Source organism: Patella vulgata, chromosome 2 (genome assembly GCF_932274485.2).
Source record: "Patella vulgata chromosome 2, xgPatVulg1.2, whole genome shotgun sequence".
NCBI lineage: Eukaryota > Metazoa > Mollusca > Gastropoda > Patellidae > Patella > Patella vulgata.
The window spans coordinates 1502507-1574595 of NC_065880.2; the positions used below are offsets into that span (position 1 = coordinate 1502507).

The 72089-nt window shown below is 36.6% G+C and overlaps 1 protein-coding gene across 2 annotated transcripts; it reads left to right on the plus strand.

Moving 5' to 3' along the window:
* The first annotated feature begins 17682 nt into the window (after positions 1-17682).
* Positions 17683-54466, plus strand: LOC130010781 (RYamide receptor-like). 2 transcript variants are annotated; one of them, XM_056098816.1, is made up of 3 exons: positions 17683-17800; positions 38776-39916; positions 54034-54466. In XM_056098816.1, exons 2-3 carry the CDS (start codon positions 39185-39187, stop codon positions 54397-54399), a joined length of 1098 nt encoding a protein of 365 aa, XP_055954791.1. In that variant the 5' UTR covers positions 17683-17800; positions 38776-39184; the 3' UTR covers positions 54400-54466. The 2 variants fall into 2 exon arrangements, with proteins under 2 accessions (XP_055954791.1, XP_055954790.1); XM_056098815.1 differs by lacking the exon at positions 17683-17800 and adding an exon at positions 30186-30429.
* The last annotated feature ends 17623 nt before the right edge of the window (positions 54467-72089 follow it).

A 72089-nucleotide genomic window follows, 5' to 3' on the forward strand; every position in this document is an offset into this window, starting at 1 on the left:
CGTATCATCCGAACGATTAGACAGTTGTCTTTGTCAGGTCCTCCGTCCTGCATTGCTGACACGGGGAAAGAAAAACATACCTATCTTTATTCGAATTCCAGATATCGTGTTACGTATCACTAAAAAGCACGTTAATTTCTTTTTTCAAATATTTAAATGAAATGTTGTTTAATGTCCTACTGTTCTGCTCCGACCGGGATAATGAAGACAGATATATGCCATACAGTGTGCTATGAGGGAAATTTTGCCCGAGCAGCGGCACTATAATACGACCTACTTTTATATCGAATTACAACTGCAAAGAGATCTTTTACACGAACGTTACTGTATACACGGGACCTCGATTTTTCGTCACATCCGAAAGACTAGACAGCCCCTCTACTTGCACCTCTGACAAGGTAAAACCACGTCGGAAAATCTGGATGAACTTTTAGGGATTGAGAACGCCACCTCCAGGCTAGCAAGCCATCGTCTTTCCTACTTAAAAAGATTAAAGGTGTGTGTGTGTTTGGGGGGGGGGGGTATGAAGTATAAATGTCGGGCTTCTTGAAGGCTCGGATTACCCTTGACCTTGTAGACTGATCGTGTAAATTATTAATTTCCGTCCTAGTCCGGACCTTTTTCGTATGCAAATGAGCTTCGTCGTAGATCCCATATAAGGTATATGTTCTAATATGCGAAGCTCTATTATGCATTTGTCTAAAATGCAGAATGGAGAAGTGTAATGTGCACAATAACATGTATTAGTGAAAAGTGCATTCTGTATTTTAACACTGTGAAAATGGTATTGTGGAGCAATGGAAATTGCAAATTGTAAAACTAAAATACGTATTTTAAACTGCTGACATACTATGCAGTTTGTACAGTGAACATTGAAATAATATTGGCAACGTTGTGCTTCCATGCATGTCTTCTAGAAGAGTTGGTACGATGTAGATTTGTGAACTTGCCAACAGGGTTTGTGTAATAGTGATATTTTTGGCATACCCTGCCCATGCACAATACTCATCACTTTCCAAAAGTGTAACTCTATTGCCCAGATAGGAAATGTTTTTAATTGGCATGGATGTGACGGTTGCTTTAGGTGTACTAGATCTACTTGTTAGATCTCCATGACGTAGGGTATGCCATCGAAAGTATAGAGAGAGAGTGAAATGGGGTTTAACGTCCACTCGACACAAACTAGGTCATTTCGGGACTAACATATGGTTTAATTTTATTTAAATAATTCGCTTGCGCGTAGGGGTCTTTAGCAGTGGGAGGAAACCGGAGGACCCGGAGAAAACCCACGAGGTTGGACAGGCGACCCATCGAAAGTATAATAAAACAAAACGAAATATAGATCTGTATTTGAATCAGATTGAGTTTTACTTGTTTGTCTCTCAAATTACACAATATTAAAGTTTCTAACTCAGTATTATTCAAAGTCTTCGATGCTAAAAACACAAATTATTTGTCAATTTAAAACAACAAACATTTTACCGTTGGTACACGAATCGTGTACCATAATGCGTTTCCATGTCATTTGTAACAAGGGACTCGAAAACAAGGCTAGGCATAATCCACAACTCATGTCAAAGAGTGACAGCATATTCTTATCTGGAGAGGGGGTCACGGTGGCTAAGTGAGTAAGACGCTGACTCGCTAGCCTGGATATCGGGTGTTCGATCCCTGCATTGACCGAGAAAGTTCATCCGGATTTTCCGGCGTGGTTACCCCTTGTCAGTGATGCAGGACGGAGGGCCCGACAAGGATAGCTGTCTAGACATTCGGATGAGACGAAAAACCGAGGTCCCGTGTACACATTGGCGTGCACGTAAAAGATACCTTGACAGTTGGAATTCGATATAAGGGTAGGCCTTAGTGCTGCTATCCGGGCAAAATTGCCCTCATAGCACACTGTATGGCGGATGCCTGTCTTCATTAGCCCAGTTCGGAGCAAAACATTAGGACGATAAACCCCATTTCATTTCATTTCTTATCAGGAGAGCATCCGCAGTAAATACTATCGTTGTAGACTGGAATAACCAGAGGCTAGAGATTGCCATTCGACTGAGACTTCTGGCGTATTTCGCCGAACATAATTGATTTGAAATTAGAGTAAAAACGGAAACGATTTAATGTAAATCATTCTAGGTCGCAAATATTAGCGATTTAGCTCCTTTAAAGCAACACGTCCACCACAACTGGGGAAATTATTTTGTCTGTCCAATTCTGTAAAATAAGAATAAAAATATACGGGTATATCAATGAAAAGTTTATATGCAACAAATCTTAAATCAACAACATGTATAATAATATAAGTATTATATAATAATTTTAAAAATGAAAGCAAACAGACCAACAGATAATGAAGTAGATACAACAAATATAGATAAGAATTTTAATGAAGGTCGAATAATTTAAATCCTGATAACAAAATTTGTTTCCATAGTGATATCTTATCTGATATCTTGACAAGAACTTATATTACAATATACAGTGGTGTAGCATATAAACAACAGGGATTAATGTCCACTCGACACAAACTAGGTTATTTCGGCACTAACAATAATTCGCTTGGAGGTAAACAATAAATAATCAACATTATGTTCGAACAATTAAGCTGAAGGACAAGTGGAAAACTATTTTAATCCTTTGGGTCGTGATTTGAAATCTATTTAACCCATGGACGAAAAAAAACCCCAAAAAACCCTGGCGAAATCGAAAACTTAAGCCTTATCATTTCAGGCATTGTCTTCTCGTGAACACTTTCTGAATACTGTGTCGGTTTCAAGTATGGTTTACGTTTAGTCTTCAATTACTTTCTTTTATTAGACGTATAATTATAATTACACTCTACGGGATTCATTTAATCATTCAAGAAATCTAAATTGTTGAACAGATTTTTTGACCTCATATTTATTGCAGATGGCTGTGAAACGTGTCCCCGCTATTACACCTGCCTGCTGAATAAGATAGTTTAAAACGTTTTTGTGATAGAGTACCACTTGGAGGTCCCGTACAGTCGCCGCGTACCACCTGGTTCCAGAGAAACTCAATTCGATCAAATATCACTTTATTTGCATAATTTTACAAGTAGAACACGCAAATGAACTAAAAAAAACTCAACTCAATGCGAGGGCTGTATCTGCTTCTTCTCCACCAGCTAGTCAATGCGGTTCATCACTTTGCTCACAGCACATCGGAAATCATGCCCGGGCGCAGCAAGACGGTTTCGGCTCTTCGACTTGATTGTCATGAAGGCTGGGAACCCATGCTCGCACTCCCACGTCGAGGGGATAATCAGTATCTGGGGAACAGCGTGACGGGCTAGCGTTGGGTACGAGGAGGTCATGCTCACCCAGAAGTTTAAAGGAAAATTCTTTGTGCTTCGCCTTTGCTGTCTCGTCAGCCTGGATATCTATGCGTCCCTCTTGTTCCCCAGTCCCGACAGGCAGATCGGCTGGATCAACGGAGAACGGATTGGTGATGTAGGCACAACATGTCACGTCCAGGAAGTAATGCTTCAAATCAGTCTTGAGCAGTGAGAGGTGATGGACGATTTCTTGGGCAAGTAACTAACCAGCGGCTGCCAGGCAGGATACGCCCACATTTTGCAAGAGATGGATAGAGAACAAGCTAAAAACAAATGGGATTTTTTGTACAATCAGGGGCAATAATTCAGAAAGTTATGGTCTGAAATGCGCAAATATCAAATGGGACCGAGATCGGTGGGATATAAAGATATGTTTTAAGTTTCATCAGAATCGGATAAAAATTGTGACTCTAGACGATCGATAACCTTTGTATTGCATACTTTTACACAATCTGCATACAATGAGCGGCCATTTTGTTGGGCAGTTTAATTTCGATTTTCCAGAAATTCGAATTCAACCTTCATTATGGTGGAATGGTGTATATTTAAACGGTTTTTAAAATCGGAAGAAAAATTGTGACCTCTAGAGAATCCGCAAGCTAAAAATGCCATTTCTCGAACAATCAGGGGCCATAATCCAGGAAGTTAAGTTTGGGTATCCGCGATTATCAAAAGGATCGTAGTGTGTTATATAATGGTGATATATTCACACATTTTTTTATAAATCAGATAAAAATTGTGACCTTTACAGGGACCACAAGCTAAAACGTGATTTTTTGTTCAATCAAGGGCCATAATTCAGGAAGTTACCATCCTATACGCGCGGATATCGAAAGGTGCCAAGATCTTTGGGTTATAAACTTACATTTCAAGTTTCATTAAAATCGGAAGAAAATTGTGACCTCTACAAGATTAGCGTATTTTTACGCTAATTATGTTCGAGGGCGGCCATTTTGTCCGGCAGGTTTGGTCCGATTTTCACGAATTTCGAACTCAACCACCCTTAGGATGTAATGGTGATATATTAAAACGTTTTTTTTAAATCGGATAAAAATTATGACCTCTATAGGGTCCACAAGCTAAAAATGCGATTTTTCGTACAATCAGGGGTCATAATTCAGGAAGTTACGGTCCGATATGCGCGAATATCAAAAGGAATTAAGATATTTGGGTTATAAACTTACATTTCAAGTTTCATCAAAATAGGATTAAAATTGTGACTGACCTCTATAGGGTCCAGAGCCTTGATATACCATATTTGTCCCCCGCCTTTCGAAGAAAGCAGGGGACTATTAAAATGGGTTCGTCCGTCTGTCTGTCTGTCCGTCTGTCTGTCCCGTCTGTCTGTCCGTCACACTTTTTGGGACACAATAACTCTCTTCCTAATTGAGCTAGAATGTTCAAACTTGGTGTATGTGTTTATTAGGTCAATGCCTTGATGGAGTTCGAAGATGAGCATTTTCCGCTTAGGGTAAGCAGAGATAAGCAATTTGATTGGTTGATGCTTTGGGACACGATAACTCTCTTCCTAATTGGGCTAGAATGTTCAAACTTGGTGTATGTGTTGATTAGGTCAATGCCTTGATGGAGTTCGAAGATGAGCATTTTCCGCTTAGGGTAAGCAGAGATAAGCAATTTGATTGGTTGATGCTTTGGGACACGATAACTTTAGTTCTAATTAAGTGAGGTTGATGAAACTTGGTGTATAGTTTCATTACAGTAATACCTTGACTAAGTTTGATAATGAGCATTTTCTGCTCAGGGTAAGCAGAGCGATACGCAATTTGATTGGTCGAGACTTTGGAAAACAATAACTCTCCTACTTTGATTGTTAGACTATAAGTAAAGATATACTGTTTGATTGTTCAATACTTTGTAAAAGATAATTTGTGATAAATTTATATGTGTCCTCTAATTATTTTCCTATTTCGGCGGGGGACATCAGCCTCACTGTTGGCTTGTTTTACGCTCTTTGAGAACGATGGGCGGCCAATTTGTCTGTCAGTTTTGGGCCGATTTTCACGAAATTCGAACTCCGCCATCCTTAGGGTGTAACGGTGATATAATAGAACGATTTTTTTTAAATAGGATAAAAATTATGACCTCTATAGGGTTCACAAGCTAAAAACGCGATTTTTCGTACCCCAGGGGCCATAATTCAGGAAGTTACTGTCCGATATGCGCGGATATAGGTACCAAGATCTTTGGGTTATAAACTTACATTTCAAGTTTCATGAAAATCAGAAGAAAATCGTGACCTCTAGAGGGTCCACAGCCTTGATATACCATATTTTTACGCTATTTGAGAACGATGGACGGCCATTTTGTCTGTCAGTTTTGGGCCGATTTTCACGAAATTCGAACTCAGCCATTCCTAGGGTGTAACGGTGATATACCAAAACGATTTTTTAAATAGGATAAAAATTATGACCTCTATAGGGTCCACAAGCTAAAAACGCGATTTTTCGTAAACTCGGGGCCATAATTCAGGAAGTTACTGTCCGATATGCGCGGATATAGAAAGGTACCAAGATCTGTGGGTTATAAACTTACATTTCAAGTTTCATGAAAATCAGAAGAAAATCGTGACCTCTAGAGGGTCCACAACATTGATATAAAAATTATGACCTCTATAGGGTCCATAAGCTAAAAACGCGATTTTTCGTACAATCAGGGGCCATAATTCAGGAAATTACGGTCCGATATGCGCGAATATCAAAAGGAACCGAGATCTTTGGGTTATAAACTTACATTTCAAGTTTCATTAAAATCAAAAGAAAATTGTGACCTCTAGAGGGTCCACAACATTGATATAAAAATTATGACCTCTATAGGGTCCATAAGCTAAAAACGCGATTTTTCTTACAATCAGGGGCCATAATTCAGGAAGATTTGCGCGAATATCAAAAGGAACCGAGATCATTGGGTTATGAACTTACATTTCAAGTTTCATCAAAATAGGATTAAGATTGTGACCTCAAGAGGGTCCACAAGCTAAAAACGTGATTTTTCGTACAATCAGGGGCCATAATCCATAAGGTTTCGATCCGATACATGCCAATATCGAAAGCAACAGAGATCTTTTGGAGATCAACCTATATTTCAAGTTCGTCAAAATCGGATAAGAATTGTGACCTGTAGAGTGTCCACAAACAAATTGTGGATGGACAGGTCCAGACGGACAGGGGCGACGACTTCCACATGAAAATTTGGGCCACCTGGTCCACTAGTGGTACACGTACCACAGGATGGGAACCACTGAGCTAGAATGTTTAAACTTGGTGTAGGGGTTTATTAGGTCAATGTCTTGATTGGTTCGAAGATGAGCATTTTCTGCTCAGGGTAAGCAGAGATAAGTAATTTGATTGGTTGATGCTTTGGGACACGATTACTTTAGTTCTAATTAAGTGAGAATCATGAAACTTGGTGTATAGTTTCATTACATCAATACCTTGATTAATTTCCATGATGAGCATTTTCTGCTCAGCGTAAGCAATTTGATTGGCCGAGACTTAAAAACACAATAACTCTCCTTATAATTGAGCTAGAATGTTTAAACTTGGTGTAGGGGTTTATTAGGTCAATGTCTTGATTGGTTCGAAGATGAGCATTTTCTGCTCAGGGTAAGCAGAGATAAGTAATTTGATTAGTTGATGCTTTGGGACACGATTACTTTAGTTCTAATTACGTGAGGATGATGAAACTTGGTGTATAGTTTCATTACATGAATACCATGACTAAGTTCGATAATTAGCCTTTTCTGCACAGGGTAAGCAGAACGATAAGCAATTTCATTTGTCGAGACTTTGGAACACGATAACTCTCCTTCTAATTGAGGTAGAATGTTCAAACTTGGTGTAGGCGTTCATTGGGTGAATGCCTTGATGGAGTTCGATGATAAACATTGTCTGATTACGGTACGCAGAGATAAGCAATCTGATTGGTTGATGCTTTGGGACTCGATAACTTTGGTTTTAATTAAGTTAGAGTGATTGAACTCTGAGTATAGATTCATTATATCATTACCATGACTAAGTTTGATGATGAGAATTTTCTGCTTAGGCTGAGGATCGATAGGCAATTTGATTGGCCAAGACTTTGGAAGATTACAACTCTGGTTTAAACTTGATGTAGATGTTCATTAGGTGAATGTCTTGATTGAGTTCAATGATTTACATTTCGAGCTAAAGCTAAGCAGAACAAAGCAATTCATTGGTCGATGCTTTGGGACAAGATAACTTTGATTCTATATGACAGAGAGTGGTGAAACTTAGTGTATAGGTGATAATCTGTTTGATTGCTTGATACTTTTGAAAATAATAAATATGCGATTAATGAATATGTGTCATCTGTTATTTCGGGATTTCGGTGGGGGACATCGGCCTCACTGTTGGCTTGTTTGGAAATGAAATGAAATGGGGTTTAACGTCCTACTGTTCTGCTCCGAAATGGGCTAATAAAGGCGGGCATACGGCTTGCAGTGTGCTATGATGGACATTTCGCCTGGACAACGGCACTACGGCCTACACTTATATTGAATTCCAACTGTCAAGGGATCTTTTAAGTGCATGCCAATGTGTACACGGGACCTCGGGCCCTCCGCCCTGCATCGCTGACAAGGGGGAACCTCGCAGGAAGATCTGGATGAACTTTCTTGGCCAATGCAGGGATCGAACACCCGGCCTCCAGGCTAGCGAGCCAGCGTCTTACCCACTTAGCCACCGTGATCCCCTCAGATTATTTTGGCAGACGTTAAAAGTTAAATTAAAAAAAAATATACTATATTTTGGGAATTTTGTACTTTTATATCTCCTAGTCGGCAAAATAAAATTCCCTATTATACCAATGCATTTTTGATCTGGAATCACTCTGCATTGTTCATTATTTCTTTCATCAATTTTTCAGAAATCGAACTTTCTTTAATGATAAGGATTTTAAACAGTTCAATGGGTTTAAAAAAGACGAAAAAACCCAAACCAGTCATTCCACGACATTGGGTGGGTGGGTGGGCGGGCGGAGGGTCATCGTCATTATTTGTTTCATCATTGGAAGTGGAATTTCTGGTGTCTATTGTACACCTACCCATACCCAAAATCCAAATGCGTACTGGGTGGGATGGAAAGTTTCAAGTTGCTCTTAGACGTGTCATTGAAATGCAGTTGTACATATCTTGTAGAAATAATAAGCTATATACACAGTCTGAATGAAGTGACGATGAAATTCTGACATGGAGGTCCCGTGTTCGATCCCTGGCCGAGAAAGTTCATCAGTAATTTGCCGCCGTAGTTTCTCCTTATCAGTTTTGTCGGGCAGAGGACCTTGCAAGGGGCAACGTATAGTCGTTAGGAATGGACGATAAATCAAGGTCCTAATAGCATTTCCCATGGGATATGTCCGCCTTTATTAGCCCGGTATGAGCAGAACAGTAGGACATTAAACCCCATTTAATTTTAATTCCTGTGTGTATGCTTGATTCTCCGTGGGGGATCACGTGGCTAAGTGGGTAAGACGCTGGCTCGCTAGCCTGGAGGTCGGGTGTTCGATCCCTGCATTGGCCGAGAAAGTTCATTCAGATTTTCCGGCGTGGTTTCTCCTTGTCAGTGATGCAGGATGGAGGGCCTGACAAGGACAGCTGTCTAGTCGTTCGGATGGGGCGAAAAACCGAGGTCCCGTGTACACATTGGCGTGCACGTAAAAGATCCCTTGGCAGTTGGAATTCGATATAAGAGTAGGCCGTAGCGCCGCTGCCCGGGCAATATTTCCCTCATAGCACACTAGCCCGTCTTCATTAGCCCAGGTTAGGAGCAGAACAGTAGGACGTTAAACCCCATTTCATTTCATGAGTTTGTCATGTAAGAGATGGACAGAGAACACGCTAAAAGCAATGAGGGGGTCATAATCCAGGATGTTACGGTCCGACATGGGTCAAAATCGGGTGAATTTGTGATTTCTAGTGTGTCCACAAATGACACTATATTTTGTACAATGAAGTTAATTTCCGATACATGCCAATATCGACAGGAAATTGGATCTTTGGGATATGAATCTATACATGATGGGAGCAAGATAAGTAAGATGTTGACTCGCTAAACTGGGGGTCCCGTGGTCGATCCCTGAGAAAGTTCATCGAGTTCCTCTCTGTCAGTGGAGTAGAACGGAAGATCTTGCAAGGGACAACGTTAAGTCGTTCGGGTTGGACGAAATACCGAGGTCACATTTAAAAATTGGCCTACACTTGAAAAAACCCTTGACATTTGGAATTTGAAATACGAGTAGGCCGTAGCGCCACTGTGCGGGCGACATTTTACTCAAAGAACAATGTATGGCGTACGCCCGTCTTCATTAGCCCAGTCGGCGTAGAACAGTAGGAGGTTAAACCCCATTTCCATTACTTGATTTCAAGTCGTACACATTGACGTACTCTGCTATGATTGTACAACAACTAGGTCATTGGAATCTCGGTATTCTCCAACTTGAGTTCTCCTCTGGCTGATTCAAAATTGTTGACCTAACTTATTATTGAACTGATATTAAAGCAACTTGTTAGACTGATTACTTTTTAGTCATCATATACTTCAAAGGGAGATAATTAATTTAAATCTATAGGCGATAATCGATTTAATGTTCCGGATATTTAATTATCTTAATTCAAAAAGTAGTGTCAATCTAGTGAAAAGGGGGATTTCGGGCTACAGCGCATGTGCCGACTGCATAAGAAAATAGCTCAAACAACAGTGACAGGATAACCATTATGCATAATGACTATCGGTACAGATCATTTATTTGAGCAATGTAGCAAGTGGGCTAGAACCAAAGTCCTGCGATGTTGCTTAGCAACACAGACATATTGAATTTTGGGTAATTCAGGGCATGAACACTGTTGAACGATTTCGTTGAAAATTGTAGAAAAGTCACAATTAAATGTGAGTTTGGCCACCTATTTAGTAGACCATTTTTTTATATAGAATTAAGGCAAAGCTTCGTAGACAAACTGTTAAATACCAAGTTGTTGGGATAAGGAATGATTTGACCTCTGGCCCCTTACTGGTCTCTCTTACTATGGATGGCATACAAATGGATGACTAGACAAAAAATTGATAAATATTGTTTCAAGGGAGATAACTACATGTTTCAATAACAATTACTAATACGTGAAAATTCTTTGATTTTGCTGCGAATCTCTCACACAGATTCTGAAAAATGTTACAAATGCTTTATTGTTGATAATAAATATTGTTTCAAGGGAGATAACTACATTGTTGATAATAAAACTTTAATATTTTGTGAGATCTCAAATTTTTGGTGACTTTTTTCGATGTAAAGATTGAAATGAACGATTGCACGTAACTGAACTAACAATAAGTTAAAATCTCGTCCCTAGAGCCATTAGGTGAACATAGCAGACTCAGTTTCCGTCACACAGAGATAAATTTGAAGAAAATTGAATTCATGTCTTTTAACAGGACATTATAGAACTGCTTGTATAGTCCAACACTGGTTAAACACGGTCGAATTTCCGCTCAATAATACTTCATTCGAAGACCAAAAGTTGTTATATGAGACTGCGAGAGGATATGACAGTTCAAAAAAGTAATTGAATGTGACTCACTTGAAACATGATAATGCACAGACTTTTTCTTCATTTTTTCGTAGCAATATGAGGCTGTGTACAGTTTTAGAGAGATCTTGTTTTTAGCAATATGAGGCTGTGTACAGTTTTCGAGAGATCTTGTTTTATTTTTCTATACAATTTTTGATAAATAAAGATTGTGTACGACATTTAGAACTGCACTTGTATAAAGAACTTTTAATACGCGGGATCAGAAATGAATATGAATGGTTTAGAGTACAATTCAAATTGCTAGTTGTTATTCACCTGGCGGAGAATGATAATAATATGAATTTAGTTTAGTTTACCGAAATAAATAAACTACAGCCATCGTTTAAAACATGAAAAGATAATTAATCAAACTTGAACATATCCTGTTTAGCTATAATCGTGTTCTACTCTCGTCAACAATAACTGCTTCCCTTGACAGTGATGCAGGACGGATGGGACGAAAAAGCCATGTACACATTGGCGTGCACGTAAAAGATCCCTTGGCAGATGGAATTCGATATAAGAGTAGGCCGTAGTGCCTCTGCCCGGGCAAAATTTCCCTCATAGCACACTGTATGGCGTATGCCCGTCTTCATTAGCCCAGTTTAGGAGCAGAACAGTAGGACGTTAAACCCCATTTCATTTCATTTCCTTTCCTTTATTTGTGTCGCTTCTTTGGTCTTCACACCTTTATTATCGATCAACTGTAACGTCGTTTCCTAGTCATATCACATGTAAAATTAGGGATTTAATTATGATCTTATAGTGGACTATGTTGGCTGGACACCTAAGTCTTTACTTAGGTGAAGACACCAAAATGCCCACAATAACTTTCCCGCCACTTTTCTCGACACTTTAATATCAGCCTATACATTTCGTCAACATATTTTACGCTCACTATCAATATTCACACTGCACATCGGCTTGCCACTAGTAGTCACACGCCCCTTATACCTACAGACGACATCTCTGACAAGTGAGAATCCGGTGTTATTTAGGCCATAACAGAAAGGATTTTTAAATGGTCGTAAAAGATAGGTCTATCCCACGTTAATAAACAACACGAAATATTTTGTATAAGTTCAACAAAGTTTTGTCAAAGCCTGAGTACATATAGTTTATAATCTTAAATTAAAGTGCATCTTCTCATTGCTTCTTTAGAGGGGAATTAGACTAGATTAGATAAAGTGCTGACAGTTCTCGCTATAAAAGGGAATATATTGATAATTACTTCCCCCTGAGTTTAGTTATCGGCGATACAATTACAGTCGATTGTCATTATTACCGCTGTTGCGATGATAAACAAAGTCTCGAATTTCCATTTTTATGGTATCCGCAAAAGAGAGAGAGAGTTTAACGTACACTCGACAAAAAACTATGTCATTTCGGAACTAACATATGGTTCGATTTCCTTTCGATAAGTCGCCTGCGCGTTTGGGTCTTTAGCAATGGGGTGGGGGGAATCGGAGGACCCGGAGAAAACCGACGAGGCTCTACTCCTTGTTAGGTACTTCCTGGGAAATGAACCCACGCCACTTTAGTCAATGAAAGACCTAATCATCCAGCGCACACGCGTCAAATTTCTAGACCACGCAATCCCCCGTGTTATGGGGAGACGTTAACCCCTTCCTTGTAAATGGTATTGGCTACAAATCTGATGAAATTTTATTGCCAATTGGTTATCAGTTTATTGTATATATCGATGTTGGGTTATCAGTGTATTTGTATATATCGATGTTGTAAACTAAATGTGATATTAATCGAGAACGTGTTGGTCTAGACCACGCAATCCCCCGTGTTATGGGGAGACGTTAACCCCTTCCGTGTAAATGGTATTGGCTACAAATCTGATGAAATTTTATTGCCAATTGGTTATCAGTTTATTGTATATATCGATGTTGGGTTATCAGTGTATTTGTATATATCGATGTTGTAAACTAAATGTGATATTAATCGAGAACGTGTTGGTCTTGAGAGACAAAACGCTGAATTTAGATTTAAAAACAAGGTCTTTGTCATTTACTTTTCTCTTCGCAGATTATTTAATGGGCGATTGTATCTCTTGTGACCTTGCATAATTTCACAATATCTATTAAAGATACATTACTTAAAAGCTAAACCTGAATATTGCAAGTAATTAGACTTTTATTTACATGACAAGCTCAAACTTAACTCTATACACCCCCGGATGACTTGGATTTAAACAGGAGTCCATTTAATAATTAAATCAATAAATGGCTGAACAAGCTAACAATTATCGTTAGTCACTGACGTCACTCCCGGAGACTGTCGATGAAAGGACTGACAATCGAGGGTACCGTAGCCATTGAGAATGTTACTTGATAATTAAGAATAAATGGGTGGAGTTATCGTCTGTCATTCAAATGACCGGCAATTCTCAGAGACGGTGCGGAGACAATTGGAGCCTATTTCTAGTCCAAACTTCCAACAGCGATAACATCGTTCAGAATAAGGTAATTTCACTGAAATTTTCAATATTTTCTCTCTTCATCACCTAGTTTTGAATTATCAACTCTTTATTAAACTCGAAACTAATTATTTTTAAAAAATTCAACTTATATTCACGATTTAACGTATCCATACTACCGGGATACTTTTTTTTCACAATTGTTTATTAATGGTTTTTATCGTACTCAGGGTTTATAAATATTAATGGCAACTTTGATTATAATGTATATTATCATACATGTATTTTGCTTATTAAATAATAATAGCTGAGTAGTAATATCGAATACGAATCGAGGCTACGTGTAGGTATCAAACTCGTAAATCTACCAGCATATTCTCCATAGCAAATTAAGAGTCGTATCTTATTGACGTAACGTAGCAAGGGGACCAGCGGCAACTCATTACAATCCGAGATTTATATAAACCATATATATATATATAAATATACCCTTTATTGTATTATTGTATCTAATCCAGAAACAAAATGAGCTAAAACAATTTTTACTTAAACAAAATTACCCATTAAAACTCATACAGGAAGCTAATCGCAAAGCCTTAGAAATGGATCCAAAAGAAGTAAGGATCCCTAAGGATAGACATACGATTAAAAACATAGAAGAAAATGTCTTAACATTAGTTTCAACATATAACTTATAGTTAAAATATTGGATACCACAAACATTATAAATTCCCATAAACAACCACTAAATTTACGAAGAATACTTACTTCTTCAATATTTGATATTGAATCCAGAGTTACAAAGTGTGGGGACAATAGATGTAAAACTTGTGACAACATTATTGACGGGAAAACAATAAATATTAATGGAAATCAATCTATGACTTGTAAAAGTAAAAAATGTTTATATTTGATAATATTATGTCCGGGTTGTAATGAAAAGTATATAGGTAAAACTGAATCACAACTCAACATAAGGATGAACCTACTCAGACCCCACATTGCCAATCCTAAAAATAGAATGATTCCACTAAGCGAAAACTTAGATACATGTGAAACGGGGAATATAATCTCAACTGGTCGGATAATAATTTGCTAGAAAATAAAGAACGGCATTTTATTAAGAAGTATCACCCAAAATTATATGCTGCATAATTTTATAGTATTTGATGAACGCCATGACATCATATAATGGTTTACTATTTCATTATTAAATACCTGATGATCCCCGTAGTGGGTGAAAGCCTCATATTTCTATATACTTTAACCTGAGAGTAGAATATTTTATTAACTTTGTTTCACGGTAAACGATGAAAAGATAAAAGGTATGCCAATAAGAAAAGTAGTTTTAAATTGTTATCAAAGCAGTGTTGAAATCAGTTTGTGTTGGCATACCTTTTATCTTTTCATCGTTTACCGTGAAACAAAGTAGTGCAGCTTTACGGTTGTGCTAATTATTTCTGGATTCAGCTCTCGGTGTTGGCCGAGAACGTTCATCGGACTTTTCCGGCGTGGTTTCCTCTTGTCAGTGGTGCTGGACGGGAGGGCCTGACAGGAACAGCTGTCCAGTCGTTTGTATGAGACGAAAAACCGAGGTCCCGTATACGCATTGGCAAGCACGTAAAAGATCCCTTGGCAGTTGGAATTCGATACAAGAGTAGGCCTTAACAACACTGTCCGGGTAAAATTGCCATCATAGCACACTGTATGGCGTATGTCCGTCTTCATTAGCTCAGTTGGAGCAGAACAGGGGGGCGTTAAACTACATTTTATTTAATTTCATTTCATTTCCCGTGAAAGGAACACATTTTTATTTAAATTAAAAAAGACAGTAATTTATACATCAAAGGGAACACCAATAATCTAAAAAAAAAATTAAAATTACTCTCATGGATTTTATCCCTCTCTGAAATGAATACGTCGTCCAGTCAAACTCCCTCGATGCACCCAACCGTATAATTATATGTCGCGGTTTACTTCTTCAAGTATGAGAGTAAATATGACATGTAAACAGAGGTACTGCCTTAGCTAAAAATAGATCAAGGTGTATTTATACATTTCTATAATTAGTTTGATTTTCTTTACATTATTTGAACGACGAACAGAACTTGAAGTATGGATACTATTGCTGAAGTGAAAAAAAGGTGTATCATATGTCATGATTGTACTATTTATAATCGAGTAGAGTAACGCTCAAATATCTGTTCAACATATTAAAGTGGGTAGACGTTTATTCAGCTTCCTTTATTTCCGTTATGTTAGCCCTTTCTGTACCAGTCGCCGTTTCGTTATACTGTTCCATTGTACTGAGATAATGGTTAACGCGTGCGCGTGTCATCATAAGGTCTTCATTGAGTCAAGTGGCGTGGTTTCGATTCAATACTTGTACGTGACAAGGAGTAGGGTCGCCTGTACAACCTCGTGGGTTTTCTCCGGCTTCATCCCACACAAGCTAATTATTGAATTAAAATTGAGTCACATGTTAGTCCTGAAATTACCTATTTTGTGTCGAGTGGACGTAAACCAATCTACTGGTCGTTCTAATTGTGAATGACAGACCTGCAGTATAATACAATATAACATTACAGACTGCTAGGGCAAAATTAGAAATTTATTGCAGAAATTCAAGAAAAGTTTCGGGCATCGTCTTAAATATTTTCTGAGATAAAAAGTTTAATCATAACCAGATCCGCTTCTCTGGGCGATATAATTAATTTAAATATCAAATTGGAAAATAATCCTAAAATAATTTCCGTCAATCTACCGCTTCGTTAACAATATATATTTTTAGGACTGTGCAGCCTATCACGCTTCATTTTAGATTTTATAATGCTGGTTCTGTAGATTTTGTTGACAATGCTTTTATAAGCTTTGATGGCAAATTGGGCTTCCTTTTTAAACATTAAATCGCGATGGTTATAATCACCAAAACCAATCCAGGCAATTTGATTAGTCAAGACCGTCACGTGATCTGGATGTCGATTTCAAAGAAAATATATCAAAAGCCAATGTAGTAGAATATCAAATGCTATCCCTAAATTACAAATAGAGAATCTCCTACCAGTCTTTTTTTATATCAAAAAATATCAACACCAGTTGATAAAGTAATAAAAAACGAGGCTCTGCAGAGTTTTTTTTTTACTTTATCAACGAGTGTTGATATTTTTTGATATCAAAAAAGACGAGTAGGAGATTTTATTTATCACCCAATCCTTTCTTACATGCACAAATAGATAAATACAATTCTTTGCTGTAGATTTCACTTTTACAGAATATTACAGCGTAGTGATACATCATATTTTGACAGCAATTCAACCATTGCAAACTCCTTTATATTGACCCAGTGTTCTATCAAGGTCCATTGAATAACAATAATTCATTTTTAATAATAAAAAAATTACTTTTAATAAGAAATGAACTGTTCTTTGAAAATAAAAAAAGTAGTTCCTTTTCAACTGACCAATCAAATTCATGTAAAGCGATATCTCCTGATTATGAAATATATCACACAAGCGATATCTACTGTAGAATGTATTATTGGGTGATAATATATTTTAATGCAGCCATGTATCAGTTTATAATCCCTGTTTTTGATGCAGCCATGTAATAGTTTATAATTCCTGTTTTTAACACAATAATACAAATTAATCATTTATTAACATATATTCTCATTTTACGAGGTTTATTGTTTTTGTCGTTAATATCGCATTATCTTCAAAAACATTAACCTAAAAAAAATGGACACAATTGAAATCCGACTGAAAGATAAAGTTGATATAAATGACTACAATCAGTGACATATACTATAGGAATTACTAACGTCGTTAATTTCTCATCAATTTAAAAAAAAAACACTACTGAAAGATCTACACAGATACTTTAAAGATCATATAGTCTTTGTCTCTGTATTGTTTGTTCTTTTTAAACAAATTGACTTAAAATTTCGAGACGTATTCTAATGAGTTCCATTTGAAATATATGAAGCATAGTTGTTATCGAGTTATATGTGTAGAACGATGTTTGTGTTCGGCGAGTCATTATAGAATTACTTATAACGTGCGAGAAACATATAGATCTATGCTTTATATATGGCCAATCTCTTCACTGCGTTAATACAATTGTACAGCTGTGCTCCTATACGGTAAGGATGAATTAAGTCGTTCATTTGTCATCTATGAAAGCAGACTGAAGTTTATGAAGCTTCTCCAAACTTGCTCCCAGTGCCTTTTGGAACTTTTCAACCTAAATGAATTTTTTCATTTGCATATTGATCGTGACTTTTCGCTGTTTGGTTTATGACATTCGTTGTGACGTTTGCCCTGGTTGATAAGACGAGTCGTGCCTGATTGACAGGTTGGTTATAGATGATGCTGTAATTGGCACAATTTGTAGCAGATTCTTCATATCATTTAAGGTAAATGTTTTTTCTTTACTCTTTATATAGATAATGTAGGTATTGGTCATGTTTGCTATAGGTAAAGATATTGTTCTTATCACTATTATTATTCATATACCTGCTTTTCAAATATACACGTAAACAGGTAAAAGCGTTTTGCATTAGTACAACAGTTATATGAATTGCCCAGACGTTTAGTATTGAATAATGTGGAAACTCTAGTTGATAATATCTATTTCTTCTTGGATCTGATTCATAACACTGTCAATCAATATCAGAATTAAAGCGTAAAAAGAACACCGTGTGGTGGAAGTCAAGCCCCGTTGATTTAGGTTTAAAGTATCGAATTCTAATCAAGGACAGGCAGTCCAGTCATAAAACTAACGAAAAGTGAAATCGACCTTTATTTTTTACCCAAATTAAAGACCTCGAGTCATTTTTATTTTTTTTATTAAAAACGAAACACCCAGCGCGTTTCCATCTGACAAACCATTCAATGCGTCTATTCTAAATACAAGCAAAGACTTTGAAGATCTTTGCCGATTTTTTTTTCTTTTTTAAGGAGCTAAACCTCTAACTCAATTTATCCATAATATTCGAAATTAAAAACACGAATTAGAATTCAAATTTGGTTCATTTCATTCAATATTGATGTTATGTAATATTTAAGACATAAAAAACATTTTAAAATCTGTCTAGTCGTGTATTCGATGGGCGACATATGTAATGAACAACATGGAAGTAATTAGTAATATAAGTTCCCACCGTCGTACGATACGTTAGGATAGGGTCATCCCTATTGAGTCCACGTTTTAGTGCAGATGCGTTCGGATACGCCTCGATACGATCAACACGATTGCTACGACTGACCGTAATATATGATAGGATCTACCAGGATCACCACGATTACTTTATCATTAATACTATGGACAGACGAGCGTATTTTTCCGCCCGATCGCGGCGATTGAAATTCGCCAGCGATTTTTTTACGGCCGATAACGAACGGGCACACGTAGCGATCGTCTCAAGGGTTAGGGTTAGGGTTAACCCTAGTGTACGCCACTAGTGAGTAATTATGTCGATCACGTGACTTGTCGATCACGTGACTTGTACAAAATGGCAGCCATTTTGAGATCATGTGATATCAACGATCTCGATGATTGGCTTATAAAAATGAATCGCCCGACAATATACGCTGGACACGGGCACACGAGCGAATTTAATCGCCGGCGAAAAATATTCGGCCGAAAATATCTAACATGCTAGATACGAGCGATTGATTGGGCGAACGGTTCGCCGAGCAGAATCGTCGTCGCCCTGAAGGGGCACACGGGCGTATTTTTCGAGCGATTTTAAAAATCGACGCGATCGGGCGAAAAAATACGCTCGTCTGTCCCCCATTTTAAACCACGATTTCAATCGTAGCGCGAATCGTGATTGTGGGAACCTAACATAAGCAGGAGTAATCGACCGTCGTTCATTTTGGACTGCTCATGTATTTCCCGAAACATAATTGATTAGAAATTGGAATAATATTTTTTAAAAATTGGATACAAATCAGTTTATATGCATTCATATTACATTATGAATGCCTCTTGACCCATTTTGTCTATTTGAAGTGTCCAAAGAATATAACATTATTGTGCACTATTGGTGAAGAATCTGCGAAAAACTGTTGGGATATACATGAAGATATTTTAAGATTCATTTTACTATCATACTATCATAGGTGGTTCTCAGGGAGATCTAGAATTTAAACATAAAATGAATTACATTGATTTATTTTGTTGAAAATAATAAAATGACATCGAATTAAAACTAATAGTCTAGTGGAGCTTTGCGAATCTTTTTCACTATAAATACAGGGTGCCATGTTTATTTGTGACCGATACGTTTTGTATATTGTCGGACTATATATAGTGGACGGTACGTTTTGTATAATGTCGAACTATATATAGTGTACATTAAAAAGGGGATTGGATCCTCAGTGTGTTCTTACACAACCCAAAATAACACCAAAGAAATGAAATGGAGTTTAACGTCCTACTGCGACAGGGCTAATGAAGCCGGACATACAGTGTGCTATGAGGGAAATTTTGCCTGGACAGCTGCGCTACGACCAACTCTTATGTAGAATTTCCAACTGCCGATGAATCTTTTAGGTGCACGCCAATGTGTTTTGAACGGTGACAAGTGGAAACCATGCCGGAAAATCCCGATGGACTTTCTCGGCCAACACCGCGATCGAAACCGCGACCTCCAAGAAGGACGAGGCAATACCAATGGAGCCTAACTCGAAGTCAATTTAATTGTATTATTAAGAATTGTGTATCATCCACTTGTACGGGTGATATCCAATTTAGGCGAAAGCTTTCCATAAATTATTGATCGTGCGTGACACACTTTTGAGGATCGAGCGTATAGATCCAATAAAGCACGTCTTCAGAAATTGACCAATTTTAGTATAGATGACTGTCATGTACATTACATCTAGTTGAAACAAAATGCGGAAATGTTTGGTTATGGTCAACGATTTATCCAGTCGGTAAAGAGGTAGCGGGATACGTTATGCGTATGTGCCCAATATGACAATTATTTTCAATTTTAACTTCAAAATCATGTCATGTTTAATTTAATTATTTACCAAGTTATGACAATCTGTAAGTAATAGCGATGTATTAGAATAAAGCAATTTTGTTTTCTTGAGGACGCCGTTAGTTACAACGAATTGCAGCATTACCACGCAAACATGAGCATAACAACCAATGTGTGATACAGTCCAGGAACGCAGTATAAGGTCATCCTTTAAATCAAATTCGATAAATGGGTTAATCTACATATCAAGACATTGATATAATAACCAAGGTTTGACACAGTCCAGGAACGCAGTATAACTGGGTCAATCTACATATCAAAAACTCAAAAGGGGAAGAAATTACCAAGATACATGAAACAACGATCAGGATAATACCATTAATCACAAACGTAAAACCAAGAAGACAACACGCACTGACATTCAAACCGAAATATTTTCCCCTAAAGTTTAAATAGTATTTCCAATAGTTATCAATCTTGATGGCCTGTTTAGTGAGTACCAACATCGACATATTCAATAGAAAAGTAAAATAAATTGTGCCTATAAAATGAAATGAAATTAAATGAATTTAACGTCCTACTGTTCCGACTGGGCTAATGAAGTCGGGCATAACCCATACAATGTGCAATGAGGGAAATTTTGAAAGGCCAACTGTCAAGGGAAGTATATGTGCACAAGACCGATCTCTAGGTAAGCGAGACAACATCTTACTTACTGGGCAATAGATCAGGTTCTTATGTGGTAATCAAACATTATTTATAGACAACCGTTTCATTTACATCACTTAAATACCAATTAATCACCCCCGACAGAATATCAAGGATCTTCCGGATCCAGACTAAATATAATCTTGAAATTGGATGAGGTAATCTCTACATAGTTCTTCTGAACATAGAAGATGGATGAGTCAGTTACATCTGGTGCCGTAAGTTGTGTTAACAGCATTTTGAACACATCGGTCCCTGCCATGCTATTATGTCAGTTTGATCTACAATAAGTACTTCATTTCTTCTGTCATAAAATTTCCCGATTATTTTTTTAACATTTTTTCCTTTATTGAGCATCTAAAGCAGTGACGGGTCATGAGGTCAGCGTAGCTGCTGGGTCCCAGTGACAAGATGACATCCTGGCGGAGGTCCGTGGGTCCACTTCCGAGCATTTTTTTGAAATTTTGATCTGAAATGATGGTCTATGGAGTATATCCCGGGCGGGAAGTCAAGCGAGCTTGTTGAGTGAGACACGGGGGCCCGACGGAAATATTGGACAAGACTGATACCTGTCAACCAGAAATAATATTTCGGGTTATGGAAACATTTCTGATATCAACCCACGTGACATGGGGTCGATGCCCCTTGGGGTCCCCCTACCTTATAATTTCAAAAGTCATCGAAAAAGGGCCACTTTTTTAGAAATGGGTCTTCATTAATTTTTATTACAAATACTACAAAAATATGGGGTTTTTTGTCACAAAATCGCCAGGACCCTTTGGGGCCCGGGCCCGAGGCATTTGCCTCTGTTGTCATCGCCATGGTCCGTCACTGATACACAGGTAGCGTATTTAAGATTTAAATATTTCGATCTTTGATTAAATTCGAAATGCATCGTTCATTCTCTAACCAATATTATGGATGGATTACGACCACCGGTCATCAAAACCGTTCTAGAATATGACTTGAATTAGTTTAACAGGATGGCATTTACTGAAAGATTGAATTGGGACCTGTTTTATCCAAAATACTCTTAACTCACAATACTAGACGAAAAAACTTTATAACACCTTTCACTTAAGATAACATAAATAGGTAAAATAATCCGCATTATATAAACTGTTTGGTCTGCTATCCACTTAGTTTATAAAAGATCAGGTTTCTTTGTTATCCACTTCAGTTTAAACGTCATAGGTGTAAATATTGTTAGAAGTTAGTTACTGCCACCAAATAGATTTAAACTGTTTGGCATGTCTTTGGTCTACCAGTAACATATACTACTGTATACGATACAGTAGAAGATTATAGGTGTAACTAGCCATATCTAGCTCCTTCACATACCATTAACTAGTGTAACTTTGTTTCACTATCTTCACGTTACATATCGTCGTTATATACCATCAGTCAGTGTAACTTTAACTACATTAAATATATTCCTGATGACTGATATCATTCAGTATTTATCTCTCCTGACTTATTTACGCCACCAGGTCTATGTTACTCCCCGGTCCCAACTACCCATATTCACCAAATATCAGCCCCGGGACAGCCCTAGCATAGCCGCCAACCTCGTGACAGCCCTAGTGTAGCCGTCAACCTCAGGACAGTCCTAGTCTAGCCGTCTATCTCAGGACAGTCCTAGTGTAGCCGTCAACCTCAGGACAACCCTAGTGTAGCCGTCAACCTCAGGACAACCCTAGTGTAGCCGCCAACCTCGTGACAGTCCTAGTCTAGCCGTCAACCTCAGGACAGTCCTAGTCTAGCCGTCTATCTCAGGACAACCCTAGTGTAGCCGCCGACCCTGAGATATTAGTATAGATACAACATGAATCAATTTGTTTAGGCAATTAATTTTTCATTTTAACGAAATTGCCTTTCATCATTATGACGGTTTTTTTTTTCAAAACATCGAACCGACTTTTAGTAATTTGAATTATGTATTTATGTGAAAAATTGAGTTGGGATTTAAACTGTTAATTTGTAAGCAGTCTTGCGTGATGCCGGAAACCTTTATGTCTTTCTCTGTCCACTCTTCCCGGAGATAAGCTTCCCTTCTTTATACCTGCTCAGTCTTTGAATATTAATTCCCTTCCCTAAACGTGACGGAGTGTGTGTCTGCTTTTGGCCATTAAATGGTTTAAGCAGATTGTGTGCTTCTTTAAGAAATTCGTGTTCGCCCAGTTATAGGATTAATGGTATAATTCTATTGGCAGTTATTTCATCAAACTAAAGGAAACTGGTTTCCAGGATCTATAAAAAGTTCAATTTAAATCTTGTATTGTGATTGCGTTCGTAAATGTTTAACCATCTTTAAGTTACGTTGGTTAACGTAGACACTTGTCTCGGTGATAAACATACTATACACTTGTCTCGGTGATAAACATACTATATCAAAGTAAGGTCAATTTAATTAGAATAATAAGTAATGAAGTAAAGTATATAAATAATTAATCAAAGCTTTGTGCTAATAATAACCCATTAGTTTTTTGAAAGGCAACCAGGTACAATGTTTCGACACTCTGTAAAAGTAAAGTTTTCAAATAATATGAATCAAATATGATGCCTCCCCCCAACCCGTCAAAAAAAACCAAAAAAAACGCAACAGAGCGACGCCGTGTACCAACTAATTTCAGAGAAACTGTCAATATTTCACAAATATTGGGTTTTATTTGGATATCAGAATTACAATGCGTATCGAATTATAGTGAATAGCACACACAAGCGTATGCCAAATAGGGCGCTCTTTTTAATCCAACTTGCATCTTCGTTATTTGTATTCACGACCGAGTCTATTGAAAAGCAGCATTTTATTTTTAAACATGTGTATTTACACGTTGCGTGTTATTAAAAGAAAATATTTTAAAAATATATGTAAAAGCTAAATCAGACCAATGCAAGGCTTTCGTTTGACCTTAAATGTTATATAAATCGTCAATTAAATATTTATTTACATGCCATGCCCATAATCAACACCCTAGACCATTTTCAACGGATTAAATACGACTGCTAGTTCATTACTTAATATAAAAATAGATAACAACGGTAGAAATGACAATTGAGACTACACTAGTGTTATTCTAACGACAATATAAACGTCAATTAAATATTTATTTACATGCCAGGCCCATAATCAACACCCTAGACCATCGGATGGTTGTAATTTTCAACGGATTTAAATACGACTGCTAGTTAATGACTTAATATAAAAATAGATAACGACGGTAGCAATGACAATCGAGACAGCACTATTATTCTAACGACAATAGGTCCGTTCAGAGTGAAGTAATTTGACTGAAATGTTTAACATATTCCAGTTTCATTATCTATTTTTCTAAGTATTAAAGCAAGAACTGTCTGCGACTCTATCTAAATCTAACATAATAATGCATCTTTAAGGAAAGGAAAATATTTCATATAATGTGATCCATTCCTGACGTATGTCCGAAGATAAACGTTATAACGTGTACATCACGCAGGTGGTAACGTTATAACCTTACATCATGCAGGTGGTAATGAATGACATACACAAGGAACATAATAAAATACAATCTCCGCCCGTTAATATACTATATCAGTTATCCTATTTAGTATTCTATTAACCAGCACTAATTAATATTATATTGTTGACCAGTGGATATAGTTGATAATCGTGACTATCACTGGATACCGTTAATCATATCATATCATATATATTATATACATAGTATATTATATAATAAATTGTATATAATAAAACATTTAATTACCAATAAATAGATACGAAGGATGGATAATTATTTGGAACGTGCGTAAGCTGAGAAGTCATCAAAAGTGATTTAAAAAGAACGGGAGATAATTTCCGTTTATCATCTTCCAAGCCGAACATACTACGACGATATCCAACATTCAACAATGAAAATAAATGGCGTGAGGGCGATATGCGCTTGATTAGATATTGGTAAGTGGAGTGAGATATTGAATCGGATCCATTCATTATTATCTGTTATGTGATGGGACGAGGTCTTAGTTCTACAGGTAAATGTTAAAATATATGCCTGAAGCACATCTGGAGGACAAGTTAAAAGTTTACTCTATTAAGAATACTGAACACGTTTCTGAAGCAAATGTCTACTTGAAGTCGAAGGTAAAAAAGTATACTCTACTCAGAATATTGATTACATAATTCTTTTACTTATTTCTTTTTTTTGTTGCCGGCGAATATTTGTTTAGGAATATGTTTGACATTTGCAAACTTCTTAAATAGAATATATCGCGCCTTGTGTTAAAAAAGAATAGATGAGTTTGCGACTAATTATAACGATTTGTCTGTCGCTGATTAGTCATATGACTTGTATAAACTATTATTATTTCGCCCATATAGTTCGATAATTGATTTTCAAATGTTGTTAATTATGAACTATTGTTGTAAACCACTAACTAAATTAACATTATTGCAGATGTCTTTATAGTCGTCGTTCTTCATTAGCCCAGTCGGACCAGAACCGTTAAACAACTTATTTCATGTATTTATCGATTGGTCAGTAATGTCCACCCAGCTAACGTATGGTTTATGTATTTATCAATTGTTCAGTAATGTCCACCCAAATAACGTATGGTATATTTTGTAAGGAGACTACTAGGAGCGACAGTGACCAGCGCGTAAACCTTTAGCCTCTAGGCCGAAGTTCGATCCTTGTGTTGGGTGTCATTTTCCATTGTCAGTGGATCAAGGAACAGCACCCCTGACAGTCGCAACTCAATTGTTGTCCGGGCAAACTTTCCCTCATAACCCATTGTATGGTATATGCCCATCTTCATTATCCCGGTTGGTGCAGAAAAGTAGGTCGTTCAACCCCATTCCATTTATTCTCAAATATACTCGGTGGTCGAATAGTTAACACGTGTGCGTTGTATCATAAGGTCTGTCACAAAATAGTTATTGTCCCTGCAATTTACAATCTTCCAAAAGTTGTGATGGATTAACTTGTGGATGTATTTAAGTATTATATAACTAGCACGTACAGTCTATAGATTTTATTATGATAAAAGTTAAACCAACTGTATCTATATACATGATACCTTAAATTCTGGTCAATCTATATGCATGATACCGCAAATCCTGACCAATCTATGTCATCTTGTAGAAAGGATTGGAGGTATTTTGAGCTAGACACAAGCGGTAAAAATACATTTTGATACAAAGGCTTTGCAATATTTAAATATGAATGCTTATTAATATATATTTAGCATTAACTAAATGAAAGGGTAGAAATTAAGCAAGGCTACTAATGATATTTTCGATAATAAATTATGCTTATCACTTTGACCCGTACAATATAACACTTGCACGATTTCCGGAAGGGGTGGGTGCACATTTCAAATTAGTTAAGTTGGGGGTTATCCCAAATGATTGATTTGTGGGATTAACTGATAAGATAATTACATAATATATATATATACATAATTACCAAGTTACGTAGAATATTTCAAGATTTAATTGAGTTATTTTTATGCATCTTTTCACTTTCGAGACAGTTTGGCATTCACTGGCTTTATTTGAACAAAGGGAATTCCCACTTGCAAAGTTATGGAAGGAAGTAAAGTTAGTAATACGTTAATTTTGAAATGAATATTCATCTTTTTACAATGGTGTTTCATTTGAAATGAACATATCCAATTACTCCGGGAACGGAATCCTTGGATAACAAACATAATAGCCCTACGCTTTGGTAAATCAGTTGTAACGTTCAATAGCATAGACAATGCATTACTTTTGATGATTTTTTCGTGAAATGTCTATGTCGTTTTTCTTGTCCACGGGTTTTGTTTTGTTTTTACCAAATCACGATTAACTAGATCGTTTTACTGAATTATTTTTATATAACTTTCTTGAAGAATAAAAATCCAAGTTTTCCCTCAAATTGAAGTGTCGATTCCGCGTTGCTTATAAGATGGTAGGCGGTTAAGGCATGCACTTTTAGTTTCTAGTATCAAACTCTAATTATTTTGTGTACTTGTCTCTCTGATGTTGAGTACTATAAGACAGTAACTGGCAATGTGACATTTATATGCTGTGGTACAAAACAGGGCAATGGCTTTAATTACGATCTAACCACGCTAACTAGCTATTCTCGATTAAAGACAGATCTAACTACAGTCTGATAGAACCACGCTAACTAGCTATTCTTGATTAAAGACAGTCTGATAGAAAGATTAGACCACAACATCGGTCATTGTATAATCGAATAGTGTATCATCGTGCTGTTGATCACCCATGTCTCGTGTTCTTTACTCTACAAATATATCAACTCTCTTCCGGGAAATGGGGGGGGGGTGGCCGAATGGTTAGCACGTGCGCTCTGCGCTGTATCATACGGTCTGTCATTGAGTCAACTGGCGGGGTTTCGAATCCCCGGTTGTACGTGACAAGGAGTAGGGTCGCCTGTCCAACCTCGTGGGTTTTCTCCGGGCCCTCCGGTTTCCTCCCACTGCTAAAGACCCCTACGCGCAAGCGGATTATTGAAATATAATTGAACCATGTGTTAGTCCCGAAATGACCTAGTTTGTGCCGAGTGGACGTTAAACCCCATTTTCTCTCTCTCTCTCTCCCGGGAAATACCCGGGACACCATTACTGTTTCTTAGGTAGAAATGGTTTCACTACTGATGTCTTCCGTCTTACTTCAGCCATAGTAGTGGATCGTTCTAAGGACTTCCTTGGAGCAAGTGTTTTAATCATTGGATTTCAAAAAGGTTATTGGACAATAACTCCTTAATTTATACATAAATTGACCCCAAACCGTTCAACATATAATAAACCAAATCCCACTGAAATAAAGGTGAAACTTAACACATAAATTTAAAAATTTAATTAAATACAAAGACTACGCGATATTTCTGTCGTTTTTTAAAATGCCCGCCGAACCAGAATTAGAAAACGCAAGTGATTTTACGCCACTTCGAAAATATAGAAAAACTGTTCGGTAAGATAAGATAACAATTTCAGTGTTCCACTCTTCACTATTTGTGACATAATTACTTTTTTCCATGCAAACTGTGATGATAAGATTTCAGTGTTCCACTCTACACTATTTGTAACATAACTACTTATTTCCATGCAAACCTTGATGATATGTGTTAAAGGTTTGTCAATTAGAGCTATTTTTACTTGCGCAAAGGCTCGTATAGTGTGTCATTTGTAACGGTGGATAAGACAAATATTACCGTTACAAATATTGCAGCTATTTATTAGGCTACTGAGTCAAGTTGTAACTAGGATCGTTTGGTCTTTCACGTTGCCCAGTGATATATGGAAAACCAAACAACTGTATATTCAGTGTTCGTAAATTTTAGTTCTTAATTCACAGTCTTTAATTCATTTGTTGTCGTATTTCGACATTTGTACAAATGTTGAAATACGACAACAAATGAAGAAATGGGAATTATGAACTAAGAATTACGAACACTAAATAAAGAACTGTTTAGTATTCGCTAGAATTGTGCACTTCCAGTTGACCAGGAATTAGCCAAGACAGCTGTACACATGATCATATCATATCCGTCCTTTAGATAATCCATAGATTTTCTCAGTTCTTTACATCAGCAATTGGTGTGTATGAAAAACAATACGAATCATACGTCAGGGGTCATATATTTATTACCACGAAGTATCTTATTTTGTGCAGTATGTATTGAACTATACACAACAACATATAGAAACATGAAAAGATAAGACCACCTTATATTAAATAATACTCTTGAGTTGGTTTCAAAGATAAAACCGTCTTATATTAAATAATACCCTTTAGTTGGTTTCAAAGCAATCCTGACATGTATTTGATCCAGAAAAACAAAGACAGGGACTTGAAACGGAAAGACATATATTATAGATATATTTTACTGGCGAGACTTTGATAAATAGGTGATAAGAAATATCAGTTTCAGGGCATCCCTCCACCTATCTTTAGAGTTTTTGTCAGATGGTAGTACTATGTTAAAATATTTTATTGTTGTTTGCTGAAACGTACTATAGAAAGTATTGTGCAATGTATATGTTCAGTATTGTGAGTAAAATTCGGATGTCGAGGTTTAGACTATACGCGAACTAAATTCAGTTAAATATATAGTTATAGTCAAATTCGACATTTTAAAATAACTTAACGCTATGGTCATTTGAAATTAATATTCGTTACTACGGAGTTATATATGTGTCTGTGGAATATACTTATAATATTTCTAATATTGCTATCTGGTCTGACGTATGGGCTACCCAATCCACCGTAAGCCTATTGCTGGGGTATATGTGTTAATCACCCGGCCTCCCTGCCAATTAATCTCACAGTGCCATATTAATTATGATTTTTTACGATACCTCCAGGTTAGCGAGCCAATGTCCTACTCACTGAGCCTCCGTGTCTACCCAAGAAGTTTTATACCTGGATAGAAAAGCAGTGATGTCTATCGCTTTTCCTTCATCTGATAAACGATAGTAATTTTACCACAAAATATAGCGCCTCAGTATTATTGACCAATCATCAGTGTTTAAAAACGTACTTTGATTGTTCAAATGACCAAATCGAAATTCAATATGGCATTTAGCTATTATAAATATATTTGAGTAGGTCAAGTTCTTAGCAGTTACTATTCCAATATTTGAACTCGAAGAGTACCATCACCTGGAGAAACCCCAACACTATTATGTTTCATCGCATCATTGAGTACTTTCTACTTATGAGCACAGCTCTAATTAACGTACAGATAAAGAATGATAAAACATGAAATGAAATTATCACCCCAAGATAAGGTTAATGGAATTGTTAAAATTTAAACAGTTTTCTCGTGGACTATTAATGATAAGTCAATCAAGTAGTTAAAATATGTGGTAAGTATAGCCTATTATTGCACAGTATGTACCTTTAATAGCAACCAAGTTTACTAAATAAACAAAATATACATGGCGGGGGATTTCAAAAGACTTCTACTTTGAGTTTAGAGTGTACACGTATTAAGTGGCCTTGAATCGTATTGATACAAGAAAATACATATGTCTGAAAATGTCAGCCTGCATATGTCAAAATTCTTTTCGGGTCACTCGATGAAAGACTGCGCCATATTTTGTGTATTTCTGATAGACACGTTGTATAACGGTTTACCTATATGAACCAGTCTCATCAACTGACCGCATTATGTTTATACAGTACTCAATTGAACTGCGTGAACAACTGAACGAGTGACAAAATTATTTTAATAATTAAGGAAGAGAGGATTAAACTAATTAACGTAAACTCGAGAGAACTGTTGATGTAGAATTCACGCCTTGTTTATATATGGTTCGCCATTCAACTGTACTGGAACACGAAACGAGAGGTAACCAAATTTTCATTTTGAATAAACACTGGGGAAGTAGTATTAATAACTCAAAAGGCGAGAAACTTAATTATTTTAAGCAGGCAGCATTTGTTTCGGGTTATTTTCAATTCCATTGAGGAATATTTCTGTGTCAGATGATTAGTTTTGAAGAATTCTTATTGTACAATGGAGGTTAATACAATACGAAAATGAATTGGAAAAACGACTGTTCTTGTGTTTTACTAATGGTATTGCCTTTCTCATGCGAAACGGGTGAGAAAACTAATGAAACAAATATGCTGGGTGAAGCTTTAATGAGATCGGGCGGATGTAACATACGCCATCATGCAAAAACAAAAAGAAAAAGATGCACGTTAAATTTTCTCACATAAATAAAAGCAACAAGTTAAAAGTAGGTTGTGTTATGTACACATGGATTGAAGTTTCATATTGACAGTCGTGTTATTATAATATAATTAGTACGTTTTATGGTGAAACAAGACACTATGTCGTAAATAAATAAAATCAGCTAGGTTGTCTTGATAACCTTATAGTAAAGGAGCATCAATGTCTGTAAGGTTTTTCATACAGCGTTTATTTAAAAGTATACAATTCGCAAAAGGGCGTAGGATGTAGGGCGTCGGCTTTCTTTGATGAACGTCTGTTGCTATAACAAGCAAATTAATGGTGTTACGCCCAACGACGATCGGCTAATATTTGTTGGCCGAATAGTGTTTTGCGACAAAAGTTAGCCGATGTGCGTTGGATGTCAACATAAATTGATGGCCGAACAATGTTCACGAGATAAAAATTGTTTAATTTTAAAAACATTGTTCGGCCAAAACATGTTCATGCTGTTTCTCCTTTGTGTTGATTTTCAACAGAGAGCAAACATTTTATACGGACGTCCAATCAGTATTTCGCTAACGATCACGTGGTACAGAAATGGCTGCGCCCTTGTAGCCTGGGAGATGCTAATAGTCGGCCGGTTGTGTTTTTTCGGGAGTCCACAATAACCGCTTTATATAAATGAGTATTTTGGGAAATACTAACCCTAACCCTTTTCAGAAGTCTGACCATGGATCAAATTTACCTTTTACCACTCTTAAAAGGGTTAGGTTTAGATTTAGTGTTCCCAAAAATACTCATTTATATCATGTCGCTTTTTAGTACTCCGAAAATTCTCGAACCTCCCCAAACCGACCTACAATTAGCATCTCTCGTAGACTTTCGCCATATTGTGTGATCAAGTGATTTTTGTATAATCATGTGACATTAACGTCGATCTATTTTAAGCAACTGCTGCTCATTTGCGTTAAACATTCGTCATTTGCAGGAAGTTTATAGACATTTGGTTTTTTTTTAAAACACCAACAAATGGTAGTCGGTATGCTTTGGGCTTTAGCAGACTATGTTTTTATATTTCTACTTAAACAGTGTTCGCGAATTGACTAGAATTATTTTGGTTGTCGCCTACAATAACCAATATAGAATAATGAAAAATTTAAAAGATTACATCGTCTATTAAACCAATCCCATCCCTAAACGGTGAAGATAATGTGAATGGTTTGATGAGAAAAACATCTCAATTTCATCGATGCCATCATTCGTTACAAAGTATGGCGTAGACCAAGCACCCAGAAAACAGATAAGTACATCATAATTGAAGACCGATTGTTGGACCTAAAAAAGCGCCTCACACAAAGAGTTGGGTGTGATGGAGCATCGGCGTGTCGCTTTTTACCTTAAACACATGGAGTGATTATTGTAAATACATTGACAATGTTTATTATAATATAATATTATGGGCAATATGTATTGTAAATATTTATTATATTATTATGGGCAATATGTATTGTAAATATTTATTATATTATTATGGACAATATGTATTGTAAATATATATTATTTACATGTCGCGACCTAGACGAAATCTGTAGTGGGCCTTAACTTTTAGACTTTACCCACCCCGTGTTTCCTCCTACTCTTAATCAGTTCTAGCTGGCAAGAGTTCGTTGACGTGTTATTTGAACGAGGAATTTGCCAGGCCAGCACTGTATTCACCGTTAATAATTGAGTAGAAGTTTGTGTTATTTTTATGTAACCATTAGTTACGTAAATCTTCATTCATATTTGATCTATAATGCTTATTCTGGTTTTGGGAATTTTCTCGGCCAGCACCGAACTCATGAGTGAATGAGTTCTTGTTAATAATTCAGTAGACGTTGATTGTCCACCTAAGCATGTTATTTCCATGTATCCATTAGTTACATAAACCTTCATTCAAATTGTATCTATAGCACTTATTCTGGTTTTTATACGGGCTTTAGCAGTTTCATTTAATATTTTATCTCTCAACGATTTTATAAAAATGTCATTAATTTACACAAAAATCATCTAATATGATTTGATCCTCGTGGTTCTGTGCACTTTAAGAATATCTGATGCATTTATTAATTTTTAATATATTATGTGACCCAGGCAGAATTATTGTAAACGTAGACTTTAATATATGTTGTATGTTACTCTCCGTGTAATAAAACATGAATACATCAGGTGTTGTCCATATTGTAAATAACTTTCTTTTCTATGTTCTGTGTATATTATAAGTCGTGGTTATGTAAACTTAAGGCTTTAAAAAGAAGCTGTCACCGTGAATATACATTAAATATCGATCAAAGTATATATCTTGAATCCATATTGTAGTCATATCTAAATCAAAATCGAAACTAATTGTCGTCCATTTTATTAGTATGATGGACCTACTAAAATATCAGTGAGGAAATCGTATCAAGCGGATATTTTAGTGCTAGGCTGGAACCTAATTATTGTGAAGTGAAGGGTTAAAATATTTTGGTTTTCAAACGTCTAGAACAGTATGTTGATATAACCTATTAATCAAGACTCGGGTAACTGGTGGATTTGTCCAGGCATGGGGTAAGGTGATAACACATCTATATATATATTATATTACTATAGTGCCGTAGCACTGGTAGCACATATTCTGGAAACCTGTAATTTCGGTACTAGAACAACCAGGATAATCAAATCTTACTCTCATTAGTATGTACTTGAGAAAATTACATCTTTAAGTGAGTAAATCAGCCAATAACGATGATTGACAGAAGTCTTTACTGGTGAAAGATGTTCACTTTCTCCCATTTTCTATGATAATTAGTTTCTAATAAGTCGGCCACTTCATCAATATCGCTGCCGTGTTTGTCTTCTCGAGAGATCACGGGTTAATCCGAACGAATACACGCCATTGTGTAAATTGGGAAACCTGTCAATCAAAATTTCGAGGTATACGAATCTTTACGTTAATATATTTATTGGCAGGATTTTTTTTTTCTCGAGGAGAGAAAAAACTTTTAGTTTTCTTACTTAATATATTTATTGTCTTCAGGAAAACACAACCTTTTTATTTAAATATTTAAAATATTTATTGGCAGACTTGTATTTCTTCAGGGAAAATCAAACTGTTTTTTATTATGTAAAACTAATGATTATTTTGTTAAATGTTTATTTAATAACACCCTTAGAAAATAAAGTTCGAAATAGATTAATCGATGTGAAATAATATGTACGCTGCTCTTAAAGTATAAAATCAGTTCATTTAGCTCTGTTCACAATCGATTAAAAAAAAAGACAAAAACAGAAGATCAATGAATAATCAGTAGAAACTCAGGCATCGACTTATTATTCCAAGATAATATTTATCGTCTTAAAACTGGAGTTAAAACGGTAATAAAATGTTCTGCCCCGACTGGGATAATGAAGACGGGCATACGCCATGTAGTGTTCTATGAGGGAAATTTTCCTCAGACACGGCGCTACGGCCTACTTTTATATCGAATTCCTACTGCCAAGGGATCTTTTACGTGTACGCCAATGTGTAACACTGACAAGAGGAAATCACGCCGGAAAATCTCAGTGAACTTTCTTAGTCTACACGTCCTGGAGCGAACCCAGGCAAGCCAGCCACCGACCGTAGCTGTAGAACGTCTTACTCACTTAGTCACCGTAGCTCTAGAACGGTAGTAAAGGTAGACAATTCTGCTAAAATTAAAACCTGAATCAAGTTAGTCATCCACGTGCAAGGTTACGAAACGTATATCTATGTGTATAAATAACTGTATTGAGACATTTAATGTTCCATTATATTTCGTGGGGCCGTCATTGAGTCATGTGGCGTTGCTCGATCCAATATTTGTACGTGACAAGGAGTGATGTTGCCTGTCTAACTTCGTAGGGTTTTCTCCAGGTCCTCTGGTTTCCTTCCACTGCTAAAGCCTCCGACACTCACTTGAATTATTGAAATAGAATATTGAACCATCTGGTATTGTCTTCAAAAGGGGTCAAAATATCCACATATACTAACCATATACAAATGTATTGAGTCCCCACATTAATACTCCTAGATATAACCATGCGTTGGACCATTTTATTATTATTCGTTGTGTTATGGACAGGCAATTTGTTAATGACCTTGCCAAATATATTTATTGTACAGGTTACTGACATTAATTTACCTACAGAAATAGATTCATTAAAGCCTTCTCTTGAATATATAACAAGATTAACATTGTTGATATCTTCGTTGAATACAAAGTATGTTTAACCATGAGACATTTATCGAATACCAATTTAAAATAATGACTAATCTTATAACCATAGATTTTACTAATGTTTAATGTAAACACATATTTCTCCAATCTTAAAGGTCGCACATTTTTCAGATGTTAGCGGCTTAGCGTGTATTCTAAATTTATAAATTGCTTAGATATAAATCTTTGCAGGTGTTAATGTAGGTCTTTGTTTGTGCATCAGCGAGAGATAAAGAGATTTTTACATCCACTCGACACAAACTAGGTGATTTCGAGGCTAGTATATGTACAACTTATTTTAATAATCTCCATGTACTTGGGGGGTAATTAACAGCGGGGGAGGAGGGGGGGGGGGTAGAAAACCCACGAGATTGGACACACGGCCATACAAACTCCTTTGGATCAAAACCGCTCCATATATTATGATGTAGACCACTAGACTATCGCCACACCCCACAAGGTAAAAGGGAAATATGCTAGTTTTTAACCTTGAAATATATTATTAACAGGAGACACAAATATTACATTTCTTTACGTTAAAGCTATAACACTATGTGGGAATCACGGTGGCTAAGTGGGTAGGACGATGGCTCGCATTTCCAGCGTGGTTTCCCCTTGTCAGTGGCACGGAGTGGTACAGGAAGAAGAGCCTAACAAGGACACCTATCCCATGTATACATTGGCGAGCACGTAAAAGATCCCTTGGCAGTTGGAATTCGATATACGAGTAGGCAAAATTTTCCTCATAGCACACTGTACGGCGTCTTCATTAACCCAGTTGGAGCAGAACATTAGGACGTTAAACCCCATTTCATTTCATTTATAACACTATGATCTAACTGTGATCTAAAATTAGCTATATATTTCAGAGGAATACACAAAGACCAGTTCAATAATATTATTAATATTGGCAGAAATAGCTAGGATATATACGTTCAATATGTGTGTATCACCTGAACTGAGAATCTCTTGAAGATATTTATCCTAACTGGAAGATCAGATAATAAATTTTATGGATTAGCTTAGGAGAACTAAATGTTTGAATATTGTTTTAGCTGTAAAAATAGTATCATTGGAGTTATATTGTTTTAGTTGTAAATATAGTATCATTGGAGTTATATTGTTTTAGTTGTAAATATAGTATCATTGGAGTTATATTGTTTTAGTTGTAAATATAGTATCATTGGAGTTATATTTATATTCATGAAGATTGGTTGTCACTGTCAATAATCTGCTTCGCTGGATGCTTTCAAAGAAATCTTGAGCGATGGTGAAACTAATCTTTAAAAAGGATTTGCATCATCAATATGCAGTAAAAGCATTTCTCATCCATTATCTCTTTAGTGACACGTGATTTGACAATTTTTTCACAAGTATTTTGTTTTGCATCGTCCTGCTCTGTCAACAAATCCCCCGCCCCTCTCTCTCTCTCTCTCTCTCTCTAGAAAACGTTTCCCTGTCATTAATACTTTTGACGTAGGAGGAAATAATGACAGATTTTATGTCTTTTAAATATTAACAGATCGGAAGTAATTACAAGCAGTCATACCCAGAGCACTAGGTAAATAAACTAAATAATATTCCACCATGGATGATTGCTTACAATCAAAGAATAATTGTTAATATGTTCCGAGCAAGAATGATTCGAAATCTGTTTTTCATATAAAACACACACCAGAAATTGAGAAGATCTAAGGACATATTACGTTAATGTCTGATAAGATAGTTTTTATTAAACAGGCTGTTGAAACCCAATTCTACTACATGATATAATATATTAACAGTTTGTTTCCCTTGTGACCCGATGGTGACCATTGTTTAGAGGTTACCCCTAGCGATCGCTCGTCTTAGCAATATTTGCCAACATAGCGATTACTGTTTTCGTACGCGCTCGTCTTAGTAATATTTGCCAACATTGCGATTACTGTTTTCGTACGCGCACATGGAAATGTAGTCGTATATTGCCGTCGCTTTCTTCCGTACGTCCGGCTGGCCGTAGGTCCATCTGTCGGCCAAAATTTCTTATGAACACTCTGCACACTCTATTTATTATCTGATGTTCATGAAATTTATGTATGTTTACAGTAGTCTATTGTATTTCAACAATTTCCGTTAATTACTTCTAGAAAAATGGCCCTTGTTTCACTTCGTAGAACCTTGTGAACGCTCTAACAACTAAAGTTGTCATTCGATCCGTATTAATCTTACCTGCATTCTTTAAATTAGTAAAATGAAGAATCCTATTGAATTTCAGCAATTTACGTATATAATGTCTAGAGTTATGGTCCTTGTTTCACTTTATTGAACCATATCAGCGATCTATCGACAAAAGTGATCATCCGATCCGTATGAAAATTTATATGCATTATTTTGAATAGTAAAATGAAGAAGCCTTCTGAATTTCATCAATCTCCGTATATCACTTTTAGAGTTATGACCCTTGTTTTACTTTGCTGAATCTTGTAAACACTCTATATCCATTATTCAAATAAGTAAAACGAAGAAGACGGTTGAATTTCAGCAATTTCCGTTGATTACTTCTAGAGTTATAGCCCTTGTTCACTTTGTTGACACGACATAGTTATCTTCCGATCTGTATTAAATTTATATGTTTTATTCAAATTAGTAAAACCAAGAAATCTATTGAATTTCAGCAATTTCCGTTAATTGCTTCTTGAGTTATGGCCCCTGTTACACCCTTTTGAACCCATTGTGAACGGTCTAACGAGAAAAGTTATCATCCGATCTGTATTAAATTTATGCGCATCATCTAGATTGGTAAAACGGAGAAGCCAATGAATGTCAATAATTTCCATAATATAACTTCTAGAGTTCTGGCCCTTGTTTCACTATGTTGAACCCTGTGAATGCTCTAACGACAACAGTTATCATTAGATCGGTATTAAATTGACCAAAGAATATATGAATATATATACGACAAGCCTTATCGATTTAGCTGGTGTTGCCTGGCAACCTATCTTTTAATTTAATTAAATTTGGTGAAGTATAGTCAGATTGGTGCCGATGTGCTATTCAACACCAAACTGTTCCGTTGAGTTCTAAGTACAGGTGTGTTAGTCTATTATACCTGAAACTATATAATACCTACTAGTGTTGTTTATATATATTATCCGTTGTATATTTACATTCCTCTGCATGTCCTCGTGTGTAAATATTTCGTTTAATCAGCGGCTCGGTGAGTATGGCATTAACTCACTCTAGAAGGTCTCGAGTTCGATCAAGTTGTTGGCCGGGAGAGTGAGTGCCTTGGTATTTTCCAGCGAGTTTTTTGTATGTGGAAAACACAGGGACTGGCAAGTAAATGCGCCTAGTCCTTCGGATGTCCCCAATAAAATCGAGGTCATATGTACACAAAGAAAGCGAAATACTCCTACTATGACCACGCCAAAACTCCGCTGCCCGGGCAAAAGTTTCATCTACAGCACAATACATGGCGTAGTTTATGCCCAGCTTCAATAGCCCGTATGGTGTACATGTAGTTTACTCGGTTTCAATAGCCCAGTTGGTGCAGTATGCTCGACTTCAATATCCCGGTTGATACAGAAAAGTTAAACGTTAAAAATTTAAGAATTATTAAAATCATATATATTAGAAACTTAAACTACATTCCATTTATTTATGGTCCACAAACTATAACCAAAAAACAGTCTTCACCTTTTTTTATTAAAAAATACTTACTAATAGACCAATTTGTGCACTAAAGGGTTTATCTGTTATCACTTATTTTATTTTCCAGGTTTGCTGTCGTTTATCAACGAGATGCTTTAAAGCCTGAACAGAGAAAACTGTGGTGTCATTGGTCAGGAATAATCCATACAATAGAATTTAGCCTTAGAGCCAATCAATAAAATTGAGGCTACTTATATGTAAAGACCACCTACGGTTTGAAGACAGCTGATACTACACCATTAGCTTTTATAATGACAAGAGTATCCAGCTAAACTACCTAGCCACATTGTTTCATTGGACTTTATAAAAGGTGTTTTTATGGAACTTTAATGGAATTTTGGAAAGATTTACAACTGCTATAACTTTTATAAGAGTAATAACATGTGATTTACAATAGAGGAATAACTATTTTACATCGTTTTTTTGATATAAAAATAATAGCTAAAATATGTATTAAACTTTAATGGTTTTCAATTATGGAGTATCAATTTGATGGAGAAAGGAATATGTCTGTCGAGGAGAAGAGGGATGTGGATAGTTCGGTTTCAGTGCCATGGCAGGCCATTATCATTACAGCATATACCACGGTTTCTATTGTATCCGTTTGCGGAAACAGTGCGGTTTGCTACTTGGTGTTGTCTCAGCGGCGTATGAGGACCGTGACGAATTATTTTATCTCTAGTTTGGCAGCCGGTGATATTCTTATGGCCGTGGTTTGTATACCATTAACGTTTGTCGCTAATGTTTTGTTGAATTACTGGCCATTTGGTGAAGCTTTGTGTCCTATAATTACGTATTTACAAGTGGCTATAGTGTTCCAGAATGCTTACACACTCTTAGCCATTAGCCTTGAGAGATATATAGCTATTTTACACCCATACAGACCTCGATTACCTAAACGAAAATGTCTAATGGTAATTGTTTTTTGTTGGTTGTTAGCATTCCTAACGCCACTTCCAACCGCCATCACGTCAAAGACTGTCAAATTTATAGAAGGTAATAGCACCAAATGCTATTGTTATGAAGTTTGGCCAACTGAATCTGGCCGTGTTGGATATAGCACCACTATAATGGTTCTACAGTATTTCTTACCTTTAGGCGTGCTCATTTACACCTATGCTAGAATAGTTCACGTGGTCTGGATGAAGGACATGGGATACAGAGCACGTGGCGAAACGGATGGAAGAGAGTTTGATCCAAGACGAAAGGTAATTAAAAATGTCTTTAATAAACAAATACACAATGTTATGCTGTATTTGAATGTGATACACTTCCCTTTATCAGCTGTTCCATGACGAACCGTGGCATAATCTGTTCATTTTTTACATTCGTACGTATGTACACATGGCTAATATAAGATTCAATGTTATCAGTTACAGCCCTACTATACTGCAACCAACAAAACGATTAAATGTGCAACCTACAGTCATGTCCAAAGTCATATTTCAGCTACATTTTATCTCGCCAACGAATTAGTGGTGCCTTTTCATTTCCGTCTCAATAGAGTTCCGTTGGTTCTAATAGACGTTAGCATTACAGTTTGAACTAGAAATATTTCAAATAGATATTTGCATTTCGAATTTACGGGATCTTCATTAATAGAGTGAAAGACTTCCCCATTAAGTAATATTTCAAACAATTAGATTAATTTTTAATTGCCAAATGCCTTTATTGAAAGAGTAAAAAAAGGCTCCATGTGCGTGTAAAATGTCGAATTTGGCATTGCTTACTGCGTGATATTTGGTTCACTTTGCTAGCAGGCTGGCAGAAGTAGGTTCACATGTTTTACTTATTCTGTATATGTGAATTCTATCGTTTCCGCATCTGATATGACTTCTACGATATATTCATTTCTGAATTATTCTGTTAGCATATTTTTACTTAGAGAGGTGTATCTGATAAAACTTCTACGATATATTCATTTCCAGGATGATTCAGTTAGCATATATTGAGAGAGGTGTGGTGTAAACTTCAATTCCTGTGGTAGTGCCAGGAGTGCCCACATTTTTAGAAGTTAAAGATTAGCGTGCACATAAGTCAATCCGACAAATTATGGCTTAGTATTATTAGGAAAATTAATAGAAATTGGACAGAAATGCAACATTGGAATCAGATAAAAGAAATTCCAAAATGTACACCCCCCCCCCCCCCCCACCAAAAAAACCCAAAACACATTATTTTAAGGATACATTCAGGGAAATGAACCCCAAATATTATGATCTGCAGTTGATAAATTACATTATCGAAAATTTGCCAAACAAGAGTATTGGTTAAAGAATGTCGGGGTTGTGATACCGGACGGTCTGTGACGTCACGGAAAACACCCACCTATAGCACGGCTAGATCTATTTGTTAAAGCCAACTCAGTTTTCGTCAAGGTCGCTGAGATGTAAATAAGGTTAGGGCATGTGATTGTTGGTGAGATGTAGGTTAGGGTTAGGGTAAGTTTTAGGACTAGGTCCATAGGGTTAGGATTTGGATTAGCACTAGCCCTGTTTACATCTCGTGACCTTTCACCAAACTTGATGTAGGCCTTATCAAATAGACCTTACTATAGACCATCGGTAGATCGAATTTCATCTAGTATGTCATTTCCGTTTCGTTTAATTTCATGTATCAAGCTTATTATTTGGTATAGATATATTTCAAATACACCTTGGATGTATTACATAGATGAAACACAAATAACGTTCAGTTCCCCTGTAATATTAACCCGATTGAGGACAGTTTTCCATTCTACATATATCACTTTGAAATACGTCAATAATTATAAAGAGAGGAAATACACATTATTGAGAACCTTTAAAGGATTTTAAAAATTAATGTTTGAACCAAAAATGAAATTCAGTAACCCTGATCAAAACAAATTTGAACAGATTTTCTATTAATTGAATCTTACCATTATGAAAAATACAATCTCCTTCCTTCCGGTAAAAATTCTATTGCAGTCTCGGTTGTCGATTAAAAATGATAATTAGTAGGTCGATAATCAAAATCCAAACTTTATTTAAGTGATTTTAGAGATACATTATGGGAGATTAGATAAAGAGCTGGCAATTCTCACTATAATAGTTAAAAGCTAGATAATGTAAAGGGTATTTACTGAAAATTTCAGTCAAATTGATCACAATGAACCGACATTTTAGCGATTGAATATTGGAGCTAGCCTCGATCATCATTACTAAAGTCAGTAGGATAAAAAACATAGTCTCGATTATCTATTTTTTTATTTAATTATGAATGGAAGTCGAATAGCAAATCGGAACGTAATCCAATAAACAGGGCGAGGGGATCACGGTGGCTAAGTGGGTAAGACGCTGGCTCGCTAGCCTGGAGGTCGGGTATTCGATCCCTGCAATGGCCGAGAAGGTTCATCCTGGTGGTTCCCACTTGTCAGTGATGCAGGATGGAGGGCCTGACAAGGACAGCTGTCTAGTCGTTCGGATGGCAGGAAAAGCCGAGGTCCCGTGTACACATTGGCGTGCACATAAAAGATCCCTTGACAGTTGGAATTCGATATAAGAGTAGGCCGCTGTCCGGGCAAAAATTCCCTCACAGCACACGGTATGGCGTATGCCCAAGTGCATTAGCCCAGTTAGGGGCAGAACAGTAGGACGTTAAACTCCATTTCATTTCATTTCCAATGCCATCGAGAGCGTGCATGTTGGAAGACAATAACACATATTTCAATATAATAGATATGTGTTCATTCTGACATTTGGAAGAGTGCAGTAACACCGTATAACAATCAGGACTGGTAATTCATAACCATCGAAATCGTTTATCTGCAGAGCAATCACTCAGCCCAAAATTGGAACCGTAAAAAGCGCTTGACGTAAGACGGACGGACAGAGATAGGAAAGACGAAAATAAGCTAGTGAATAAAACTCTTAAGTTTCGATAATATTTTACGAATCGCGTTAAACCCCAAATTCATCTCAGTTTGGCTATACGCCATGTTTATCCGTTAATCAACAGCTGATGGAAAGGTTAACTCCATTGGTTTTACAAGCTGTTTAACACAGTGAATATTAGCATCGGAAATAATCGATGCACTATGTTTAAGTTCGACCGCCTTCAAGCGCACACATCCAAAGTAATTGATTTAAGTGTCAAAGCAATATGATAAATTAGTACAAAAACAGCGTAATACTTTAAAAAATCAACACTTCCGGTGTTTTAGTTGGATTTGATAGAAATATTAAACGTTATATATTTTTTTTTAAGATAAATCTGAGATGATTTATCACCTTTATTTTCATTGCATAGTGATATTAAATTTCTTATTTTATTAGGCCTACCATTTTACATGTAAAAGTTTCATCGTTAGGTCACTTATTTTTTTAACTAAAGAGAAACGTAAGATGCATGGCCGATCGATGGAACCTGACCCAAAGTTTAACCCAGTAACTGAAAGGTTAACCCAGTGCCCGAATATCTGAGAGAAATTCCTGGCGTATGGTCATATTTGTTCAGTGCAATATATTTTATCATTTGGTTCTTTGGGTTGCATCCAAACACACGTGGATAAGCGTCAGTTAATTGAATTTCTTGTTTTATTTTGTTAAAATAAGATCTATGTGTAGGCGAATACCAGTGAAAGTTAAATAGATTCTTAATGGGTGTAGTTTTTAGTTGTAATTCTGTTTACTTCCGAAGTAAAAAAAAACTTATTTCATTTTTTTTTTTCAAATAGATTGCATATGAAGGCGTATAACGTCCACTCGACAAAAGTTATGTTGCTTCGGGACTAACAAATCGTTCGACAGGTGATCGTACTCCGTGTTTGTCACATACAAGCGGAGAATAGAAACCACGCCACTTGACAGACCTTAACCATTCGCCCCCTCCCGTCCCCCAAAAAACTAAGACATAGAAGAGTTAATACAGTTTTTAACTTAAACTGATGACAGATTTTAACTGATGGCAGTTTGGATGTAAATCACTGTTAATAGTGACCAAGACTTTCTTGGTAAACTAGAAAATAGAAAATTTACAAGTTGAAAGGATGTCAATTGAAAGGAAGCAAGACGTTTAGACTTCCGATCGCAAATGATAACGATATTTATAATGAGTATTATTTCGCTAACGTGTCTTATGTACCACAATTACGCCGTACTATTAGAAAGAGAAAGTTCAGTTGCATCATCATATTTAATACTGTAAATAGAGTCTTTGAACATTCCCATGTAACAAATGAAATGAAATGGGGTTTAACGTCCTACTGTTCTGCTCCTAAACTGGGTAATGAAGACGGGCATACGCCATACAGTGTGCTATGAGGGAAATTTTGCCCGGGCAGTTGCGCTACGGCCTACTCTTATATCGAATTCCAACTGCCAAGGGATCTTTTACGTGCACGGCAATATGTTCCGAACGACTAGACAACTGTCCTTGTCGAGCCCTCCATCCTGCAACACTGACAAGGGGAAACCACGCCGGAAAATCTGGATGAACTTTCTCGGCCAATGCAGGGATCGAACACCCGACCTCCAGGCTAGCGAGCCAGCGTCTTACCCACTTAGCCACGTGATCCAACCCCATGTAACAAACCCACACATATTAATTGTTTTTGTCGATAACAGTGATATATTCATGTAAGATACTAGTTCTTGAAGGTTAGAAACCTGTTTGAAGTAAAGACAGCAACTGTATACAGATCACCTTCTTAATTATAGCCAACAAAATTAAATTAACTTTGGTAAAAATAGTCTCCATCTTAAACAGGAAAGACGATTCTGATCATGGATGACCTGAATCATGATGTCAACCAGATTCAGAAATATGTGACAGGTGTACAGAAACTAATCTATTACAATGCTTATATTTTATTCAATTTACTTAAGGCAATATGTCCTATATATAACGTCCACCCATTATGTTTTTTGTCAACCCATTTACTTGATCAAATTGTAAACAAGAAAACGAATTAGCCAATCAAGAATAAAATAATCAATTTTCGTGAATTTCATCAAGCCAAGATCTGTTGACTGGATATGTGTATGATTTAAAAAAAAAAACCCACACAACATGAATAGACTATATTAAATGCTATAAATGACATCAACCGCCTATATAGTAAATGCTATAAATGACATCAACCGCCTATATAGTAAAGCTATAAATGACATCAACCGCCTATATAGTAAATGCTATCAGTGACATCAACCGCCTATATAGTAAAGCTATAAATGACATCAACCGCCTATATAGTAAATGCTATAAGTGATGTTTATACATCCATTCAATCAATCAATACAATGGGACTTAACGTCGGATTTTTCTGCACCTACCGGGATAATGAAGGCGAATATACGTCTTACAGTCCGCCATGATGAAAATGTTGCCTGGGCAGCAATTGAATTACAACTGTCGGGGATTCCTTTACATGCACCCTACCATGTACACGTGTCATCCCAACGACTAGATGATGGTGCTTGCTTGTAGTACTGACAAGGAGAAACCACGCTTTAAACCTTCTCGACCAAAACTGGTTCCCAAGCCACTGGGTCACTGTGGCTACCAATGTAAACAAAACTTATGTTGAAAGCCACGTTCTACGTTCTTTCAAGATTATGTGGGTTAAATACATTAAACTAATGGAACATGGTTGTTTTAAACTAAATGTTACATGTACTTACAGTTGTCAAGTTTTAGAGGGGATGTAAAACATATTATCACAGAACATGCATTTTGTTCGTCTTGTTAAGTCAAGTGCTCTCTATGCATGTAGTGTGTCTGGACATTGTCTTCTCGATTGTCTTTGAAGTTCTCAATAGCTTTTAACTATATCTAACTCTGACTACATCATATCTGGAAATACCTTAATAGTAACTTTGTCAATTACAAATGACCTATATGGTTCTAAATTGTTTGGTACAACATACAGAGGATGATCACTTAATAATAAGACGCGACATCGAAAACAACAAAGGTATACATCGAATCAAGTGAATGGAACCGGGGCTGTACAGTCCTGAGCCTGTAAATTTCAATCAAAATGAAAAATGAACTAACAATAAGGGAATATTTCCCAAACGTTGTATAATACTAATGTGAGTCATGATATGAAATATAAATGTAGGCACATGAAGGAAAATACCTTGATGAGTTACTATTTATATGAAATTTAGTACAAAGCAAAATAAATATGTGGTTTAGTGCCCGGGTGCCGAGGATAACAGTCTTAAATATGTTTTACGTGTATTGGGTGAATTCCTATCGTACTATTTACCCATAGCTGATTTGGTATCGCTTAGAAATAATGCCAACTGTTACAACAAAACAACCATAATAAGAATTTAGATTTTAACCGAATCAGATTGAAGCTTATCACAGCTGTCTGTTTTATTGTAAATTTTCAGCGCGGACTAACTCACTTGTATTTGTTATACTAGATTTATAAAACTTTATTGATATCAATCACCAATAGCCACCGTTTTCTGGCCATATTTAATTCTTTAGTTGTCTTCAAGGGAAAATCAGTTATTAGTTTAACCCCAAATCTACTTAAAATCATTTGCACTGGGAAAAGATAGTATGGTATAGATCTCCATCGGTAATTTATAATTGTATATGTATAACTACGTTAGCCAGGAAAACGCGTTCGGGTCATTTTTCATGAATTTAATTATTCGCCTACACAATATTTAGGACTTATTTTAAAAACATCATTCATAAACAATTGAATTGTTAATTTCTATTTGCAGAAAGGGTTTCTTGGTCACATTTCAACTTTAACTCTGAAAAATGAACACTTAGTTTCCTCAGTTGGGATTCTTAGTTTGAATAACGATTGAATTTAACATTTGTACCCGGTGCGACCTGCGCAATCTTTAGTTTTTGAACAAGAGAGAAAGAGAGAGATAGAGAGAGAGAGAGAGAGAGGGGGAGAGAGATGAAACTAAACAGTAATAAAACATTGTCATGTATTTATCAGTTACCTTTTCGGCTGATTTTTTAAACGTTTGCATGTGCTAGACTATAGTTAAAACCTTCTAATAACGGGGAATATCATGGTTTACAAAAGCAATATACGGAGAGTCTTGCCGTACTGAAATTGTACATGTTAAAAATCCTTTATAATAATCGGCGCCACGGTGGCTAAGTCGGTAAGACGCTGGCTCGCTAGCCTGGAGGTCGTGGGTTCGACCCCGGCTTTGACCAAGAAAGTTCATCGCGATTTTCTGGCGTGGTTCCCATTGTCAGTGGTGGGTGGGTGGGGGGGGGGGGCGGAGAGTTGACGTGGATAGCTGTTTAGAGTTAGGGCTAGGGGGTTAGGGGTTAGCTGTGACGAAAAACCGACGAGTACACGTAAACGATCCCTGGAAGTTGGAATTCCGATATAAAGAGTAGGCCGTAGCGCGTGATGATAACATACGTCAACATTAAATATCGGAATATGAAAAAGCCGAGATCACCAGACCCACTAATAAAATGAAAGTTATATTGCAGCATCTGTGAGTAACCAAACGTCTGAACAGCAGATGTAAATCCAGGAGTAATAATTATCAATTTCCGATATTGATCAAACTGTTCGGTCGCTGTCCGGGTATCGTCTGTTTAGCATTTCGCAGTTCTTCCATAAAATCGTCGTAAAACAACACAGTGCGTTTCTTACTATTTGAAGATCGCTACACTTATATCGTTATAGGACAAATTGGTTACATTAATGTTTTCATACCTCATGAGCCCATACTTAAGCATTATGCACGAGCTAAATCTACCTATTGCAGTTCTTTCTTTGGGCCTTAAATGTTATAGAAACTATTAAATAGACATTTATTAACATGACAGGACCATAATCATCTCTCGATGCCATCGTATAGGTCCGATTTTAAGCAAATTAGAACGGTTCAGCCATTTAATGATTCACCCTAAAATTGATGAAGTGAGATATTATATGTTTGAAATTTATTAAACTATAAAGTTAGTGAACGCGATGCAGGCCAACGTTGTTGGAATTGTGTAGTAGGTATAACCTTACTCAATTTCAGCATGTTTCGATCGTGAATTGCAACTGCGGTTTGTTACTATTGAAATTCTAAGTTTGTCATTACAAATCAACAATTTATCCGTCTGTATCTAAGTTTATTAAAACGTTTGAATGCAAATCGGATTATGTTTTATCCGTTGAACAATGCCCACAAGAAAAAAATTATCCTATCGATCGATAAATCTTTTGCTCACATTCGGAATTTTGTATACGTGATATTAGACATAGTTGGGACCGTGATATTTGACATAGTTGGGAATGTTCTGACATTCTGACATTCTGACCTCCAAGTTTTTTGTACTCATTTTTAAACTACCGCTTCAGGGTAGATTGTATTTTAACTCAGTTGCGATTCACAAAAATGTTCTTGTAAGAGTATAATTTCTTGCCTGGCTTTCATGGGAACTCTTGGTCCGGTCATCTTTAAAACCAGCTGCTTCGTCTGTGAACGAGGGTTGAAAGTACTTTTGAACTCCATATCTAGGTTTTATACGAAAAAAAGTGTTCCCTGCTTTATCACTAGCCCGGATGGTACAGAAAAGTAGGCTGTTACTCCCCATTGATTGATATGCTACGAAATTTATTTAAACAGATGATATGTGGTTGGTAAATACTAGTACCATTCAGATTGAAAAGACAATACACGTGTACCAGTATACTAGTACCACTCACACAGAAAGGACGTGTACTAAACGCTAAGGTTTTTATAATTCAATTAGTCAACCGATCAGTTACTAATACTGTATTAAGATCGCTTGAGATTTAGTCTTGAGAGGTTACAGTGATAGGTATTATAATTATATCATGAAATGTATAAAGTCTGTTGATTTACATATCTGAACCTTAATACCCCAAGATAAAGGATTAATTACAATTATTCTGTGACAGTCGTGGTCATTAACTTGAGTAAGATGACACTAATGATCTTTGATGTTAGACGGCCAGGGAGAGCAACAAATAAGAATCTGTTTTTGCCAGCTTTTCCGCCAACAGTTCGCAGGTTTTGATAATTTTCACATGGATTCCAAATCTTTTTCTATGGAATATTTTTTCTAGGCAATACAAATGCTGTCGACACATGAATTGTAAACGTTGTAGAAAAGTTGTAGATTCTACTTGGCTAAGGTATACTGTAAGAATAACCCTAACCCTAAGGTATACTGTAATAACAACCGTATTATATAAAACCCTGACAAAATCAGTGTCCTATCTTCCGGACCCTATCTCTCCCCAATCACAATGGTCATAAATAAATAGCAAAAATAGAAGGAGATAGGAGTAAAGCCGCGCCGTACGTGTTTTGACACGCATGGATCGTAGTGTTGGGTAGTTCGCAGCCACGCGTAAATCTCACCTACGGGTTTATTAAAATATTATAGACATGACAAATGATAATTAAAGTCTGGCTGATGAATGTACCAATTACGTTAATGAGAAGTAATTCAGATTTAACATTAAAATAAATGTTTAATTCATTAAATTCAATGAAATGGTGTTGAACGTCTTAATTTTCTATTTCGACAGGGCTAATGAAACTTTACATACGCTATACAGTGTCCTATGAGGAAAATTGAACTCAGCAGTGCTACGTTATACTCTTATTACGACGAACGACTTCCAATTGTCAAGGGTTGTGATACGTTTACGCCAACATGTACACGGGACCGCAGTGTGTACACGGGACCGCAGTGTTTCGTCCTATTCAAATAACACGGCATGCACGATTGACGCGAGAGGAAACCACTCTTCAAAATACAGTGGAACGTTCTCGGCCATACCGGAACCGAACTAGAGCCTTAGTCATTGAGCAACGTCGACTTCCATATAAGGGGGGGGGGGTAATTAGACATTTGTCATCAATAAAATGCAAGCACTCGGAATACAATGCCAACAACTTTTTCCATTACATCACCGAAACGGACAATGGTACTGAATTTTTTACGGCCTTGGACAGTTCAAGATGAACGAGAGTCAGGGTGCGTTCATCAACTTGCGGGCTGAGTAAAGTAAACCAGTTCGAGGTTCCAATGTTTTCAATTAAGACATCCACTTCAAATATCCCAAATTTGGTTTATACAATATGTGATTCGAAATGAATAAGTTTTTCGAAATATTTCACATCTAATTTGATAGAATAAATAGAAAGCTTTTCAAGCCGGGGTTCATCTATACTGATTTACGTTTACAGAAACTATACAGCTGTACATCCCCTGATTTCACTGGTGTTGTATCTGAACTCATTCCTATTATTTATTTTACAAAAGAGATATATGAAGCCAAGGTGGGTTGTGTAAGCTTGTAGGTCGCGTGTTCCATCCATGCATTGGCCCAGAAAGTTCATCGGGATTTTTCCGACGTCAGGACGGAGGGCCTCTCAAGGACAGCTGTCTAGTCGTTCGGATGGGACGAAAAACCGAGGTCCCGTGTGTAAATTGGCGTACATGTAAAAGATCCCTTGGTAGTTGGAATTCGATATAAGAGTAGGCCATAGCGCCGCTGCCCGGGCAAAATCTCCATCATAGCACACTGTATGGTCTATGCCAGTCTTCATTGGCCCAGTAGGAGCAGGACAGTAGGACGTTAAACCCCATTTCGTTTCATTTCACAAAAAATGATAGGAGATTTAGGGGTATATCTATTATTGTCCTCACGCAGACGATAAACATTAAGTCGAAACGTGGAAAAACTGTGAAACATGCTCACAAACCTGTGAAAGTAAAGTAAATGTGCGACACTTATTCTTGTCAATATTTATTTAACAAGGGCTAAACTCTGTCTATTCTATGCTGGCAATCCCACTAACTTACACTATTGATTGTGTCTGTTCTCATACATAGACATATTGCTTACAAATTAAACGCCCAAAGGTGAGACACAAAGTGACAAATTAGACGTAACTTTAATGATGAAAACTGTGAACAACCAATCGTCTTATCTGGTACAAACGGGAACTAATTATATGTTAACATTGCTTAAACTGCATATGAAATGTCTTCAATTTTCATTTTATAAATAGCTGTCGCGTGTACACATTGGCGTGTACGTAAAAGATCCCTTTGCAGTTGGAATTCGATATAAGAGTAGGCCGTACAGCCGCTGCCCGGGCAAAATTTCCCTCATAGCACACTGTATGGCGTATACCAGTCTTCATTAGCCCAGGTTAGGAGCAGAACAGTAGGACGTTAAACTCCATTTCATTTCATTTTATAAATAGCTACATAGTTTAATACCAATATGAACTTTGCATTATCAATATATTTTAAACTGAATTCCACTCTTCTTTAGACTTGCCGACATTGGGTTACGTATGGCCGAGGGAATAACTTTACCTGGACAATAACGTCGTTTCGAGCTCAACGGTTTCAAATTGTAAATGTCGGGAAATATGTACAAGAGTTCAACGACCAGACAACTACAGTTCCGTTGAATCATTCCCTTGGTGACCAGTCTTGTAAAATTCGATATTTTATAATTAACTGATTTGGAACAAGACAAAGAAGTTACAATACCAATGCATTTACATTAAAATGAGAAATAGAAAGAACGCATGAGCGTCTCTTTTAATAATATATTACAAATGTTTCTTTATTAAACATGCATTATGCAAGAGCTAAATCAGCATATTGTAAGTCTTTATTTAGGCTTCAGATGTCATAGAAATTATTAATTAGACCTTTATTTACATGACAAGCTCGAAATCAACTCTGTAGACCCTCGGATGGCTTGGATACAGCTCGGATTTAAACAGTCGTCCATTTAAAATTAAATCAGTAAATTGATGACCAAGCTAACGTGACGTCGCTACCGGGAACTGGTGGTGAATGGCCTGTCAAGCGAGAGTACTATTGCTATTGAGAACGTTACTTGATATCAAGAATATGTGGATGGAGTTATCGCCTGTCAATCAAACGATCGTCAATTCTCGTAGACGGTGTAGACGCAGTTTATGCCTATTTCTAGTCAAAACTTAGGAACACTGATAACTCCGTTCAGAATAAAGTAATTGGACCGGAAGTTTCAATATTTTCTTTTTTATCATCTATTTTTGAATTAATATGGCAAGAATGGCCAACTCTTTATTAAACTCTTAACTAATGTATCTTTAAGATATGAATAGATTGTGAAAAGGCAATTTTATAATAGAATTGTACGTATGGCTAATATCCTATGTTCACTGCTACTAGTTTATAACGACGAGAGGGTGCTAGGATGTTTATTGGTGATCAATAAATGTTAAAGACGCAGATATATCCATATTAACTGTATCATGTTTGTTAATTGGTTCATTGTCTTTTTTTCTTAATATCCCATTCCTCTAATTCCAAATTCAATAACAGCTTAATAAGATACACGTATTTAACCCCTCAATCCTTAATGACAAATGGGGGTTGGCTGGTCGATAAGATACACGTATTTAACCCCACAATCCTTAATGACAAATGTGGTTTGGGTGGCCGAATGGTTAACGTATCTATTTTGTGTAATTACCAATTGTTTATATGTACTCATAATATATTATATTACTTGAATAAACATATTTACAAGACCAAAAAAACCCCAAAAAAACCCCAAAACGCGTGTGCATTGCATCATACGGCCTGTCAATGAGTCAAGTGGCGTGGTTTCGATTCCCGCTTGTACGTGACAAGGAGAAGGGTCGCCTGTCCATCCCCGTGGGTTTTCTCCGACTTTCCCCCACTGCTAAAGACCCCTACGCGCAAGCGAATTAATTAAATAAAATTGGACCATATTTTAGTCCCGAAATGACATGATTTGTGCAGTGTGGACGTTAAACCACCCCCCTCTCTCTCTCTGAATGACAAAACGCACTGTGTTTTAGAAACGGTGGTTTTTATAGTACACTCACGGTAGTCAATATTTTCACTGAATAGAATTTTAAAACAGTTTAGGGTTTTACACTTAAGTCGTTCAAAAGGGGATCTCCGAGATATATTAAAGCGTCTTAATACGTAAAGTCTTCACGTAATAATACAGATACATGTTTATTAATATTATTAAATCAGCTGACTTTATTAGAAATTGAACAAATACCATTCATGGAGTGAATGTTGAAAGATCGTCACATTTAAAGATCAGCATCAGGGGTAGAATTATCCGGTAGATTTACTTGATACAATAATTAATAACGCATCGAATGACCAAAATGCGATACATGTTGCGTAATATTAACTCCAAGGAGGCTTATAACATTTTGAAATCCGTGTCGTTACGTCTCTCAGTTATTACAATTGGCCTTTAAATCAGACGCCTCAAATCAAATGGTACCATTGTTGGAATATTTGTAGTGTGTCTTATGCTCGTTAATAAATCCCATTTAATAAGGAAGTGTCTGGAACCGGTTTTTTCTTGGTTTAATTATGTTTGTTCAATTCTTGTGTAAACGAAAAGGGAATACTTAATATCAATTTAATGGCATGTTGACAAATTGGTTAGTGTGTTCTTCCACTTTGAGCAATATATTATATTACTAGTTCCTCTCCTGTTCATTTTTAATATATTCATCAATGATCGAGAGAGAGGGAGACGGGGTTTAACGACAAAAAAATGGTCATGTTGAGACTAACATGTGGTTCAATTTTTATTTCACTAATTCGTTTGCGCGTAAGGGTCTTTAGCAGTGGGAAGAACTTCGAGAACCCGGGGGAAGAAACCACGCCACTTGACTCAAAGAAGACCTTATGATACAAAGCGTTAGCCATTCGCCCCACCCCCCTCCGTCGCTACAAATTTACAATTGGATTTCCAGCTGTATTGTTAATAATGTTGTTCATATGATCGGATCTTCGTGCCGACGTTCACAATTCGCAATATTGAAAATGGTACACCAACAACCTGTGTGTGAATGACTTCATCATAAGAAGTCGCTCGAAGAGTTTAATCGGCCCGGAACGGATATACAGGAGCTACTCATAGTCTCGTTCTTAATCTGCTTGGGTACGACGTTGTTCCATTAAAGGCCTTAAAGGCTCCGTCAATTTTACCTTTAACAATTCCGCATCGGTGGACGGGGTTAGATTTTTGGATGTGATGGCACAATTCCTTGTCTGTATAGTACTATCTTAATTTCCTTGTCAGCGGTGTAGGGGACAGCAGGGGAACGCGTATAGTCGTTCGGATGACACAAAAAGCCGATGTTCCATGTACACATTGGCGTGCACGTAAAAGAACCCTTGACAGTTGCAATAAGAGTAGACAAAATTTCATTCATAGCACACTGTATACCCGCCTTGTTTATCCCAGTCGGGACAGAACGGTTGTGTTTTTTCTAGACTTTAACCATGTTTAAAAATGTTTCCTTTTTTATTTCAGGCGGTTTTGATGATGATAGCTGTTGTTGGGATTTATGCTATTTGTTGGCTGCCATTACACGTAACAACAATAGTTGGTGACGTGCACCCTAGTATCTATGACGTAGATCACATGCGCTATGTTTGGGTTTTCGCCCACTGGCTGGCCATGAGTAGTTGCTCTTACAATCCATTCGTTTACTGGTGGATGAACTCGAGATTTCGACAAGGTTTTAGAGGCATATTAACTTTTGTGATACGATGTGGTTCAAAGGATGATAAAAATATGTTTGGACCCGATAAGTCATTTACGGAATTGAGTGCTAACACCAAACACGTATCAGAAACATGTGTCAGTTCGTTCAACCCAAAAGAAGATTTTATGTGAATAGAGAATAATTGTTGTTAAATTCCTTAGCTGAATCTTTAATTATATTAATCATAATCATTAACCTAAGTGGTTTTTTTCCAATGGAAGATTTAAAAGGGTTAATGCATTGGGTATTTATTGGAGAAAACATTTACATAACAATTAATGGTTTTAGCTAATCACCTTTTCTGATTGTTTTACATCTAACTGAAAAACATGAAAAACAGGACAGCGTGTAAATTATTTTGTTAATATTTATAAAACATTTGTAATAATTTCTTTACCTTTGTTCATCGTGACAGTATTCTGCTATTATGTTGTTGACATTAAAATACGGCGCATAATATTTCAAACTGAAGTGTAGCTTAGGAATGTTTTACGTCAAGTTTTTAAATGTTCTCCAACTTGACTACACCAGGTTGCGAATCCCGTGCCATTTACAGACCATTTGAACTTTTAAATGAACCGTTATAACGTAACATGGGGGTTTGGGAGGCCGAAAGGCGCGTTAGATCACACACGACCAACCACTCGGTGAGTCAATCTTCATAAACAATGAAAAAAACCAGACCAGAACGTTTTGATTTGGTTAAACAATAAAAATGATAGAATTTATGGGATTTTGATGTTAATTAATTTGTCGGGGGATAATCCGTGGAGATAAAACAAGCTGACTTCTGCTTTAATCATATAGAACTTGCCCAATCATTACAGCTGTAAACATGTTACTGATGTGTAGGCGTTTAATATATATCCTATTACATCGGCAGAAGTGCGACTAGTTGTTCGAAAGAAGTGTACATTCAAATACACATTGACATGCACGTTAAAGATCCATCGACAGACACGTTAAAGATCCACTGACATGCACGTAAAAGATCCATTGACATGCACGTTAAAGATCCATCGACAGACACGTTAAAGATCCACTGACATGCACGTAAAAGATCCATTGACATGCACGTTAAAGATCCATTGTTGTGCACGTAAAAGATCCATTGTTGTGCACGTTAAAGATCCATTACCAGTTGGAAATCAGAGATGAGTGGGCGGAAACGTATCTCCTAGCAAAATACAAATATTTTTATGTTTGTCCCAAAATAGCCGAATTATTGTGTTGTGTTAACACCATTCCGTCCATAAAAGTAGCCTGAGTACGTCTCAAGTAGTTACTCGATAAATTAGGTAGACACCTTTTTCCTTTGAACGCCATTAATTTCATTAACATGTCGTTAGTATTCTGTTTTCAGGCGAAGACGAGCTTTAGTAGTCGCTAATGGACGAAATCTATACCCTAAACTATTTTTTTTGTCAACACCGGTTTGCCCTAGGACAAGCAAGGTTTTCTTAAGTATTTCCGTATATAAAAGCCGACGTGAATCAGGAAGTTATGGGATCAAGGTCAGCAAGTGTAAGAGCAAGCATGCAAATAGTCAACATGTTAACATGTCTAGACAGCGAGTATTACCATGTTTATAATAATGGTACCCGGGTATAATAAACTATAGTCTTTTCTACCGATATTAGTCAGAAATGAATATCTGTCTACCTAGAATACTTTAAAATATAATTTACCCTTTGTCAGTAATTTGTAAAAAGGGTCTCGTGTTTGGGATTTTTTATAAATTTATTTATACTTTTATATCCAAAACCATTGTACACTGTTTATTTCCTGGTAAATTCAGGGTATCACATTTATTTCTCGTGTATTTTCAAACTATTAAACCCTTTGGCAACTCTCTATAATTAATTTTGATAATAGGGATTTTCTTTCTATTGTGTTTTGTGGTAGCACTTACAACGATATTAACGCCACCTGCAGATTTCGTAAAGGTCACGAGAAACAAACAGGGCTAGGGCACGTGATTGTTGCCGAGGATTGCGGGTTACGGATAAGTCTTGGATTAGGGAAAGCGGTAGCCCCATTTGCATCTCGTGACCTTGACGAAATCTGCAGGTGGCGTTCAAGTTTAGATCTGGCCCACTTACAACCCCGGTAATTACTACATACTGCGTTTAAAACGACACACGCCCCATTATTCAAATCGGCTAAATTTAACATCTAGACGTTTACATCACAATATTTTCCTTTTAAAGTAGCTAAATCTCTTAACTCAATGTCATCCAAAGTCTTACACGTTGAAAATACAAATTATTTGTCAATTCAAAGCAACATTGATGTTGTGATCTTACCAGGAAAAGCAAGCTTCTGATATCCAATATTTAAGACAAAATAAACATTTTACCATTGGTACACGAATCGTGTATCATAGTGCGTTTTAGCGTCATTTGCAACAAGTGACCAGAAAGAACGAGGCTAGACATATTCAACTGGAGAGCCTGCTCAATAGACTGGAATAACCAGACGCTAGAAATTGCTATAGGGTTGAGACACAGGCCGTATTTCGCTGGACATAACTTATTTGAAATTAAGAGTCAAAACGGAAACAATTGAATGTAAATCAGTTTATATACAATCAGATTACATTATTAGATGGGTTGCGACCCATTTGGGTCAATTTCTAGGCCCCAAATATTAGTGATTTAGCTCCTTTAAATAACAATTCTGATTTCTTTTCTTTGGTAATATACTGACAATGTGTGGACACGTTTTTTGCTTAAATTCGTGTAATTTGAAATATCAGTCTTAATAGTATAAAAATTCGTTCGTTATTTCAAATTGTTTCATATTATTGTATTGTTTTGTTTTGTATAACAAAGTTACTTGAACGCTGAGAAAAACAACTAAAACAGTTCTGTTTGATGAAATAGTAGACAATGTTTCTCGTATGAATTAGTATATGGAAAACCAACGGCAATGCGATCTATCCATTAGTTATTATGTACTGACCAATTTGAAGCAGCCATAATGAAATCAAGCTAATATTCCCTGTTATCAACTTACATTTCATTCCACTATCAAACAGCAAAAAAACCCCAACAAATAACAGTAACAATAATGTTCCGTTAATAGCAAGAAATATCAAGAAAAATCTCAACGTTTTAGAATCTTACAGAGAATCTCATATCCCATTATTCTATTCAAACAGCCCGAACCCTAACGCTATATCCCATTACCAAGTGGACTATTCAAACAACAAAAGTTATTTAGACGCTCCCCTCGACGATCTATATATACACAATCAGCTAGTGATATGACATGTGTTTTTAAATTACGCCATGCCTGAGGAATAACAAAATGAATAACCGAAAATAAATACTAATCTAAAAGTATTGGCTAGTAAGCCAGATCATCACATTCTTTATGTATACGCTCGTAGCAATAAATAAAGCCGAGCCTGTCGAGTAAAGCCGAGACTGTAAGAGAGATTAATAGACATATTGTTATTGAAGCAAAGAATTTATGTTCTAAAACCTTTCAGCGGAAGCGGGAGATGTAAAAGACCACCCCGCCGGAAACTGGCCTCAAACTCGTGCGTGACGCATTTCGGTTAATCATAGCAATAGGCTACTTTATGGAGGCTTGGGAGAAATAAGACTGGTGTATATTATACACATATATGGTTTCAATCTGTGGAATACATGTTTGAACTGTGCTAAATAATCTCTCTTGTTTTTCCAACAATATCACCCAACTAGACTTGAAATCTGTAATTTATAAAGTCTGTTAAATAATTTTCAGCTTTAAATGAGCTATTTCTCTATTTTTTTGCAACTAGAAATAGAAACATGTTCGAAGGATATATTTTAGATTGTCTGGTTATATACAATCGGATTAAAACACAGATCCTATTTCGTTTCGTTTTATATAGTTCAAAATTTCGTTTTACTTATCTTTACTACACTAGGACCCGGAAGAGTTTTTATATCACCCCGCGTTCTGGTTGATGTAAGAGATTAGCATCAAGTTCTCGGCGTGCAGTGCAAGGAACTGTGGGTATCCCACTAGAAACATCAACGCTGATTTGTTAATCAAATGTCTGACGTCATTGGGTCAAACACCGCTTGTATGACCCATTACGCGACCCCCCACTATAGGCATGGAAAGTATAAAAAAGAAACGATATATAGATCTGTATTGTAATCAGATTGGGTTATATATTTAAAAATATTTTATTGTCTGTTTTAATGTTAATGTGTGGGAAGTGTCTTCCTTATATTCCCCAGAAAGACGCATCGTTATAATGACAAACCTATATAGATATCTTCAGCCCGGGGCATTTGATTAATAGCTGATGTATTTCACAGGAACGTCATTATTCAAGGATATGCCGTAACAGTTTAAAAGTGATTAAACATACTACGACAATACTTGGGTTTCTTATTCCCTTCAATACAATCATAATAATTACAACGCCCAGTGGACGCTTACGACTCTTACTACGTACATTTCATCCCATCCCACCGTTATGAGCCCACACAATACTACGCCTATGTGTTTTCTTAAAGCTTGAGAGTTGAACTGAGTTTTAGTCAATTTACAGGTTCTAATCTATGTGTGGACCAAAGAAACTTATAATTTAGGTACATGTATTTTATTATTCGGTTGTTTTATGGCCTCGTAGGTGCATCGGCTGTTTTCGCTAATTGCTTACCAAGGTGCATCGACTGTTTTCGCCAATTGCCTATCAAGAGTTACGCACAGGGGATGGCCATCAGCATGATGTACGGCCCCAGACGTTATAGCGGTTATGATTGTTTACTTAGGTCAACAATAGCGGTTCATCCAGCGTAGCACGAGTATAGTCATGAGCCGGAAGTAGTATCACCGGAAGGGGGGGGGGTCCATCGCCAACAGGCCTATGTTACTCCCCGGTCCGAACTACCTCTATACACCAAATGTCAGCCTCTGGACAGACAGCCTTAGTGTAGCCACCAACCTGAACAGAGACACAAATAAACAGACATTCACAGATATTAGTATTCCATAGCATTCACCATGATTCTCTATGATTACATTTTTGTTTTAAAATATCTATCTGCATAGATAGTAATTTAACATGTACATGTAATATAGATAAAATCTAATGGTCGAAAAGTCTGCAGCTGACAAAACGTTGCGTGGTTGATATGGCCTTTCCAAAATGTGCACTCTCCGCCACAAATACAAGGCCTAACGCCCTTAATGTTTTATTACTTAATTAAACTTATTTTCAAGAACTGAACTGCAATTGTTTTTGTCATTTTCCATTGATCATGTATAGTTCGATTATACCCTATTCGGCGTTTGTGTTGATAATATTGGAAAACTTAATACATACTTTAATCCGATGTGTATCATTTTGAAATTTGAGAATATTAAAATCACGTTTTGTTATGATCTATCGGTGTTATTAAAACACATATCATCGTTTAATACCTTTCTGTCAAAATAATTCAATTACCATAATTTTCTAACTTTATCTTAATGCCAACTGTTTTCACAACCCCAGGCCGGATGCCAAGCTTTGAAAGGGCTTTATTCCTTCTATGATGGATACTTTTATTGGGAATAATTCCTGTAAGTCGTTGATAAGATTTATTTTCAAATTCCAATGAAATAATAATATATCAGACGTCGTAATAGGATTTATGTCGACGTATTCTAATCGTAAAATGTTCTCGATGGTTGATTATATCAAGTTAGGTCGGCTGATATTTAATTTTATTCCTCGGGATTATGTTATAACTATTAACCCTGTTCATTTGAAAAGAACATTAAATTACCAAGTTGTTGCTTAACTTAAAGGTTTATTGTGTCTGCACGAAGAGATTAAATACGAACAAACAGAACCATATTTATTGGCAACAGTTCAATTTATATCTCTATGGATCATATTTGTCGGTAAACTCATTAAATTATATTAAACGAGGGTTTTTTTCTTATAAAGGATAGATTTGATCTTTTGATTTAATCCTACAGATGTGTTATTTAAAAGAGTTGCTGCGTATTTTGTATAATAATGGCGTCACCACTGTCATTGTGTCTTTACAAGTTTTTAAAATTATTAATCAATCGTTTTGAAACTAAAGTAAGATTAACGATGCATGACATCAGATTATCAACCCATCTTTTAAAAATATGTTTGTTAATAAGCCTTGACAGTTGGTCAAAATTTCCCTCTTACGCATCTATTTACCGACCTTTTGGGTAGGGGTGGGAGAAAGCTTCCCTCCTAACATTTGGGCAATCTGACTTTTCGGGCAGACGGGTTAAGTCGGGAAAAAAAATTATGAAATAATCTAGTTGTCAAAATAAAGTGACCGAAGTCAAATAAAACACCAATTTTACTCTTTTGTTTATTAAATAACGCTTGGGAAATTTTATAAAAAGTGTATATATTTTTAAGTCTGCTGATGGACCAATCTAATTGCTTCTCTATATTCCTAACCTGAGCAGAAAATACTCATTATGGGTAGCAACGCATATAATAATGAATTATGAATGTATATGAACTGATTTGCATTCAATCGTTTCCGTTTTTACTCTAAATTCAAATCAGTTATGTTCGCCGAAATACCAATCTCTAGCGTCTGGTTATTCCAGTCTACACCGATAGTATTTAATACGCATGCTCTCTAGATAAGAATATAGCGTCACCGTTTGACATGACTTGTGGAATATGTCTAGCCTCGTTCTTAGAGTTCCTTGTTACAAATGATGCTGAAATGCATTATGGTACACGATTCGTGAACCAGTGGCAAAATGTTTATTTGGTCTTAAATATTGGATATCAGAAGCTCATCTTTTCCCGGCAAGATCACAACATCAATGTTGATTTAAATTGACAAATAACCCGGGGATTAGTGGAGTGGCGCAGAATGAGACCACTGGTGGTGCTGAGGATGAATCTGTATCATTTCCGAACTTCGTAACACAGATGCAAAGTTATGGAACATACAAGGCATGATTATTATGTCTGTGGCAGGAACTGGATTACTGTCCAAGATAAATATCACCCTGTCACAGAAATTGACAAACTAATAATAGATGAAGTACAACCTGTAATATAAACATCAAGAACATTATTGCAATTGTGTTCGACTTTTTAAGTGCCCCGTTTCCCATGGAATTTCAAATTATTTACGTAAAAAGAGTTTTCGTATTTATTTTTTTTTCAAAAGAAAAATTACAGTGTGTTAATTTTTTTAGCCTTAAAGCAAATGGACATTTACTATGCATAGAATACAATCTAAATTTGATTAAAGTTATGGAGCACTTTGTCATATATTTAGGGTTTTCGAGGTGTTGTCAATGTTAGTTTGGGTCATATGGGAAGATGCTAATTGTAGGTTGGTTGGAGAGGTTTGGAAATGTCCGGAGTCCTCAATGGACTAACCCTTTTGAAAAGACTGAACTTTGACCCAATCTACCTTCTTAAAAGGGTCGGGGTTAGTATTCCCAAAAATACTTATTATTTAGAAAGCGGCCATTGTGAACTCCGGAAATTCTCGACCCTCCCCACCCCCACCCTATAATTAGCATTCCCCTATAATACGTTTATAGTCTTGAAATTGGCTTTACTACTCCTAATTTCTTATTGTTGTCCGAGGGTCATGTACAGCTGCTATTGTCTTCCCTTCTAACATTAATGATCCACAATCATTTGCGCATTTTGAAGTTTTTAAGAATAATTTAATTTTGTCAATATACTTGTCTGTTTAGATTCAGCATTATGTATACCGTACCTTGCATGGTGGGTCATTTATCATGATGACAAATAGATAGGGCTAACTCATTCTCAGATTAACAAATAACAACTCATTCTCAGATTAACAAATAACAACTCATTCTCAGATTAACAAATAACAACTCATTCTCAGATTAACAAATAACAACTCATTCTCAGATTAACAAATAACAACTTATTCTCAGATTAACAAATAACAACTCATTCTCAGATTAACAAATAAATATATGATATGAATAATAAATACATAATGACACCAGTAATTTACAATATTAATTACGGTTTAAACCAGAATATAAAGAGTCTTATTAACAAATTAGAAGGAAGGACCGGGAATCATATTATGTAATTTTGTTATTTACACCATGTATACAGCATTTTCGTTAATGTATCCAATAAGCTAATATATCGGGTTCTTTCAAATGTAAACGAGCAGAAGAAGGATATCATATGAATCTCATCAAATTACATATACAAGTACACCACCATAAAATTCAAGCGATTTATTTTCACACGGAGTTAATGTACCGAATAAGCTAATGGATCGGGTTGTTTCTAATTTAATCGAGCAGAAGAAGGATATTTTATGAATCAAGTACAACACTACATAATAGATGTCATTTATATCTTGAGGCGAGTATTTAAATAAACTTGTCATTTTCTGTTGTATGTATCTAAAGGAAATTAGCTTTGAACCGTAACAATAATTACAGACAGATAATTTCTGATTTCTTAAATAAGATAAAAACGAAATATATGAAATGTGTTTTCTCTTGATAACACCCGGAAATACAACATAATACTACAGGGATTTGATTCTCATATTAATATATCATAAACTACTCGAGCTTCAAACAAATTATTTCAATGACTTATCACGTCTATGTGCACAATCGATGAGCAATTGATTCACTATACATTGCAACAACAAGCTTTATTGTGTAATAAAGAAAAGAATTACGTCTAATCTAAAGTTAGCAAAATAATACAAGGACCTAACAAACTTAAATTCAGCAATGAAGATGATCGATCGAAAAGACCCTAAAATATTTAAATGAATTTAAATATTGATCTAATCAATGCGCGTGTGTGTGTGATGTTACTTTCATGGCTCATGAAATAATGTGTGCATATATGTTATGGTAATAGTCTTGTAACACTGACTAGCCATGGGTTCAATTTTCACCATCCATAAGAAATGGAGGTTCTTATTCTAAATTGAAAATAAAATGTCTATAATCCGACAATCATCGGGTTAAAGTATATTAGCCTAACCAGCAGGAATTCAATATCCAATGTCAGACAACAGTATATTAGAATTACTTTTAATACAACACCAATACACATACTAGAGTATTTAAAGGCGTGGTTTCGTAGAGTATTCTCTCAACGTTATCAAGCTAATACAGATATAAGGTAAATATATATAAACACAGTATTTAAAATACAGATATAAGGTAAATATACTGAGCGCCATGGAAACGCATCACTTAGTTTTTCGTATAACAAAATAATCCTTTAAACATATCTTATTTATTTTGCTTCTTATTGTTAACAATATTCAAATGGGAACACATCAATAACAACACATTTGTACACTTATGGATGTTTAATCTTTAATCAACGGTACAAAGTCAGAGGGGTCAAAACCAAAAGTACGACACAGAGGGCAGTAGCTCGTGTGTCCTCCACGGGCTCTTACGCACGCTGTGCAGCGACGTCGCGTGGAATTTACCAATGTTTGAAAGAAGGCCTGGGGCAAATTGTTCCATTCTTGGACAAGAGCAGCTTCTTAAGCAGCAATGGTGTGCATCTGTGGTCTCCGATACAGACGGCGTCCAATCTCATCCCAGACATGTTCTATCGGTGCCATGTCCGGAGACATGACTGGCCAGTCCAAGACATTGATGTTGTTAGCAGCCAGGTAGGGCGGTCCGGTGATGAAATGTGAAGCATCCCCACACCATTACACTTCCCCCACCCCATCCATTCGTTACGAAGACGCAGCAGTCTGCAAGACGTTCCCACACACGTTGACGGTCATCAGCGTGATAAAGATGAAAGCGACTCTCATCACTGAAGAGCACACTTTGCCAGTCTACTCTGGTGTCCTTGAGACCATATCAAACGCCGCTGACGGTGATGATCCCTGAGGATAGCTCCAACATAAGGTCGTCGTGCACGGAGTCCTACTTCTCTTAGACGACGTCTTACGGTGTTGGCACTTACTGGTCCTTGTCTTCCGACGACTGCTGCACCTGTTCGAATCCGCTGGGCGGAATCTGTTACGCAGATGAGTGACCCGGATGTATGTAGCGGTCTTGAGCCTGGGTTGTAACGCGTTGTGGACCAGGACGTTGACGGTCACGTGTTGATCCAGTAACTCGAACACGTTCCACCAACCTTACAATAGTGGACTGATGACAATTGAAGTGTCTGGCAATAGCACGTGTAGACATGCCAGCCCTGGACATTCCCATGGCTTCATTTCGTTGATTTTCAGTAAGTCTCGGCATCTCTTGCTCGATTCCTTTACACGTCCAACAACAAATTACGACAGATTGACGTTTCACATTTCATGTACTGCACATTAAGTTGAAAACATGCTTTTAAAGGGCTCACACACAATGCTGCACGTGAATATTGCGTTTTTCATGTGCATCTCGTGCAATTTTCTTTTTTGTACACGGGCCGATATTTTTTGCGTTTGGGACCATTGTGTGAAACAATAGTTCATAGTATTGCATAATATTATACATACAAAACCACCTAGTAATAAAATATTTGGGAAAAAAAGTGATGCGTTTTCCATGGCGCTCAGTATATATAAACACAGTATTTAAAATACAGATATAAGGTAAATATATATAAACACAGTATTTAAAATACAGATATAAGGTAAATATATATAAACACAGTATTTAAAATACAGATATAAGGTAAATATATATGAAATGAAATGAAATGGGGTTTAACGTCTTACTGTTCTGCTCCTAAACTAAGCTAATGAAGACGGGCATACGCCATAAAGTGTGCTATGACGGAAATTTTGACCGGGCAGCGGCACTACGGCCTACTCTTATATCGAATTCCAACTGCCAAGGGATCTTTTACGTGCACGCCAATGTGTACACGTGCCTCGGTTTTTCGTCCCATCCGAACGACTAGACAGCTGTCCTTGTCAGCCCTCCGTCCTGCATCACTGACAAGGGGAAACCACGCTGGAAAATCTGGATGAACTTTCTCGGCCAATGCAGGGATCGAACACCCGACCCCCAGGCTAGCGAGCCAGCGTCTTACCCATTTAGCCACGTGATCCACCGTAAATATATATAAACACAGTACATACAATGTGTTTCTAAGACAGTGCGGCTGCAGCTGTATAATTAGAAAAAAATATGACAATCCTCAAGGATCATGATTGATCAAGTTGTAAGAAACTCATCCAGTCTAAACAATAAAGGCAGCGTAATCAGGGTATTTTCTAGCTACATGGTCATAGATCACCGTTGACGTTCGCTTACTTTGATGATAATCCGGTCTCTTTGACCGACTCGTAGCCTTTTTCCACACATTTTACTACCAATTTTGTTCAATATAATATATTATTTAACATGGAAATCTGGATACATTCTTTCTGTAAATATTATACTAATAACCATATAACTTTCTATCCGATGTTCCTCCAAACATAATATAAACCATATATGAAAACTGTAGAAGACCGTGATATATATGCGTAGGGGGGCAATCTCAGTTTGGGGGGGGGGGGTATTTGCCAGACATTGTACTTTGTCACCGGAATTTTCATAATGAATCCCTCACATTACTATCATATTCGTTCTCATTCTCTGATTTTTGTGGACTTTAAACCCCATTTCTCTCATTCTCTGATGTTTGTGGACGTTAAACCCCATTTCTCTCATTCTCTGATGTTTGTGGACTTTAAACCCCATGTCTCTCATTCTCTGATGTTTGTGGACGTTAAACCCCATTTCTCTCATTCTCTGATGTTTGTGGACGTTAAACCCCATTTCTCTCATTCTCTGATGTTTGTGGACTTTAAACCCCATGTCTCTCATTCTCTGATGTTTGTGGACGTTAAACCCCATTTCTCTCATTCTCTGATGTTTGTGGACGTTAAACCCCATTTCTCTCATTCTATGATGTTTGTGGACGTTAAACCACATTTCTCTCATTCTCTGATGTTTGTGGACGTTAAACCCCATTTCTCTCATTCTATGATGTTTGTGGACGTTAAACCACATTTCTCTCATTCTCTGATGTTTGTGCCCGAAATACCGATATACGTTGGCCAAAAATGGACGGCTCACCGAATCATAGGGGGGGGGGGGAGGCGGCTCCTACGCCTATGCCGTGATAAGGACAGCAATAAATATGACCACAGATCACCATACACTTCCCCACGGACGCCAATATTACTTCTCGTCTTTTCCCAGGTATTTAAACTATTGATTGGTCTACACGCAGCAATGTCGGGATCAAATATCTTTTATCAGGTTGACAATGGAAATAATTTTAAGATATCCAAATTGAAAATTATATATTTCGCTTCATTTTACTTTTATATATAACGTATTGCCTTTAAATGAGGTAAAATGAACTGAAATGGGGTTTAACGTCCTACTGTTCTCCTCTGACTGGGCTAATGAAGCCGGGCATGTAAAGGCGAACATTCAATGAGCTAGCAGCAACTCATATGTAATTATAACGTCCTACTGTTCTCCTCTGACTGGGCTAATGAAGCCGGGCATGTAAAGGCGAACATTCAATGAGCTAGCAGCAACTCATATGTAATTATAAACTGGCTGGCAATTACAGCTAGAATAACAAGATAGCAAAAGAAAGAGGCATTATGGAAAAACATGCTGCTTCCTTTCACTAAAATAGACAACCCAATACGTATGAAACTGGTGAATGAAAAGAGCTGAAAATCAATAAAATTCTTCGTTAAAACTCTTACAAATTATAAAAAAAACATAAATAAAGAAATGTAGCGGCTAAAGTGTTACTAAGATACATGCATCGTAACAAAATATAAAACTTCAGAAAAATCGGTTAATAATTACTCTCTGCAATGCTTAAAACATTTCGTAGCAAACGGGCATAACCCCCGGGGTTGTTTGTATATGAAGAGTCCAGGTGAAGAACGGTCTAATATAAGTCACATTTTTGTCTTTTCACATAAAAGACCAAATTTATAAAAGGACTATAGTAAAGCAGGGATTTTAAAAGGTTTTTAAAAGGCATTTCTTATTTTACGTCTGAAGAAAAGGAATACAAGTATATTTAAATAATATCCCTGTCGTATATTGACTTACTTTTTCAAATATATAACATAAACCGGCACTCTTGTATATAACAATTAGAAATTATTAGAAATCATGCTGATGCGACAAATAATATATATATATATTTGCTTTTTCTAATGTGTTGAAATAAATGTACATTGTATATTTGTATATGACGTTTTTTTGAAAATAAAATTATATTTTTAAAAAAAAAAAATAATAAAAATAAATAAAAGGCAAAACAGACTTTTGGACGAGAATGTTTGACGCGAACAGAACAACGAGTGGTTTTAATTACAACTTCAAAATGATGTTTAATACAAACCATAATTACCAGTGCAACAACTCACTTCCACTTTTCAGGCAAATTAAGGTTAAATAAAGGGTACGATGGACGTATTTGTCCGGGAGGCCATTTACCCCACCGTTTTTACCTGAAATAGATTGTTCCACAGAAAGCTTATACAATTTGCTACCAGATGGCGCCATTAACTGGGGTTCGTTGAAAAAGTGACTTAGATCGTTCTTCCCCGGGGCTCTTCATATGGATTAGTATCGCCTCTAGTGTGCTAACATGAACAGACAAACGAGTAGAATGGTGGTGACATTAATATTGTTACTAGATATTACAGCTTTCATTCTCCAGTATCAATTCAGTTCGGATTTGAATTCGATTATCCTTTAGGATAGATTTTATTAGTCAGGGGAAACGGGAGGATTCTTTTGTTTACACCAAACGATATAAATGTAAGATATTTATTTTATCGTGGCGGCTTACATCGATAACTGGAAATGGGTGCCAGTATATTTAACGTCATATCCAATTCTGAACAACCACCTCGTATCCACAGAGGCAGTGAAATAGAACATGTCATTTTCTTTGAATAATCTGATTCGATTTGTGAAGAATACACCTTTGTGTTATATTATATACACACGAGCTAACGTATGATCTATAAAAGTAAATTGCGGAAGACAGTTTATGGCGAATATGGAATAAAACGCTAGAAATACAAAGGCATAAAACGAATTCATATTCTTTTACAATTACCTAGAAAAAAACAAGACGCGAAAGATAATTAACTCCTACGGAAAATTGGATTCTGTGGACGAAAACAACGGTAATGATCAACTGTATCAAATTCCATTCAAACACGACAGCATATAAAATATAATCACACAGAGATCCATCTTTTTTATTCTTCGAAAATAGATCTGTGCCCTAATTGGTCCGCCATATCCAAACATTAGTATACGGTTTTGTAATGCCTTTCTACTCCGATTCGCATCCGTCATGAACACAAAGACTAAAAAAAAATTTTCAATTTTACTAAATGGAAACAAAATAGCTACTCAACAAAATTCTCGAAGCATACTTAGTGTTTTCGACTACAATCGTCGATTTATAGGACTTAAAATGCTGGTCAACTATCTTAGTGTCTGTTCTTAAACGGAGCTAACTGTATACAGACAGCTTCAGTTTAATTATTTAATATCGTGTTCGATTACTTGCTCCGGGCTTACTCGACCATGATCCTCGAGTACGTTTGGGCATGCGCAGCGCTTTGTTTGGGTATCAAAATGGAAGATAAACGCTGCCAAACAATCATGCTCGGTGTTCTGATAAATATCGACGAACAGACAATAATCCACCAACAAATTGATACTGACTATTTCATTGGCATCTAACTGGAAGTATTAAATCGGGAGAAGCGAAATATTATGACGAATATACAGTCCCTGTACAATCCTTAGAAGACTTCAAATCACACTTATGTTTAACCAATGTAACGTTTGTTAACGAGTTCCATGGCTTACCAGAGGCCTGTTTCAAGATAAAAATCCAAATTTTAGTAATTTGATTGGATAATATTAGATTGATTTTAGTGCTTAGCAAATCAAAATTGAAGTATCTACTAAAATTTGGATTTTATCGTTAGGTAAGATTTCGAGAAACAGGGCCCAGAATTACATTTAGGAGAGCAAGGCTAGGGTCACACTCACACGCCAGTTACAATTCCAAAACAAGCAATGGTGTTTCTGTGGCATATTGCTACCCCAGATTCATTGCGCTCAGTACCCGATAGATTTGGAATATCTAAATCAACCACGCACTGTATATGCCTTAGATTATAAAACATCTAGTGAAAACAACTATTCAATGGCTATTACCGCACGCACGTCAAGAAATTTCTGACTGTTTTGCTGAATCTTGTAAATTTACCGGAGCTATCGGTGGATGTGATATCCGGATTAAGGCTCCCAAGGTGAACGACAAACGAATATCATACATCAACCGCAAATGTACCCCAGACTCTATGTGATCATCGAATTCGCTTTACTCATGTTTACACCGGCTGTGTGTACAGTACACGTTATGCTAGGGTTTGGGGGAATTCTTGTATTTTTCCTCCGACCAAATGCAAAATTTCAAGAGGGAGAATTCCTACTTGGGGACCCAGCCTGCCCTCTTCAGCTTATGACTCCACATAATGATTTTGGAAAATTGACCCGTAATCAAAAAAAAAAAGATTTAATAAACGGTTCAGTTCGGCGATAGAAGGTGCCTTGTCTAACTCTTGGAATCGTTGCCCCAAGATGTAGAATCACTAAAATAAACACAACACTACTGTGGAATGGAAATACTTTATTTTTAATCCGAGCAAATTGTCAATTACAATAATTCTTCTGTCGCCTAAACTTATCTAAAAATATAACTTCGATCAAAAAGCTGATTTGCTGCCATGTTGGAAATTATATTATGGGACACTTCCCGAAATAACCGACGTCATCGGTAACCCGAACGCACTCGTGGAGGCTCAGGTAAGCGCGGCGCTAGTAATCGAACTTGGTTACTTGAAAACGTGACCTGTATATGTACATAGTCTCTTTACAGAAGGAAGGATACATGCAGAAACATTAATAGTTGTTCGAAATTTCATCCTACGGTGTTTAATTTCGAAAAGTCTGTGAACAGATGTTTCACAATCGTGTGAAGCAATTGCAGGAACCAGACTTATTTTATAAGCCAATCTAGGATATCAGTGGATAAACTGGACCTCCAATCACTCTTAACAACATTCATTATTGAAAAGTATTTTTCAACAAATGCGTTAGAGAATGGAAAACATGGACTGTCTCTATTTTTTGCAAATTGGTGTAAATCTATTATTATGCCGGCAATATTTTAATACAGTTTTCAAAGTTTCAATTGCATTGTAGTCCAACAGATTGCTACTTATATTGTAGTCCAACAGATTGCTACTTATATTGTTTATCAATTCAATCCACTCATACAACCTGTAATCTTTTACATCTTCAAACAGTTCAATACAATATGTTGTCATTTGTTTTATTTTATTATTTCCAAATGTTCGCAACAATTCTTTTTGAAGCTCTGAAGATGGCCAAGACTTTGTATCTAAAATTTTAGTACAGTTGTACAAACTTTCGATTTCATATCCAAGCTGAGAGCGTTCATTTGTTTCACTCAATAACTTTATCTACATATGCTTTACAGGTAGGTTTAATGGTTTTTAATCCTGTATCCTAGGCCCTTTTCAATAACTGTATCCATGAATGTATTTTTGAGGGCATCTCTAAATTACAATCCAAGCTTATGATTGAAGCAGTACACTTATAAACCACGGAATACCGTCCTCGCGATTGATTGAAGCAGTGTACACTTAAACCACGGAATACCGTCCTCGCGATTGATTGAAGCAGTACACTTATAAACCACGGAATACCGTCCTCGCGATTGATTGAAGCAGTGTACACTTATAAACCAAGGAATGCCGTCCTCGCGATTGATTGAAGCAGTGTACACTTATAAACCACGGAATACCGTCCTCGCGATTGATTGAAGCAGTGTACACTTATAAACCACGGAATACCGTCCTCGCGATTGATTGAAGCAGTGTACACTTAAACCACGGAATACCGTCCTCGCGATTGATTGAAGCAGTACACTTATAAACCACGGAATGCCGTCCTCGCGATTGATTGAAGCAGTGTACACTTATAAACCAAGGAATACCGTCCTCGCGATTGATTGAAGCAGTACACTTATAAACCACGGAATACCGTCCTCGCGATTGATTGAAGCAGTGTACACTTATAAACCAAGGAATGCCGTCCACACAAATTATTGCGGCCGAACCCAGGTGAACACCCATATTGACGCTTGCACCATCGACATTAAGGCCTATCCATTTTTTCTTGAAGTTAGTAATAACCAAGTCGGTTAGAATTATTCTATTAAATCCTTTAATAAACCCTGGACAGACCCATTTGTTACTTCTTTAACTTTTAACTTAGAACTTTAAACTTTCCCATATACTAGTAGATCTAGTCGGGATTTACAAGTCGTATATAATTTCCGATACTCTCCGTGCAGAGGGAGGAAAACGGAAGAGAATATCGAAGAAAAGTAGTGAAATGGTTATAAATTGTGTACAGCTTTTTACTGTTGAAAAGGGGAAAGAAAATTGTCCATGTGAGAATTAAAGGAAGCAAAATATCCGATTAGAATTTGTGCGAATCAAGTTAGCTACTTTGTAGCAAATTGAATAGCAATGGGCAAAATGCGAAGCGAATCTTATTATAGAGACCCTGTATACATGTAATAGAACAGCAAGCCCCGATAAAAAAAACCCCAGATAAGTTAATATTACGGGCGTAGAATGTTATTAGTAGTAACATGGCACAATCCTGGAAGTGGCCATTCTTTCGGAGACATATAATTGTCAGAAATCTCGACTGG

Bases quoted from the DNA above. Each gene is read 5' to 3' on its own strand.
- LOC130010781 (XM_056098816.1), top strand. From the start codon at position 39,185: ATGGAGTATCAATTTGATGGAGAAAGGAATATGTCTGTCGAGGAGAAG. The intron at 39,917-54,033 runs GTAATTAAAAAT...TTTTTATTTCAG, and splicing joins AGTTTGATCCAAGACGAAAG to GCGGTTTTGATGATGATAGC.